Source organism: Panicum hallii, chromosome 6, assembly GCF_002211085.1.
Source record: "Panicum hallii strain FIL2 chromosome 6, PHallii_v3.1, whole genome shotgun sequence".
NCBI classification, from domain to species: domain Eukaryota; kingdom Viridiplantae; phylum Streptophyta; class Magnoliopsida; order Poales; family Poaceae; genus Panicum; species Panicum hallii.
In genome coordinates, this window is record NC_038047.1 from 6,293,910 (window position 1) to 6,351,522 (window position 57,613).

A 57,613-nucleotide genomic window follows, 5' to 3' on the forward strand; every position below is an offset into this window, starting at 1 on the left:
TGAGTTAAAATCAATAGGAATAGGAACTGTGAAATTGAGTAACCAGGTAACCAATCAGACCACATATAGAAGCATTGTCCAGCAAAACACAACAGACCACGGGTGAAAGACAAGAGAACACAACAGAAAAGCATCCATCATCATAGCATTATGCCATCAGCCCTCAATTTACAGTGAGGATTCAATCAACAGATAAGTAAGCACAAGAGTAGAGCATGCCTTTACATAGTAGGGCAACAAAAATAGCAAACTCATCATCATAGCAGATGCCATCAGCCTCAGTTGAGAGTGAGGATCCAGCAACCTCACATGACAAAGAATGAATCAATTAGCAGGTGACAGATAGGAAAATAGAAGAAAAGAAGTATGAAGTACATCATAGAACATCATTGGCAATAGCTATACACCTCAGAATGTGTAGCATCAACAAAATAATAACATCATTGGCAATAGATAGATGCTCAGTTTAGGTATAGTTCAATACAATAGCATAACTCGAATAACAATACATCATTGGCAATAGATATATGCTCAGATTAGAGTCCAACATCAAAGTGGTTGATCCAATACATTCACTACATCATAGTAAGAGGATAGAGACTTGTTACTATATATATGAGTCTCTATCTAGTTATAGCAGGATCACATCAACCACATAGAAGAAATGGAAAGATGTGACCAGCTGCACAAAAGAATGCAGGGTCAGTACCTCTGCACAAAATAGGTTAGCAAAAGGAGGTCCTACTGGACAAAGGATCAACCAGCAATAAGAAAACTATCAGATACTAGTTGTTGTTGTTGTAGTAGTGCTTAGCTAAGAAGGTCCTCAGCCACAGCACACGATGAGCATCAGACATTAGCAGGTATGCAGCCCCAAGAGCATTGTTGTCTGCCAGATGGGAGTAGGCCACAATCAGAGCTTCATCAGTGAAGCCAGGGACAAACATCACAGTAGAGTAGAGGTCAGCAGGGACAACTTCAGTCTTTGTTTCTCTGATAGCATCAGCCACATTGTTCACAGCAGTTGTCATCCCAGACAGGACAGTGATATCCTCATCAGAGAGCATTGCCCTCTTCCTCTTGCTGCCCACTCCACTGCCATTAGGCTCTTGCTGCTTGCTACTAGCCTCCTGGTGCTTGCTGCTACTGCCCTCAGCATCCTGCTTAGCTACCTCCTCAAACTCTTTGGCAGGCTCATCAATTTTTTGAGAACTCTCAGCCCAGTCAGATGGAGAACCCAAAGGCTGGCTAGAACCCATGGCAAACTTGCCTGTGGCACAGCCATTGTCAAATATGATCTCCATTTGCTGGTAGTTCTCTATTGGCTTGTTCAGAAGGTCAGCATCTTCAGGGTGAGCCTAAAATGCAATGCAATTTTAGAAATTAGCTAATATTTAAGAGAAGAAGGTGAAAATGATATGCACTATGGCTAACACCTTTACATGACCATTATAGTGCTCATCCTCCAAGGAAATCATGAGGGTCTCCTCATCCCATAAAGCTCCACTAAGCTCTCTCAGCTTGGTCACTCTCATCCATTTTTTTCCTCCATGTGCGCAAGTGGTTATACACTTGAGTAGAGGTTACATTGTTCCCTGTGAACTCCTGAAGGTCCCTAGCAACTTTGTTCAAGTGAACCTCCTTGAACCCCTTATCTGTTCTAACCCCAGTGGAAATGAGTTCACAGAACCGGCGCAAGATAAAGGAGGATGTGACACTAGTTCCACCTCATAGAATTCCTTTGCTGCCTGGCTCGAGGGGCAGCACGAGGAGAGGGGCAACAGCAGCAACAGCAGGGCAACAACAGCAGGAGGAGGGGCAGGACCACCAGAAGGATTAGGAGCAGAATTAGCAACAACTAGGGCATTGGAATAGCTACCATACAGCTCCATAAACTCTCTTTCCTCTTGAACATCCATGCCCCTAGTACCAATATTTGACAACAGTATATAAGACAAACATCATAGCATATATCTATTGCCTCAGTTTTATAAACAAAACAACATCATAGCATATATCTATTGCCTCAGTTATTAAAACAAAACAACATCATAGCATATATCTATTGCCTCAGTTATTATAAACAAAACAACATCATAGCATATATATATTGCCTCAGTTATTGTAAAAACAAACATCATAACAGTGTGCATGTGGCTCAGATCATATACAAAATCATGTATAAACATACAGCAGTGTCCCTGTGGCTAGAATCATGTAAAAAAACCAGCATCATAGTAGTCTGCATGTGGCTTAGAAGATGTACAGAAAAAAGACATCACAACAGTCTGCCAATTACCTCAGAACAAGTAAAAAGAAACAACATCATAGCAGTGTGCTAATTGCCTCAGAACAAGTAAAAAAGAAACATCATAGCAGTGTGCCATTGCCTCAAAACAAGTAAAAATGAAACATCATGGCAGTGTGCCATTGCCTCAGAACAAAGTACAAACAACATATAGCAATGTGCCATTGCCTCAGAAAAGATACAAATAATAAACACCATAGCAGTGTTATTTACAGTACACATACAACACAAATCCATGTCTTCATATATGACAGTTGCCCCCTGTTAGCCCACATGAGATTAGCTATTTCATCCCTAATAGATGCCCAGTCACTATTATCTTCTACTTGAACACCACCAACATTGGAACCAATGCTATTAGGAGCCCAAGCCTCCTCAAGGGGAACCACTTCATCTACACCATAGTTCAGGATCCAATTATGTAAAATGCAGCATGCTAGCACCAATTTCACTTGTGTCTTGAAGGGGTGAAAGGGGTTTGTTGTCCAGGATCCTAAACCTATTTTTTATTGCCCCCAAAAGCCCTCTCAACTGTGACTCTTAAGCTTGAATGCCTAAGGTTGAACAATTCCCTTGCATTGGTTGGATAGTTTCTACCACCATATTCATTGAGATGGTACCTAGTGCCTCTGAAGGGAGGAAGGAATCCAGGGCGGCATGCATAACCAGCATCAACTAGATAGAATTTACCTAAAATAATATAAGTATTAGTACTATTGTATTAGTTGTGTCATTTTAATTAATATGACTTCATATTATACTTGTGGGACAACTAACCCATCCTGCCTCTCTAGAGCATCAGCAAGGATGGTGGCATCATGTGCAGACCCCTCCCAGCCAGCTAGGACATAGGTGAACTTTAAATCGAAATCAACTGCAGCAAGTACATTTTGAGTTGTTTGATGTTTTTCTTCCCCTAAATGCAGCTTGAATTCTTTGTGGCACCTTAGCCAGGATATGGGTGCCATCTATTGCCCCAATACAGTCCTACAAACTCAGTTGTTGTTTGGATTAGTTGAGATAACAACCATTGATTTGTTATATGTAAATAAATATGTTATATACCTTAAAATATGGATACCCACTATGGCTATTCCTGATCTTAAGTGGAGTAGCATTGGTGGGAGGCTTAATCATCTCTTCTCTTAGTTCCCCCAATTGCATACAAAACCTCTTTAAAATATCTGCTAACAGTCTCTACAGACCTTCTCCAATTTTGGTGGATGACTCTAAATCGCTGGTTATGTCCCACAACATGGAGAAACATTGCAACTTGTTCTTCTACACAACTATGTAGGCTATCCCTAAGTAGGTGTCTCTCTCTAAGCAGGTTACAAAGCTGAAAAAAGGGTGCTCTTCTCATGCGAAGCATGTTTACACACTCCACATCATTGCAGTTATAAATCAAGTTCAAGTTCCTCCTCCTCTCCTCGTCCATGGCACTAAGAGGTGCATAACTAATACTAGGGCGAGACTGTTGGCCACACAAGAACCGACTAAAACATGAATGCATGAATGGCAGCTACTAAAGCAGCAGCCTGAATGATAAGCTTGCGCCTCATTTCTCCATTATCCAGCTATAAGCAAATAACATGTAACAACACTTAGCACAGTATAGTAACTCTACATCATAGACAACAGCACACTGCTCAGCTAAAGCACTCATCATCATAGGCATCATAGGCAAGGGCACACGGCTCAGTTTATGCACTAAACATCACAGACACATAGCACATAGCTCAGTTAAATAGGACTGTAAATAATCAAACCCAAAGTCATCATAGGCAAGACTCAAAAGGGAATAGAGCTCAGATAAGTAACAGTAAACAAGATAGCCACAACAGATAACTCAGTTAAGTAGTAGCAAAGAAGCATATACCTCTAAACATCACAGCCATAGGGACATAGCTCAGATAAGAAGCAATAGGAAACAAGCATATAGCATTAAACATCACATCCACAAGCACATAACTCAGATATGTAGCAAAAGTAAACAAGCATATAGAACTAAAACATCACGGCCACATGCACATAGCTCAGATAAGTAGCTAGCACAAAGAATCACAGTTGCAGAGGAAGGGGTACCAGACACCTTGCAGCAACCAGGCAGAGAGCACACACACAGATCGAAAGGGGGAAGACAGGGAGCACAGATCTGCGATGCTGCAACCAAAACAGGGATTAGCTTACACAAATCGAAGGAAGGAGAGGGGAAGATAGATACAGAGGGGGGGGGGGACAGATCGAAGAGGGAACGCCACATCTCGGCGATTGAGGGGGGAATACTTGCCTCGACGAACAGAGATTCGCCCAGCAATCGCAGCTACAGAGAGGATAGGGAGGAAACAAGTCAGATCTCGGCAACCATAGGGAGAGAAGAGGATGAGAGCAGAGAGATTCACCTGGAGCTCAAGCGGCGGAAATGGCAGCGCGCGGGGGGCGGCGTCGGGGGTGTCTTATAGCGGAGGCGAACGGCGCGCAAACCCTAGCCCTTGCCGCACGCGCGAACGCGCGAGGATGGAAATGGCGCGAGGATGGAAATGGCGCGAAAGGGGGGGAGCGGTAACCCTAGCCCATGGCGGGAGCGCGCCGCCTGGACACCCGCGACCACCGCCGCCTGCCTCGGCCCGCCCGCCCTCGCATCGCCGCCACCAGGTTCGGGGAAAACGGGTTTCATTTCTGCATCGCGGGGACCTGGGTGGGAGGGGAGGTATGCATCGCGCGAGCCTGGTTCGGAGGCCCAACCAGGTAACCAATCGTCGGGAGCCCGCATCGCGCGAACCTGGTTGGGCTATAACCAGGTAATAAATAGTTGCGTCCGTCAGATGAAACTTTTGATAAGTATCTGCAGGGCCTACGTGTCAGAGGGCCAATTAGCAGTATTCACTGCCGTTGTTGTGGCCGGGCACGGCGATGGCTTTGATGCAAAAACCTCATGTCAGATGGATCCCTCGTGTTAGTGATACAGGCTGGTGCTTTCACGGTGGCGTGTCATCAGCTGTTTAAGGTGAGAAACGGTGAATACCCGAGCCCGCGCACAGTTAGAAATGGAAAAAACACGGCCGAAATCTTGCTGGTCATGAGATTCCAAAACCGGACGGCCCTCGAAACTCCCCGCGCTGCTCCCCGTCTTCTTCAGCACAGGATGAATCCCAATCGCCGGGCCCCAGTCCAACGCCGGCGCCCGTCTCCCCCGCCGCCACCGCCGGCCGCGCGCGCGGCCCTCTCCTCTACCGCGTCGCCAACTCCAACACTAACTGCCGCGCGCGAACCGTTTCCAGCCAGCTTTCAGCAGCGCACGACAAAAAAGGCAGGAGCGTGCGGTGCGTGTGCGTGATAGGCGGGCAGCGCGTGGAGCGTCCATCATTACCTGGCCTTTAGACTGTCTTCGCCCAGCCGCAAACCCGCAATTCCCCACTTGCACGGCACCCCCTTCTTCGTCAAGAGCTCAGCTCGCCGGTGACTGCGAGACCAGCCGGCGCTCGACCGCAAGAGATGGGGTTCACAGGCAGCCTGAAGCGAGCCCGGGAGGAGGAGAAGGGCGCGCCCATGGTGTCCCGCGTCCGTGATCCGTAAGTAGCTTCTTTCGCCCACCTCTTTCTCTCCCCCCTCTCTCAGTTTTCCCCATGGCTTCCTTCGTTCCCATCTATCCTATCTCCGGCCAGCACGATTTGGGGATCTAGTATCTTTGATTCCAGGAAAGCTTATCCTTTCCTGCGATTTCCTCTTCTTGGCTTTGTTATGATCTAATGGATTACAAACCCGATCTACTTGTTTTTGCCCGTTGCCACCAGCCCACCACCTCCTGATATGAGAGAGAGGCCGCTTCGCTTCTTGGCGACCATGCAGCGCGAGCTCGCCAACGAGACGCACAAGTACAACGAGTTCATCGACGTCATGGGCCAGTTCAAGAATGGGAGGTCAGTAACCTGAACCATCCTTGCAGATTGGTAGATATTATTGCATCAGCCACATGAGAAATTAGTGGTTTATTTCCATCTGCTGCTTGTAGTATTGGGGCGTTGTTCAGAGTCCTCAACTAGCTGTTTCATGATAATCGTATGGATCTCCAGATGCATTCTTGTTGGTGACTTGGTGTTGCTGTTTGTGGATTGCAGAATGGATGCAGCCAGCTTGGTTGAGTATGTCACGGTCCTGCTCGCCGGGCACCCAGATCTCCTCCGCGGCTTCGACGAATTCGTGCCTATGGATTACAAAATATCTGGACAAGCAGGGGCGAAGTGATGGCATCTGATATCGTTGGTAGTACTTGGGCTGGCCTTTGGTTAGATTGATCGAATGGAGGTTTTATTCGCTCTCAGCTGTGCTATGTATGGCTAAACATTGCTAGCCCTTGCTTTCTTTCGTATGGATCAATTTGTACATCAGTGCCCGATTCTACAGAACCCGGCACTGCTTGTTTGGATTGTGGAGTATCCAATAATAATTCTGGGTTTGTGTTTGACACTCCAGTGGCGTATCTGAAGTTTGTTATGTGTCTATATTCCATCTAGGCATTGCAGGATGCGCGGGAAATAGTTAGTTGTTTGAAATCATTGCAAGATTGCACAACACTTAGGATATGAATAGTCATTGGGGCATGATTGCTTGCCCATGCATGCCTTTTTCTACACTTGCTACAGATACCCCATCAGCCATTACTGTTATATATAGTTATTAGGGCACTTGATTTGTTTGGAGGGCACAATATATGAACACCGGGGAGTTTACAATGCATGCATCATAGAGTTCCCTGTTTTTGCAAGGAAGTATATATATATAGTATATCAGTTTATTTAGATTCTGATTTCAGGGTGTGCGAAAGGAACAAGATTATAGCAGTGTTCTTTTTCTTCTCCTTTGTTGAGCAAGGAAAAAAACTAGAATGGATGGGATGAACAGGCTGGCGCGGTGCGCTGGTAGTAACAGAAACTAAGAAAAGGAATGGAATGCACTTGCCATCAACACCTTTTGAAATCCGGTCTTCCATTATATGTTTGGGTATTAATCCAAGGTGATCCATTTTTTTATGAAACAGGTGATGACCCATGCATTTTATCTTCGTTATTCCAGTCTCCATGCTCAGTTAACCAGACGTCACAAAGTCCTGGACCTTTTAATTTCTCCTGTAACTGCATGATGCCATTGTTGCATGAGTTCGTGACTCCGTGAGCTCACACCAAGTCTTTGATTCGGGACGACTCAGCTAGTTTAAACCCTTGGCTGCGACTAAGCGTCGCAATGTGCGTCTCGCCGATAGCCGTTCCCAGGCTTGCCATCGCCTATGCCCGCCACTTCGCACAATTTCCCGTATGGCGTCAATCCTCCCATAGTTACATCCATGCGGGAGCCAAAAAACAACAAAATAAGCATAGTTTGGGACCGACATTAATAATTTTGTAGGGATCACTAAATGAGTGATGGAATAATGACGGTTCAGACATGGACAGAACTCAATACTCAGTATCTTAATATATACTATGCTTTCTCAAAGGAAACTGTATCCTGTGGCTATGCTATTTATCAACACTATATGCAATTGTAGCAGGATGGGGATTATGCCCATGACCTTTGACTTGAGAAATTATTTTTATTAAATTCCTTTTTGGCATTTTACTTGTGATCATATGTTTGCTCTATTTTTTATTCCCGCAACCGAATATGCTCGAGTGATGCGGTGGACAAAGAGTCTGCAGCTGACCTCCTGCTTGAGACTATATTGGTCGGGATGTATGCTGAAGCGCTGTGGATACTGCTACAATGGTGTTTGATGAAATGCCAGTGGTGCTTATTAGCGATAATACACAAGTAGGTATGACAACCAAGGTGAGACCAGTTTGTTGGCTCTGCTTTATTTGAACCACAGTGATGCTGCAATTTTGGTTTGTATAGTGATTCATCATCAATATGGAAGGTCAGTATGAAAAATGCGGTCTTCCTCAAATTAATATTATTGTGCACATTATTATATATCATTATGTGGAAATCATGGATATATATGACCTGTAAATTGGAGCTTGCTATATCTAAACTACACTCTTTTAGGTAATTAGAGGAATTATTATACTAAGTGCTGGTTAGAACATGTATTCTTAGTGCAAAAATTTAAACTGTCCTCTTATCATTTAACCATGTGTACAAAGGCTCCACTGCAGGTCTATACTCCATACTTGCAGCCAATAATACCTCCACATTATTTGATTGTTAGGGAGTATAAGGCTGCAGAGTTCAAGGGGCCCGGTAAGAGCTTTTGGATGTTTGGATCAGCTATGGATTATAAAAACCATCTAAATGAATCTAGATCGCATCCTTACAACCCAGATTCTTATGCAGATTATAGAATCCAACTACCAAGATTTTTATAATGGCACTATCTTGCTCTACTCGGTTGTTTTTAGATTATAGAAACAACTAGTTCTCCATGCACCTTATAATCAATTGATTCAAACAACCTAGCTATTTATAATCTATAATGTAGATTTGTTATAATCCATAGCTAATATCCAGAATCTAATAATCTATATCCCATCCAAACAGGGCCTTAGGAATTTGGATATGAAAAAAATTCGTTGACTGTTAGAAGATCAGTATCTTTTTGCCATATATACTATACCTTTACGTGTTTTCCTAAAGTACTTGTATAATGCCCATGTTAATGCTACAGTGATACTTTGTAATGCAAATCAAACAACCAAAGTTTTAGAACAAGATAATGCAACACCAGTACAAATTAATCATCAGAACTTTGAACTTGAGACACAAGGATATATACTATATTTGGTTATAAACTGATCTTGGATACTGGATTATTCCAGTCTCCCTCTTCCTTAGCAACACTTAGATATATACAACTCTACCATTATATACACTCCTTACTTTGAAGGCAACCTAAAGGGTCAATAAATTCAGAGATTGGTGACGTCCTCAAAATTTTAGAATTTAACAGTACAAATAAAAGAAAAGAAAATGCATAGTTCTAACTTTTCATGACGAGGACTCAGGATATATATAGGCAAACTACAATCAAAATTACAACCTAACAATATGTAGCCACTTTTCGAAACATAGATTATTGTAGTTCTTAAAACTTAGTTCTTGCTCATGCAAAGTACATTCTTAAATGCTTCGGAGTACACTAAATATATCTTTAAGAATATATATATCCGAATCATCATATCATTCAAGCGAGAGGTTCCTGAATACAATGTTGTTGTCATTGCATATTCATATGACTGTCAATCTTCAGTGAGGATATTTTCTTATCAGCAACAACTAAGGTGCCTGCATCCAATTTGCCTTTTATTTGCTGCTAGTGAATAGACAGACAGTTCCATAACTTGAAAGGCAAATGATTTATTAATTGTTTTTCAGGCACCTCTACTGTTCTTATTTTCCAGCTGTGTGTCCTGCAAATAAAATGGAAAACAGATTTGGATCTGTTAATCCTAAACATAAGTTATGCATGATGAAGGATTCACTTGTCGTAAGTTAATCCTAAAAGAAAAACTTAGGGAAACAAGGTTGCAGTTGCACCGTATTTCCAAATATCTACATGAAAATGTTTTGAATTGCAGATGATCGACATGTTCATGAAATATTGAAGGATTGGAATAGCGACTAGAGGGGGTGAATAGGAGCCTAAAAATTATAGCCTAAATCCTAAAAATCAACCCTAAATATCCTCTCCTCTAGCATGATCAAGAATACGTATCTATTGGAGAGCTACTAGACTTGGAATCAAGCTAGGAAGCAATCTTAAGAATATCGGAAGCGAACACCAAAATGTTCACGAGAGAATACCGAAGAATCAAAGAAATCCTGGCTCAGCCGGACCAATATCAGCTCAGCTAGTATGTGAACATAAGGTCAATCCTGACTCAGCCGGACTTATACCAGCTCAGCCGGTATGCGAACAGAAGGACAATCCCGGCTCAGCCGGACCTATACCAGCTCAGCCGATATGTGAATATAAGGTCAATTCCGGCTCAGCCGGACCTATACCAGCTCAGCCGGTATACCCAAAAAAACAATTCGTGAAGCAAGATCCAATCTCTAAAAGTGGGTCAAATGAGCTCTAAATCTCACAAAATTTTAACCGTAGATTCACAGCAACTTGGTGAATCTTTGCCCAAAAGATCTCTTCCAAAAGATCAAGAGTTCACTTTGGATTTCACGAGTTTTTGGAAAGGGGCAAGAAAAAGGATGAAGAACTCAAGAACAACCTCAAAGCCCAAAACGTGAAATCCAACCAAACTTGATCCAAATCCAAAGATTTTTGAGCTGTAGCTTCTCTACCATATGGTGAATCCTTTCCCCAAAGATCTCTACGAAAAGATCAAGTTAACATCTTCAATCTCATGGACTTGGTCAAGAACATAAGAAAAGGGGGTTTTGGAGAATCCTCAAAATCCGAGGTGCTCGTGAATGGATTTGGTAGGGGTTCACCCTAGATAGATATTCTTGCACATGTCCTAACACCAATTTGCCCCAAGAAAAACTCCCCAAATCGCTGCCAATCGCGAGATCGGAAAATCACCCAAAAATAGCTCCGAAAATAGGGAAAATAATAAATTTGAGATCTAGAGGTAGGAGAACAATCTTGCGCCAATTTGATATTTGGATTGCCTCAAGATGTCCGGTTACAAGCCACTTCTAAGCACAATCCAAGCTATAATTGCAAAAAGCTCAAATCAAAGAGCCCCTCCTCTCTCCCTCTCTCTACCCTAACCAAATCTCTCTCACAAACAAATGAGAGGACCTTCACTAAAAGAGATAGCTGCCCAACAGCCCATCCACATATATATAGGCGCTTGGCAAATGTCCGAAACACCCTTACATGAAGCACGCAACCCAAATACCCCTCGGGGGTAAAACCGTCCAAGTTTTTCTCAAAGCACCGGACAGACAAGCCGCCTTCACAACTTCACTTTGCCTCGACGCAGGATTTCTGATGATGCCACATGCCCTCCATCACCGCCATCCGGCCGCACCGGATGCACCCCAGGTTTTAAGGCCCAAACCGGGAAACCTGCCTGCACAATGGTTTTGAGGACCAAACCACCAAACCGTTCATCCTCCACTTGGCTGCCACGCGACCCCGATATCGATGTGTGTCTGGCCTCCGCCAAGTGCCATGACGCCTTTAAGTCTTTCGCACTCCCGCCACACGGGCAGCCTACTCGAACTTGCTATCGCCTTCGTCCTTGACTTGACCGACACTGTCTTTATCATGTCCATATAATCTTGCTCTTCCGCGCACCACGTGGACCGTCCATGACTCCGCTCGGACTCCTCAGGTCCCTCAGTCCAAGCCTACTCACGTTCATCCTTCACCACCCTTGGTCCATCGGCATGAACCTTTCGCTTGACCTTCACTGCATGCCGTCAACCGTCACGTCGCATCCTGCACCTACACATCACGAGCCAAGAGATACCACCACATAAGATATGTTTTACACACACATCACAACTCAACGCACACAACACAACACTTCCGGTTAGCCATTAGCACAATCAAGCATGTATCAAATATTGACTCAACTGGTAAAGCTCCAAATCATCTAGTCAATCACTCATTACATATTAGACCAAGGCACATCTCGACTTGGTTTCTCAAATATGGAGTATCTACATTCAATCTCATGCTCATGCTATTTATCTTCCATTTGTTTATCTCTTATGTGCAATCTTACCTTCATCATACAATAGGTCTATTTACTTATATAAAAAACATTACTCTGTTAACTATTGATCCAGGGAATCCATAAACCTTGGGAGCATACTCCTAGAAAAAAGCTAGGATAGCACCATACACTTCCTACCACTAAAAATCGTGTGCATATATATGAGGCATGAACACAGGCGCTCGAATGCTTGCCGCGCCTTCCACTCTCACGAGTCCCCTAGTGCAAAAGGACAAAATGACTTGCCATGGCAAGTGTGCTGTTACCTAAGCCGATTTCTGTTGCTTCGTCATATAAAAAGGGAGGCAACTGAACGGAGGGTGCCCTCCATTTATGCTAACGCGAGAGCTCCGCGACCCCGAACCCACCATGATTCTTATCCGCTTGGCGTATCCACCTCCTCCTGCACGCACCAGCACCAGCGTCGATCTTCACCCACTGTGCCGCCTCGAACCGCAAGCCCAGCCAGCACCAGCACCAGCGCCTGCCCACACCCCCGGCTCCGCCGCCCACCTCGCAAGTATCGCCTCTAACGCCAGCGAGGACCAACCTCTCTTTCCCCTCCCGCTCCTGCTTCCCCTTCCCCTTCCATCCAAATCTCCAGCGAGTGCCCCCGCCCCGCCGCCATCCACCGCCTCGACGGCGTCACCTCCGACGCTGGCAAGAACCATCCTCTTCTCCCCCACCCCCACCCCCTCCAACGCCCCTCCCCCATCTGAATGAGCTCCCCACTACCACTAAAATGATTTGTAGGGATACCCTTTTTTTTAGGGGTGGATCAAAAGGTAACCCGCTCTTAGAAATGGAGCGTGGTTACTGTAGCATCTGACCCGCCACTAGAAAAGTATTTTAGAGCGGGTGACGCCATCACCCGCCCTGCAAATGGGCATCATTTTCAGGGACGGGTGGTGGCATCACCCACGCCTCTGAAAATGGCATTTCTAGGCAGTGGCAGGCATAAGCAAGAAAATTAGGGGGGCTTGTCCACATCATCCTTCCTTTTTTTCTTCTTCCTCCTCTCTCTTTTCTTCTTCCTCTCCTTGATTCATATCAAAATTTGGGGGGGGGGGGGGGCTCTTAAGGGGGATCCATGGGCATTAGGCTGGAGGGGGCCTAGAGCCCCTAGCCCCCTTTAGATCCGCCTCTGTTTCTAGAGGCGGGTGACGCCGCTACCCGCTCCTGAAAATGGTGGCATTTCTAGAGGTGGCTGATGGTGTCACCTGCCTCTAAAACAATTTTTAGAGGTTGACGGTGGTATTAACCGCTCCTACAAATGGTCCTACACAAAAATAATCATAACTTTTCATATGATCCTGAATGAAGTCAAACTTTATATCAAAAGTGTAGAGGATGACGGGATGTTGATAACTTTTTCATTTAAGCTCATTTAATGGTCCAAAAAATTATTATAATTTCTCTAATTTTAAGATCTACTCCCTCTGTCCCATAATATAGCTATTTCTAGCCTTTTTCGGACAGATTAAGGATGGAGAGTAAAGTCTGTATTACACTTCTTTAGTTACCATGCACTAATCAAGAGAATAATTATAGCTTTCCTATTTAGCTTGCATGTAGATCTGCATGCCATAATTAATTTGCATGCAAGGAGGGGTATTTTAGACCTCCCATGCAAAAAAACCCACTTGGAAATTTAAAAGTAGCTATATTATGAGACAAAATTTGAGTGCTAGAAATAGCTATATTTTGAGACGGAGGGAGTAGAAGTTTTGATCTTTTCTAACAACCTTGGATATAGAGTAGCTTCATATCAAAGTTGTAGTGGTATGTTCTAAAATTTTATAGTTCATACATTATTCATTTAAGATCTTTTAGAATCACAACATCATTTAATAGTTGTACCTTACATATGGCAATGACTATATAGTATCTCATACAACTCAAGTCATACTTAGAGGTTTCCACAATCTTAACCTTTTTATACACTGAAATATACTTGGAAAATTTTTATCTATAGTTCACAATAACCATAGTGTAGAAGTTTCATATTTTTTAATTTGTTTTGCTATATGTAAAGATTTAAATAAATTTTTTGAATAAAATTGAAAAATAATTTTAGAGGTGAGTAACGCCCTATAAATCAATTTCAGAGTTAATATAAAATAATAGCATACCCCATAGAGTCATAAGTGATTGTGTATTGTGGTGGAGAGGAAGATACGCGCAAGACTTGAGGTATGCGTTTCGAACCCTAGGTGATGCAAGTGTGCATATTTTATCAAAAAATTGTATCTCAATATCACAGGGGCTTCTGGTGGTAGCTGGTTGGCTTGAATATTTTTTATTTTGCTATTTTCAATTTTTTTATTTTATTATTTTCTGAAAATGCATTTGTAGGGCCGGGTCATGCCACGACCCGCCTCTAGAAAATTGATTTCTAGGGGCTGCTCACACCGTGACCCGCTCCTAGAAATAGATTTTCAAAGGCGGGCGCGTTACCCGTCCTTGAAAATAGCTTTTCTAGCTGCGAGAAGTAGGAGCGGGTACCGCACCCGCTCCCTAAAAATACATTTTTACCCGCCCCTAGAAACTTTTTTTAGGAGTGCCCTCCACCTCTAACCCTCCCCAACCGGCCTCCTCCACCACCGCGGCGCGCCACCGCCCGCAGTTCCGCCCACAACCCGCCACCACCGCCAGTCCGGCGGCCTCCCCGACCTTCCCTCTATAGCCGGCAGCCACCAATCCCCTCCCCAACCCGAAACCCTAACCCAAAAGGGCTCACTGGAGAAGAAGCTGGCGCTGTTTCTTCATTTGTTACTTCTCTCTGATTTCTTTTCCGTTTTTAGCTTCCGACATCTCCTTCCCTTTCTCATACACTAAAAACCAGGAGGCCTCTTGAATTAAGATAAATCGAGAGCCCTCTGGATTTAGCTTTAAGGTAAAAAAAATCATGAAAGCATAGATTTCCATGTCTCGTTCAATTCCCTATTTCCGCATCATGCATCAATAGGCAGGCTGGTGGTGCTAGAGCCTTTGGGGAAGCTCCAGTCAAGGGGATGGATTTCTTGGGCAACTTCTTGAAGCACGCGTTAGAGGAGGATTATTTTTTTTAGGAGAGTGAAAGAAGGAACATCCATTTATATACTCTATAAATATAAGGAGACATGGTTATAAGTGAATTATTCCACCACTCTAGCCACTACCTCCGCTCGGATCTACTGGGAAACATTAGCCAAACGCATAGTGTCAGCATACCGGCGTACGATGTTCCATCCCAAAACATGTGTATCCTATGGAGGCACTGTTATTTTTGTTATGATGACAGTTCTGAGAAGGCCGACTATTTTTTCTACGCCGACGCACATCTAAATTATGTTAGGTTGCGTCTAATAGGAAATTTAAAAATTCAACTCAGTGTCTAATAGAAAATTTAGATTTCAGTGTGTCAAATAGGGAAGCATAATCTTTACCAGTGTCAAATAGAAAATTTTCTTATTCTTTTAACATATGCGTAATAATTTTTTTGTTGTTAAAGTGATCTGAACTGAATATATCGACGTGATCAAATTGCTAACAGATTTGGCTGATATAGTGTTTTCAAATTTTTTGCGTGGGGTCACGCTTCAGTGTCCTGCTTGAGCTTTGTGAACAACATCGTCGTGGTCGTCCCGGTGTCACGACGATGGGCCTGCAGACGCTAAATTGATGGACACAAAATAACAAGTGTTAGGCTCAGCCAAAACCACCGAAAGGCTTCTCACGTACGCGTACCTAACTCTGTTTCCTTCGTGTTAATTTCGTGCCTGCCTATAGCTCGCTAGATTACCCCGTGAGTTGTAACAGATCGCGAGATACCCGCGCGCGGCAACAATGGCGTCCAGTCTCCCGCGGCCGGCGACGAGGACGGCGTCGAGGTGCACCCCGCGGACGGCGCGGGGAACCCACGCGTTCGAGATCGCCGGCTACAGCCTCCACCGCGGCCTCGGCGTCGGCAACTTCATCCGGTCCGCCGCCTTCGACGTCGGCGGGTACAGCTGGTGCATCCGCTTCTACCCCGACGGGTACGCCGACGGCGAGGAGGATTCCAGGGACGACGACGACGACAACGTCGCGGCCTTCCTGGAGCTCCTGACCGAGGACGCCGAGGTGAGGGCGCACTACGACTTCAGGCTCCTCGACCGCTCCACGGGCACCTCGTCGTCGGTGTTCAGCACGGCCGCGCCGCAGGTGTTCGACACCCTGGGCGTCAGGGAAGAAAAGTACTTCGCTTGGGGCACAGACGAGCTCATGGAGAGGAGCGAGCTGGAAGAAGCCTCCGCGTACCTTGTAGACGACGGCCTCGTGATCGAGTGTGACGTCACTGTTATCATGGAGCCACAGGTGGAGGAGAACACCATGGCGGCGTCTGATGTCGAGGTGCCTCCGTCGGACCTGTCGAGTAGCTTTGGGAAATTGCTGGAGATGGAGGAGAGGGCCGACGTGATCTTCAAGGTTGAAGATGAGGTTTTCCATGCCCACAAGGTCGTGCTCGCGGTGCGATCCCCAATCTTCGTGGCGGAGCCTGACGAAGGAAAGAAGAAAGAATGCATTGTAATTGAGGACATGCAGCCTGCTGTGTTCAAGGCATTGCTTCACTTCATCTACACCGATACGCTGCCTGCAATGGAAGGCCTCGACGGCGATGAAAAGAAGGAAATAGTTAAGCAGTTGCTTGTCGCTGCGGATAGGTATGCCATGAACAGGCTGAAGCTGATCTGCGAAGGCATCCTTTGCAAGAGTCTTGATGCATGCTGCGACCATGGATGCCATGCTTGCTCTAGCTGACCAGCACGATTGCAGCAACCTCAGAGATACTTGTGGAAATCATATCGCCAATTGTTCGAGTAGAGCGGGTGGCGCCAAGGCAAGACAACAATATCAATGCCTGGAAAGATCATGGGGTAGCATGTTTTCATATTTGTGGGAGAAAGCAACCAAGTTGGGCGTGTTCTTGTTTATCATGAAATATATTATTTGTTGAACGAACTCATGTCTGCTATTTTGTAGAGGTTTTATTTGGAGAACAGTACGTAGGTTTAGCTAAATAACTTGGCTAATGTGCATGCATGCTGTGATGGATTAAACCAGATGTGGAGTCAATGCTAGTTCATTAGCCATCTCTGAGAATTTTTATCTGCATGCCAAGCTATGCATTTTACCCCTTGCAGTTTCTCTTTTATTAATCAGCAGCATAGGGTACAATACAATCCTCATAAGCTAGCTACGAGTAAGTTAGAGTCATCAGATAACCTTTCTAATAAAGCTCATCAGAGAATAAAGATAATAACCTGTCAAGATCGTTTTCCTAAAGAATAACAAATGAAAGGTAATGAGCTGAATGTAACTGATATAACTACGGCATATATATAACGATGGCCATGCACATTATGAATTGGCGATGGAAGGTCAGCATATTGCAACGGCATAGAAAGTTAGCACCATTGCAGATCACCTCGTCGCATGGCACATCCATATCGGCCTAATTAAACATACCTGTACCAAAAGGCCATCACTACCAGCCCAAAGTTTCATATATGTTACATAGCTTATTACTGTGCACATTTCACATTATTCCCCCGACACTACTAAAAAACGATCTTTCGTCATCCTCATTTGTCTCAGCCAGCTTTGGGCCCGGAAGTAATTAAGGCTTTAGTCTTGGATCCGACGGCTAGGGGACGGCGGGGAGATTTAGTCCCGGTTGGAGCCACCAACCGGAACTAAAAGTCACCCTCCTTTTAGTTCCGGTTGGTGGCTCCAACCAAGACAAACATTTAGTCCTAGGTGGTAATAGCAATCGGACTAAATGATGACCCTTTAGTTCCGGTTGGTGGCTCCAACCTGTACTAAAAGGGTCTTTAGTCCCGGTTGGTAGCACCACCCGGAACTAAAAGGTCCTTCACGAGTTAGTTTAAAAGGAAGATATCCTATTCAAAGTCACATGTGTTGTGTAGGTGGAGTAGTAAAAAAGCTGTGCGCGAAACAAGGGTTTTGAGTTCGAATCCTATGGACTGTAGGGTTGATTGTGCTTGTGCTAATTAGTTTTTTGGGCTGGCAGACCTTTTAGTCCCAGTTGTTGGACCCGGGACTAAAGGTCCCGTTAAAGATCCAGGACATTTAGTCCCAATTTGTAGTCCCGGTTGAGAAACCGGAGCTAAGAAGTTTTAAGAACCGGTACTATTAAGCACTTCTCTACTAGTATGACGAGAACTTTCACTGCAAACTTTGGAGTAGTATACAATTAATGAACACTATGGTTTCACTAAATTCTAAACTGGTTGATCAGGGTGCATATAACAGCCTGCTAAATCGACAGAATTCAGATATGGCCGGGCTAATTACATGTTGGCAATGTTGCTACACACAATAGAAACAGAAACAGAAAAGTAAAAGAGAACAATAGATGTATTCCTTGGTCAGCAGTAAAAGAAAAATCTTTCACTGGTGCACCAGCATTGATCAATATGTTGTGAGCTACAACTGATTAATTAAAAAAAAACTCCTACAGCTACTAGGGAGCCGTACGTCACAATCTCAGCAGAAATCAATTTTGCAAAAAAAAACTTTCCTTCTCCAACGCCAGAAAATGTCAACAAACAAAAGGACGTGACCCAAGCTAATCTCATGTACCTGCTGTGCATGAACTTTACCTACTATTTGAATCTAAACAAGGACCGCATTTTCTCCCACAAAACTACCCATATTGAAGGTTTTGCTCTTGTGATTCTTCGGTAAGCTTGTTGGCCTGCCACCGCATGATCACCCTTTCGACTCGAGGAATCGATATGTTTTATGCAAATGTCTCTGAATTCGCCGCAGTCATACTGGTCAGCAATTGCAAGAGCTAGCGCTGAATCCACGGTGGCGTCGTCAATGCTCCTGCAGAGAATCCCCGTGCAGACCACCTTCAACCTCTCCATGGCGTACTTGTCCGCAGCCAGAAACAAGTTCCTAGCCATGTTGTGAATCTCGTTCACACCGAGGTCGTCCATGGCGGGCAGCGAGTTCGTGTAGATGAAACGAAGCAACGCCTTGAAGATGGAGGGCTGCATGCCCGCAACTGCTGTGCACCCTCTATCGTCGTTCCGCAGAGCTCCGCGCAGAAAACCGGCGAGCGCGCTCCGAGCACGACCCTGTGGGCGAAGAAGTACTCATCCTCAACCTTGAAAATCATATCCGCCCCCTCGCCTGTCTTCAGCAATTTCTCGAAATCACCGGTCAGGTCCGACGGAGGCATCCGGACCTCGACGGGCTTGGCGGCCTCGGTGACGAGCGGCTCCCCGATGACGGTGACGTCGCACTCGATCACGAGGCGATCGCCGCGCAGGAACTCCGCCGACGCCTCCAGCTCGCTCGCCTTGATGAAGAGAATTCTGCCCCAGACGGCCTCGCCGGAGTTTGTGGTGTCAAACAGCCTGCTCCCTGACGTGCGGGGCGCCGGCGCCGGAGACGACCCCGTTGTCCGCCCGACCAGCCTGATATCGTACAGGGCTCTAGCCTTGGCGTTCCTGGTCACGAGCCTTAGGAAAACCGAGACGTGGCCTCTGGAATCCTTGCTGGCTCCGTCGGGGTAGCAGCGGAGGCACCAGGAGTAGCCGCCGACGGTGAAGGCGGCGGACTGGACGAACTTGCCCGTGCCGCCGAAGCCCCGGTGCAGGCTATAACCGTCGATCTGGAAGACGTGCCGACCGGGCGCAGTCTTCGGGGTGCACGTCGATGTGGTCGTCGCCGGCGGCCGAGGCTGGGATGCCATCTCCGTAACTGCCGACGACGACACCCGACCTGTTAGAATTAATTAACCTTCAATCAGACTCCGCCGTAGATGCTAGAGTAGTAATTATAGTACCAATCTAAGAACTAGGTTAACGGACGATCGATTAGATCGAATTTGAACAAGCTGCGTCACGTACGTTTCCAGGACTTCCTATATATCGATCATGCTCGTTATTAGAACGTAATAGGCATGTGTTCCACACGGACTCATTTGTCTAATTTGGATCAAATCTTTGAAATGCCTGAACTGCATAATGTTGGAGTAGGGTTTCGGCGTCGGCCCTGGTGCAAGCTATGCCCATCGATCTGACGCCCAAAGCCAATAGCGTACTATTGTGGAGGGAACTTTTCTGCGCATTTTATTGCAATAGGCATATGCCATGAATCGCGACCGGAGTACTGATGCTCCAAATTCCATGACGGATGTTGTGGTGGGAATTTTATGTGTATTTTTGTTGCGATAGTATAATATTGCAGCACGAGTTTCACTGATTATAGTTGTTGCAATAGTTGTTTCAAGAAATTACAATGGGTCAGATAAGTGATGTTGCCATGGTTATTTTTTGAGATATTCAATATATGAGGTCATGCTGTGTAGGATGTCGCAAACATTTATTTAAGATGTTTCAATAGTTGATTTCCTATGTTGCACCTTTTTAGTCTAACTAGCGGATTGCCCATGCGTTGCTACGGGTAATATAAATTATACCCAGACCTATATCAGACTACCAACTTTTTGCTCTTTCACTACGTGTACGAGCCGTGCGGCTGTGCGACCATATCCTAACCGCCTGAGGTATTAATTGTGCGGGTTCCGATTGGGATTCAAATTGATTTATCTGGGTTCCGATTCCGATTCCGATTATGACTCCGATTGACGGACCAAGAAACCATTGCCTGCTTTATAAATAGTAGAGATAGAGATAAAGATAGAGATTATCTAATTTTATTTGTTTCACTAGTATTTTTTAAAAATTTATTGTTTTAGAATGTTGCAAATATAGTTTCAAATGTTACGATTATAAATTTTGCATGTTGCGAAAGGTAAGTGTTGTTGTTGTAAAATTTGTTTCTACAAGTCATTGCTGTTTCATTTGGTGGTGGGAATTTTTCTATTCTCGAATCAGATGACATAGTCTTTTTTACATGAATTTTAATGTTGGAAGTGGTGATTTCTAATGTTATAGAAGCAATTTTCAATGTTGCGACGGAGCGAGCGTTAGTAGCTCTGGCAAATAAATTAGCCATAAGGAATACCTGACCAATATTTCTCAACCAAATAATCCATGGACTAATTACATTAAAAAATTCTTGTTACCTGTGAAAATACTGAAAGAAACCTGTGAAAATACTGAAAGAACAACAGTCGTCTGCAATTTAAAGAAACACTGTAAAATTTTTCTGGTGTAATATTTTTCGAAGCTAGGCACCCTAGCTAGCACAATGCCATAAGAATACACATATACACTTTTGCCAGTGCAACATGTGTACCAAAATGATAAATTCACCGCAGAGAATTATACCAGTAAAATGAATACTTTCTTTTAAGTTTAGCAATAACAGCTGTGGGACATCTACTCGTTCTGACTAGTTCGCATATACATACAAAAAACCAAATTAAACCAATAATTTTGTTGTTGGGAACAAATTATAATAAAACTATTTGAAATTAAACAAGGCTAGGCTAACCGAGCTGCTTTCTCCCATATATCTATGAAGATAGCAGGGCATGCTGTCTTAAGGTGTTGGTACTCTGGGCTTGCTGCAACATCAGCAATCCTATCTGAAGAAATTATATATTCGATGCAAGCTTCTGGTGCAATTTTTTTCAAACCTATGCATCTTGGCACAATAGTCATCGGACTGCACATGCATATACGCTTAACGCAACGTCAATTAGTGACGAGGTCGACGTGTGTACCAAAATGATTGATTTGCTGCAGAGAATTAAAAAAAGAAACTAAAGAAAAGAAAACTATACCAGTAAATGAATATTTTCTTTAAGTTTAGCAATGACAAACTACTCATTATGACTAGTTCGCGTATGCATAAAAAAAATTAAAGCAACTATTTTGTTATTGGGGAAAAAACTATAATAACTATTAGAAATTAAACAAGGGTTAGGCTAACCGAGCCGGTTTCTCCCATATATCTACGAAGATAGTAGGGCATACTGTCTTAAGATGTTGTTGGTACCAAGGTTTTAAATAGCCGGCGATTTAAAATATGGTTGGTACTCTGGGCTTGCCGCAACATCAGCAACCCTATCTGAGGAAATTAAATATTCGATGCAAGCTTCTCTAAGCTCGCTGCAATTGTGCAGGTCAGCTAGAGCTAGGGTGGGTGCCACGGTCTTCTCATCAAGGCTTTTGCAAAGAATGCTCGCGCAGAGCAGCTTCAACCTCTCCATGGCTTACTTGTCCGCAGCCGCAAGTAAATGCTTCACGGTATCTTCATCCTAATGAATCTCATCCAAGTCGATATCTCCAATATCGGGAAACGAGTCGGTGTAGATGAAGTGAAGTAGAGCCTTGAAGATACCGGGCTCGACGTCTTCGATGGTTATGAAATTTCTGTTGTTCGCGCCTACCTGCCCGAAGAGCTGCGCTCTGAAGACCGGTGATCGCGCTGCAAGCACATTCCTGTGAGCCGCAAAGGACTCGCCTCTAATTCTGAATGCCACATCTGTTTCCTCCCCTGCCAGCAACAATCTCCCAAAATCATCCGACAAGTCCGATATGATGGAGGCACACGGAGCTCGTCAATGGCGGCCACGGTCTCTGCGATTTGTGATCGTTGGATAACAGTGATGTCGCACTCGATCACGAGGCGGTCGTCGCGTAGGTACCCAGACGCCTCTAGGTCGCTACATTTCATGAACTTAACATGGCCCCAGCCAGCGCATTCGTAGAATCCACTAATGCTCACTATTGTGTCGAACACGACTTGCCCCGGCCCTTGGAGCACGTGACCATCGACGACCCTGTGGTCTGGTCGACCAGCCTGAAATCGTAGGAGGCTCTCACCTTGGCTTTCTGGCTCAGGAGCTTGAGGAAAACCGACACGTAGCCTATGGACTTCTCCCTTTCATCCCCGTCCGGGAAAAAGATGACGCACCACTTGTAGCCGCCGACGACAAAGGCGGCAGACTGGATGAACTTGCCCTTACCGAGGCCCTTATGCAGGCTGTACCTGACGATCTCAAGGGCGTGCGTGCCGCAAGCCGTCTGCGGGGCACACCTCGACTTCGTCCTCGTCGCCGGCCTCATCAGATTCTGCTCTGGGATGACGACGACGATGCAATAGCTACAAGCTGACGAGCACGTGCAGCAGAACACGATCGAATAGAAAAACTGAAACTTCGTAGGAATAGTAGGACTCTTCTGAATTTAAACAGAGTAAAAACCGGCCAACAGCTTTGCGATTCCGTCACCTGGTTCTATTATTCTAATCCGAGTCCAATGTTTCGTTGATTCTTCCGAGTCCATGGTCTCATTGCATTGCACACGAGTGACGCGTGGCGTCCAGCAATTTGGAAAGAGGCCGTTTTGTGTAGTACGTAGACCGCAACGTGCCGGGCCACCGGAGAATCCAAGCCAGTATGAAAACTGCCACGGTCGGAGGGAACAGGGACGGGACGGGAAGACTGCCATAGGGATTCTACAAGCTCACCATTACCCACTGGCCACGTGGCCACACTCGCTGCTCCCAGTTAATTATGGGTCGTTTTAGTTGCAGGAGCGGGTCCGTAGGAATGATCTTGCGCCAATAAATTTGTAACTTCTCATATGATCTCGGATGAAGGTAAATTTTATATAATTTGGGAAGATCTAAAACTTTGTAGCTTACAATTTTTCATCTGAAATTGTTTAGTGGCATAGTCAAAAAATTCATTATAACTTCTCATATTTTTATTTCATTTTTTCGTATTTTTTAGATGAACTCGGATGAAGCCACAACGTATACCAAAATTGTGGCGAGATCTAAACCTTTTAGTTAATAGTTTTTCAATTGAGATCATTTACAGCCCTAAATATTTAATAATATAAGCTTAAAAAAGTTAATATAAAAAATAATATACCTTAGGTAGTCATAATTGACTACCAGGTGTGGTGGACCTGATCTCTCAAGTGAGGTTTAGTTTTGCGGTTCGAATTCTCGAGAGTGCATGAGCTTCAAATCAACTTCTAACTTGTGATTTGTGAAGAGCGACTGTGAGGAATCTAGTTGGGTGCAAAGAAATATGTTTTTTCTATTTTTGCAGGCTATTGTAATTGCTTTTTGATTTGTAGAATCGATTTTTAGGGGTGCTTCATGGCATTGTCTGCCCTACGAGAAGAGCGCAGTCCTTGCATCCGCCCCTACAGCAATACAAGTTTAGAAGATAGTCATGTATTTTTACTAAAAAAATCAAGAACAAATTTTGGCAATCTTATTAGCATTTCACAAGAACATTAAATGGTTTATTATACTTTCAAGGATTAGAAGCACACTAGACGTTTCTGAGAGGGGTTATGGAGTCATTAGTCTCCATCGTCGCATAATATTTTTGCAAGAATACATAGGGGATTTTAAGCGCAAAATACACGCGTGTTGAATTTCCTAGGATTTGAAACCAGGACTTGTAGGTCCACTGCAGACAAGTTTAAAAGGTGCTCATGTATTTTTCTAAAACATCTATAAATATTGGAAATCTTATTAATTAGCATATTAGAAGCACATTATTGAACGCTTTATTACTCTCAACGATCACAAGCTTTGTGAGAGGGGTGATGGAGCCATGGAGCTACCAAAGTCGTCGTACACATTCTTCATGGATCATCATTGCACGACCGTTACTTCACGTCAATTGGCTGCTCGTCCAAACTAACGTGCATGTCCTTGTATTGTCCTAAAGAAATAGTTGACAGCATGTAGACCTTCAACTTGCTGCAAGTACGTCCTAGCTTGGTTGAAACGCTGTAGACTTGTAGATGACGTGCTCCTTGCTTGTCCTTTCCTCAGCAGAGCTTGACTATGCAGACTAGTATGTGGACTTCGTGAAGCGTGGAATTTAGACATTTCCAGAGTCAGGCCTGCTAGATATATGCAGGTATGTGTGTTTACATTTTAGGCCTCACAGAAAAAACAAAATTTAGGCTAAATGAGATGAACCAAGGACCACAAGAATACATACAATTTCCCTGTGTGCTAGGAAAGTTTTTGATGGTATCACGAAGGCTCACAGGGAATCGCTGTGCAACGGCCCACCGGCCAGGTCCTCGCTGCAATGGGTCGGCTCGTTGGCCTGAGCTGCCCGCCGAGCGCACCAGTGAGCTGGAGGGCACGAGGGGTCCGCGGCGCTCACCAGTGAGCTTCCGGATGGAGCGAGTTCCTATGCTGGAGCTCACTTGTGAAGAAAGCTTCATCTTGTAATCAGTTCATTTTTTTTTTTGAAAATGGTTCTTGGCCAACAAACTATATATCAGTAACTTCGGTTCCTTGTACTAGGTACTATTTGACCATTAGATCTAGACCCGTGAACTCCTCTTCAAATTCCCAATAGCACGATAAAATTTCTTTAATGGAATGTGTGGTTTGTTTTAAGAAATAAACAAAAAATGGTAATTCAGGAAAGAATTTTGCCAGCATTCGTGATGGATGTAAAATATAATAAAAACAATAAAGCTAAACCCTTGGTAACCGCACAAATTGGTAAGGCTTGAATTCATACATCAAAAGGTAAATTTGTGTTCACCCTGGATTTAAAATAACCTGGATTATATTTCGGTGCTTCCACGTTCATGTTTGGCTCTTGTTGATGAAGAACAAATAATAGGTCAATTAAATGGAGAGCCATAGTAACCTCTGCGGCCATCATAGCCTATAGAAATTATTCAACCAACATTGAGTCCATCATGCTAGGCCCATCTGAAACCATGTTACTTGGAATGCTAGCGTAGCTCCATCTATAAATAAACACCCCCTCCCCCCCTAACTATTCAAACCGCCATTAGGTAGGAAGGAAAGGGATATCCGAAGATCCTAGCTAGTCATGGCTTCATATTATGCAATAGCTTTGCTTTCCATGCTAGCCTTTTCCATCTGTGCCGGACATGCACTCGATTGCGAAAAGTTGCAAACCACCTTATACATACAACAAAGATATTCCCAAGACCAAAGAGCTGTAGGAACTGATACCGTGGCCATTAATTGGCTTGTAAAGGATGGACCAGATGCTGCCGCGAATACCACCGGACATGCGGAGGGCTTGACGATCCACGCAAATCTAGCCAAGAATACCTGGGTAACCATAATGGATATGGTGTTCGAGAGTGGAAGGTAAGAATCTTGTGCAAGCACAATCACTTATGCTGCAACCTTTACATATGTGTAGGTTAATCATACTATCTGATTGTCTTCCAAAAGATGTTTTGGGGTTTATAACATAGCTTTGACCACTATTTTCTAATAAAATATGTATATAAAATTGAAAGTACATGATACTGCTAATGTAATTTTTAATTCGAGTCTAAAAGGATGTATATATCACCTCCAAAGTTTTAAAACTCTTATTGGAACCTTGTGCTAATTGTTGTTTGGGACTAGAACTTAGTTATTATGTAACTGTTAAAAGCTACATTGCTACTGCTGACCTTTGAAGCTATGCATGCATATTATGATTCTATCAACAAAATAGCCTCAATGGATCAACACTTCAAGTCATGGGGCTTCATGGGGCGATGAATGGCGGACCAGGACAGTGGAGTGTTATGGGGGGCACAGGAGAACTTACAATGGCACGAGGTATTATAAATTACAGAATAATCCAAGAAGACAGTGCCAGCAGGATCTTTGAAACAAACATGTATGTGTTCTATACTCGAAAGGAAACTATCGTGGTAAGCACTAGATGCTTTTTTATCTCTCGGTGTTATTGAAATTTGCTTTTTGAAATTTTCTCTCGTCATATTCTTAAAGAAAATCCACTAGCAAGATTTGGATGTGTTCACATACATTTCAAAACCTGCTTCCTTGGACAAAATGAAGTCGGATGACTGCACAGTAGCATTTATATCTTACCACTGCAATGCAAGTAGGATTAGTTTTAGTGAAGAGATAGACGAAACTCCATGAACGTTATGTTACTTTTTTGACGAATGGTTAATGACCACACTTAATTTTTTCCGCAGGGTTCGGGTGCCACTGAGAATGGCCTTAAGCCTTGATAACAATGAGCTTCGGACAAACATTTAGACCATTCTTTGTGTCTGTTGGGGTGTGTGTGTGTGTGTGTCGAGGCAAAACGATGACTGGATTTACCACCTATTATTCTTGTTCCCAAATAAATGATTACTGCCCTATGTTAAGGATTACAAACCACACATTTGTATTCCAGAGAACGTTCCTTGCAATTTGTTCTATCATTTTGTCTCGTGTTCTTCTTGTCTCTACAGATCTTATCATCATCAATGAAGTGTACCACTTTTTGTGAAAAGATGTTCTAGGAATATGTTTTCTTGCGTTGCCTTCGTGGTCTAATTAAGCATGTTGTCGTGACTCTAACGTCCGCCATTGTACCATAGCTTTCTTGGTGATAGCCCCCTGCCATCACTGCCGCCTTCCCACATCCGATTTTGAATCTGGCAGTGAAGGCCACCTTGGAACCGGCAGTACAGTTAGGTCTGTAGTAGGCGAACACTACTTGAGAAGTGGACTTCAGTCCAAGTTCGTAACTTCCCTTCACAGCCAAAGTCTGAACTTGCGTTGTGCATGCAGGAGTGACACACATGGGTATCACACCCGGTTCTGAAAACTAGTAGTGGAATAGTAGTCTTTCTCAATGATTCATAAAGGCAGTACTCTTGCAAGAGTGAAAACGTAAGGGCTAACCCAGCTACTGAATATATACCGAACACTAATTAAAAAGGGAAGCTCGAATCCATTCATGCACTGTCATACATGCCCCCAAATTCAAGGATAATAGGATAAGTTCACTAACGATATCGGTAATTTTATATAAAAAGACTATTGTTAAAGAGATCTCATAGTTTAATTAGATAACATATCCAATTGCTTCCGCGGCTAGAAAAATGCATATCCTGTTGTTCGGCTTATGATGTTAGAATTAGTTATAAATCAATGTACAAAGCGCACGGGTAATAACATTATTGTATAATTTTTCTAGGTGTATTTTAGGGTATCATATTTATTTCCTCTTGGAAGCAATACTATTTAGCATCATGGATTTAACAACAATAGCCGTCGTCCTGTCCGATTGCAGCCTTCACCCTCTGGCTCAAGCAGCAGTGGCATGCTGGGTTTTTTATTTTCCTTTTTTTGTCCTTCTTAATATGTAATTTCTAATCCTTTGCGTGGATTATTACCATGGGGTCTACATTGTAGTTATTAGATTATGTATGAAAAAGAAAGCCCGTTGGTAGAGTGACAAGCGAGATCAAGATGTGCCCTCTCGAAAAGTCATAAGATGAAATCGGAAGAACCACCCCCTGTTCCCTCCCCCTTAGGGTATCCCGGCGCAATGGCGGGAGCCCCCTGGCGAAATGTCCTGAGCTAGAAAAGCTTCGGACAAGGCTATGGACCGAATTAAGCCAAAATGGACCAAATTATGTCCTGAGCTAGAAATGTCCTGGCGAAATATGCTGAGCCAAAATGCCGGTAGTCCGATCGGGAACTATGGACCGAATTAAGACCAGAAACCATTTCAGTTCTGTTTAAATTTTAATCAAGACTTGAGCCTTTTGGCTTGCTTGTTCTGTTCCAGAGATTCAATATGTGAACCTGCGATTGTTCTTGCTCTAATCCTCGTGGTTGTTCTATCAGAGTGGGTTATTAACATGTTTAATTTTCTGGTTCTACGTGTTGCACCGTTACACAGTTGAATTTTCGACGTCAAAATGATCTCTAGGGTTGCATTGGCCCAGTTTGTGGAAATCAGGCAATTTCACGGCCGGTCTGGCAACCGCCTGGCGCTAAAAGGGGATTTATAGAGAAATTGATTTTTAGCAGAGGTTGTCGACAGTGGCTGAAAATGAATTTTCACATTTTAACTCTTTGGCATGAAATAAAACCAAAAAATATTTTCACAGTACAGCCGGTCTTGCTGAAAAATGTTTTGTATTTTTAGGTGGCATCTGCACGCGTCCACACGTCTCAACCCACACCATAGAGAATTTTTAGCGCGAAACACACATGTATGAATTTCCTACGATTTGAACCGAGGACTTGTCGCTCCATGGTAGACAAGTTTAAAAGGTGCTCGATCATGTATTTTTCTAAAAAATATTTAACAAATGTTGGAAACCTTGTTAGCATATTAGAAGCACACAAAACTTTATATTACTCTCCACGGTTTAGAAGCTTCCTGAGAGGGGTTTGCATGGGGCTATGTCGTCGCGTATTAATTTTCACGCGAGTACCTGCTGCTAGCTGGTCATGGTGCACACGCAAGTGTATTTTCCATCGAAGTAACGTGCCTTTGTGGACTTTACGTTCGAGGTCGTACACATGCCTGATGGAACGCCATTGCCTACCTGCAAGTTAGTTACTTCTGTACGTACGTCAATTGGCTGCTGGTCCAAAGTAACGTGCATGTCCAAGTATTGTGCTAATTAATAGTTGACACGGAGACCTTCAACTTGCAGCAAGTACGTCCTAGGTTGAAACGCTCTAGACTTGTAGATTACATGGTCATTGTCCTTTCCTCAGCAGAGCCGCATGTACATATGTGTGATTAGTGTGTCCATTAACGTGATGTTAATGTACATCAAATTACGTTTTAAGCCTCGCACAAAAAAAACAGCATTTTAATTTAGGCTAAATGAGATGGAACAAAAGACCATAAGAATATGGTTAAACAGCAATATATTTGTGTCTGCATTAATGGTTTCATAATGCGTGCAGTGGTTTTGCTATAGTTTACTAATAACATGTTAGCAGATAAGGTTTGTCACTTCGCTGGCTTCTACTCGACGATGACGGAGACCCTTGTCCCCCAGCATAGGAGCTCACTTCACTCTGACAGCTCACTAGCAGTGAGCGCCGCTGAACCTCCAGATCGTCGTCCCCGCCCAAGGCGCCGAGGCCCAGGCTCAGACTTAGAGCCTCTCACAGAGAGAACCAGGCCGGCGCAGGCCGTTGCGCAGCGAGGCTCTGGGCCTCAAGTCTTTGTTGCCTGGCGCCGGGTGGCTGAGGATCGGTGGCACTGGCGGGGTGTACTTCCGTATGGAGATTGACGACTTGTCTACGATTACGAAACTTCCCTCATTTATAATTGAACACCCTTTTTCAGGAGCAAGGGTTCAGCATATTTAGGTGGGGAGGAAACACCGGTTCTCTCAATTAGCACCGTGCACACCGCCGGCTCCCCGCGGAGGAGGTGCCATCAGTGGTTAGAAATAGTACCCTTTAGGGACCAATTGGTTATTACTTCACCATTTTTAATTTTGTGAAGAAAACTTTGCTCTTGTAATCAGTTCAATTTGGAAGCAAAAGTAGAGCATTTAATTTGAAGAAAATTAATTCATATTTCATAGTAAAGTTAGGCCACTCGCGAAACAACTCGATCTGCTTGCTTGGCGTTGCATAGTGCTTGTTTCTCGGTTGGCTTGCTTGACTGATGCCAGTGTAGTACCTAAATCTTTTCTTTCACTTGAGATTCTCGGCATCTTTATTTGCTTCATTATACCAACCAAACACATGTAACATGTGGCATTGTTATTTGTCGATGAGATTATCTTGCACAATGCTTTTGAAATTCTGCTTGCATAGTTACATGGTTATCCCTGTGGATGCTGTGTGAAAATAGAAAATATAAATGAGAAAGGAAAGGAATTTACATTTCTAAGACGTTCACATGAATGTTTGGTTGTCTCTGAGTAATTTCATCTACCTTGCACATGTAATTTTTTTCCGCTTGCAGTAGTGTCAAGTGTGACACTGCACGCACCACCTGTAGCAGCCAACGTTGAAGGCGGCTGAGGGTGTCAGACCTGGGGCTACCAGACTGTACACATCGTATAAACTTTCTAGGATACGGGATGGGACATGCCCCACACCCTACATCAATTATAACAACTCGTACAGGAGTAGGACTAGTCGGAACAGAAGAAAACTACCCGAGTATTACTCGGGTAGGACTCCTAAGCTACTATCGGGTTAGGACTTCCATGTAACCCTGTCCCCTCAGACTATATAAGGGTGGGCAGGGACCTCTTCAAACATCACACCATCTAAAGCAATACAAACCACCACACAGGATGTAGGGTATTACGCATACTGCGGTCCAAACCTGTCTAAAGTTTCGTGTTCCTTGCACATACGAGTTCCTGATCTCAGCGACACCCCACCTACAATCTACCACCTCGGGGGTATCCCTCGGTGGGCTTGGAGGTTAAACACCAACAGCTGGCGCGCCAGATAGGGGTGTTCACACCGGTGAACTTGATAGCATCTTTCAACTTCCAACGCCGTGCTCGACGAGGGCACAACTTTCGTCTTCGACTCATGGGTCTGCGTCGCTGACGGTGCGGGCGGCTTTCGTCGGCACCTCGTTGATGACATGAGGCATCTGTAGCAGCTGAATGCAGTGATTTCAATGAGTTCATCAACAACCTCGATGAGATGCTGCTCCCTGAGCTAGCCAGGGAGATCGAGGAGGAGTCCACAGTCGCCGCGACTGCGACTTCGACTCGTGCTGTACCAGGACTTCTCAGGTCGGGTTCAATACGATATGAGGAAGAGCGTACCCAACTCCTATTCGGTCTATGCAATGCGGCTTCTGTCTACCGGGCAGAGTTCCTCTCCACATTGGAAGAGGACCTGGATAACCTACTCAAGATCGGAGGCGAGGGAGCCACCGCCTATCGGGAGGCCCTCGTTTTCGATAAGTACTCGGACTCAGATGATGACTCCGAAACCTCTTCGGGTTGTTATATGGGCCTGACCATAACCTCAACGCCACAGGACCGGTTCGTGTACTGGAAGGGCATGGAGCCCTCCGAGCTACTCGACTTCGACTCCCGCCTTGTGCCCTTCACACAGGAACTATCTTTTCAGGAAGGCAAGCCCCTCTCTCCCATCATCGATGAGGAAGGGGGCAGGATAGTATTCATCAACTACAGCTCTAGCGGAGAGTTGTCCCCACAACGTCACATCTACTTGGCCTCTCTCCATGAGCGTGACGATGACGGCGAACCAGAAAGAGAGTACGAAGACGAACTACTCGCGGATATCTCCACCGATGAACGCACGGCGGACGCTCTTCAAGATGAAGATGAGAGGCACAGAAGGATCTGGAGGATCAAGAACGCCAAACATGCCAAGCGCAGGCAGAACGCAGAAGCCTGCGCACAGAACCCACCTCACCGTAGAAACCTCGGCGGTGCCTTTGCTGCGGCCGATGATTGCTAGTACAACATGCCAATCGGGAATATCGCTGCAACAGCTTTGTTAATTCAGCGGTTACCCCAAAACCCGGAGACCGAGAGGCTGCTACAACTAACGCAACGCGCCATCGTTCAACTGGACCAGCGGGACCCTATGCCCGCGTTGCAGCGCACCCGTTCAAGATCGGAGCATCACGAGAGCTCCATCCCCCAGGTTAGTCGGTTAGTCGTATCCCAGGAGGAGGACCCAACCCTCGAGGGAACGACAACTGCCTCCAGAACCAAAACAATCGGAGTGGCCACAGACACCAGCACACCCAGCAATCTGTACGCGGCAGCCTCCGCCATAGTCGGGCAACCATCAAGTCGCAAGGCCTCAAGCTGGCAGTCACCCTGCGGGAGGCCTCGACTACCATGGAAACCTCCGCGACTTGCCTACAGTTGACCTAAGGTAGAAGATCAACGAAGGTCGTGACGCTCGAGATATCATCGACTCGAGGCGCCGCGAGCGTGGCGGTGACCCACGCGACGTCGATGACTGTGATCGCTTCCCAGCCTTCACTCGCAACATCACCTCCCGCAACTGCCCAAGGGAGTTCAAGCCAGTCGGCATCAGCAAATTCGATGGCAAACAAGATCCACGTCAGTGGATTTGCTGCTACTCCACCGCCATTGAAGTGTCGGGTTGCTCCAACATGACCAAAGTTATCTACTTCTCGATGGCGCTGGAATCCCCACCGCACACCTGGCCCGAAAGCCTCAAGCCAGACTCCATCGACTCTGTCGGTGTTTAACCGGCTGCCCACCGAGGGGTATACCCAAGGTGGTAAGTTTTGGGTGAGGAAACGCCGAGATCAGGAACTCGAAGGTACAAGGAACACAAGACTTTTAGACAGGTTCGGGCCGCACGGAGCGTAACACCCTACGTCCTGTATGGTGGTTTGTATTCCCTTTGGTGTAGAATGACCTAATGATCTTCTGTTTTGAGGGGGGTCCCTGACCTCCCTTATATATCCGAGAGGTCAGAGTTACAAAGATGCTAACCAACCCCCTCCGAGGGATCACACCAGAACTGATCTCGAGTAGATCCTCTCCGTGTTGGTTAGCTCTATCTCCTATTTAAACGGGATAAACAAGAGATAAATAAAATGAATAAGAGATAAGGCGGGCTTAATCTCTTAAACTTCGTAACATGCCCAGCCCGGTGGCCCCGGGTCTGACAAGCCCCCGAGCTCTTCGTAGCTGAGTACTGCAGGCTTATCGAGTACTTTCGAAGCAGTCTTCGACTTCCTTCGATGATTCGTCTTGAAGCCCTTCTTCGAGTACTCCTTTGGCTGCATCGAAGCTATGAGGTGCTCATGCCCCGAATTTTATTCCTGCTATGGTGTGCGATTGCAAAATCGCACTCCATATGGAGTAGCCCCCGAGCCTTAGGTTGAATCGAAGAATCAGGTTGAGGGTCCCATTAATCTGTAATCCTCCTTATCCTTCAAAGAAATTCGAAAAATAAGTAGTCGATGCCACGTACCCCGCAGCCCCCGAGCCTTGAATCCAAATCCCACAAAATTGGAGATAAGGGTCCAAAAATCGTGGCATACAGGCTAAACAATGACACGTTAAGGGGAGACCAAAGCGATGGTACAAATGATGTAATTAGACCAAAGATTCGAAACACCCCTTTTTTCGGGCTAATTAGCCCTGAAAAAATGATTAATCAAATATTTAATCCAATTAGATCACCAAATGACCATTCACCTTCGGAATATTCCACAAAACGACTCTTGAACTTCAGAACAGTAACTGTTCCCCATCCCGCTGGTTACTTAACCCCGCGGCAATAGGAGGGAAAATTGTGCTTTCAATCCGCAGTCCGCCAAAAACCACCAAAACCCCAATCTGAACCAAAACGCCGCCGCCATCCCCTCAAGGAGATCCTCCTGCTCCAACCTCCCCACCCCTCTCCCCGCAGCCCCCCGAGCATCTCGTGGCTTAGCGCATCGGAGATGGCGTCCAAGAAGTCGGAGATCGAGGGAATGAAGAAGGATGCGGAGCCATTGACGACGGGGTGGACACACAGTAAGTGCTCCCTCAACAATCTGAAAAAATTGGTTTCCGAGGGGTTGCTGCAAGAGAAAAACCTTGTCAACTGGCGCCCCTCTTTCCGTGAACCTTTCCCCATGGAGAATGTCGACGAAATCATCACATTCTACCATTTTGCCGAACGGGGATTGGCCCTCCCCACTTGTTCTTTCTTTCGCGGCCTTCTTTACTACTACGGGCTTGAGCTCCATCACCTCAATCCGAATTCCATTTGCCATATTTCCATTTTCATCCACTTCTGTGAAGCATTTCTCAGAATCGAACCCCACTGGGATCTGTTCCGTTTCCTCTTCCGCGTCAAACCCCAACCAACCACGAAAAAACTTGCTGTAGTGGGGGGCGCCGGCATCCAACTGCGACAGCAGGCCGGCGAAAAATACCTTTCATATAAATTCCCCTCCAACCTTCCTGGATGGAAAAACCTATGGTTTTACATCGAAAACCATGCTCCCCCCTGCCGACGAAGTCGAGCAGACCGCCAGTGGTGAGGGGGGAATGGAACCTTGAACCCTCCGGCATGGAGATGATACAGGTCAAAGAGCTGCTGGAGGCCATCGAAGCGCTGAAGAAGGAGGGAGTGACCGGCGCCTCCGTCATGTTCTCATTTTACAAGCGCCGTGTCCAACCGATCCAACAGCGATGTTGCCTGGGCTTCGAGTACACCGGCCCTGCTGACCCTTCTCGCATGTGCACAGAGGAGGTGCCAAACGAAGTCGCGCTCCAGCGGGTTCAGCGGGTGCTGCTAGACGTAAACACCGTGCCGTACCTGCCCACCTTGTACTCCGCGCGAAATCCGCCCCCGCCTGTAAGTATTCGACTTCCTTCACTGAAGAAATCGGCTACTTGCGCCGATACTGAACTGAAGAAATTCCTGCAGGGACACTCGGAGCTGTACTGCAGCTACCCGCCGCGGCCTGACCTCCCCCGAGCATATCATCTCCTCCCTTCTGTTGCCCAGGAAGCTCGCCTTGCTGCAGCTCAAGGCAGTAGCGAGTGCGTCGAGCGCGTGGACTCGCAGGCGGGAGGAGAAGCCGAAGGAGAACCGTGCCCTGCTGCAGCCACGGCGACCAAGAAGGCTCGCCTTGCCGCAGCCCAAGGCAGCAGCGAGTCCGCCGAATGCGTGGACTCGCATGCGGAAGGGGGAGCCGAAGGCGAACCGCACCGGGACAACTCCTCCGACCAGAGTGTGGAGTTGGCCGGCGCTCTACCTCCGGTGCCAAAGGGCCAGCGGCAAGTGCGCAAACGCAAGGCCCAAGAAGTCGAGTCCTCCAGGTACTGAGTTGTTGTTTTGGCTAGTTGCCAAGTATCAATGATGCTGAGTACTGATAGCGTCCCCTTGCAGTCTCCCTGCTCTGCCACCCGGGACTGAACCCGAAGTGGTGGAGGCAGGCCCCTCTGCCGCCGCGGCGGTGACAATCGCCGTGGCAGGGACCCCTCCGTCGGCCGACCAGGCCTCGCCATCAGCAACGGGCGTTCCCCGACGGGCCTGGTGGGTGAAGAAGGCTGCCAAGAAGAAGTCTACACTGTAAGTTTTCTTTCGATTGCTTGAAGATCCTGCTCGTGCCCACTTGGGTAACGATGTTGTCGATGTCACCAGGGCTGCGAGCGCCGTGCAACTCCAGCTGGAACCAGGCACAGCTGCGGCGCCTGCCTCGGCTGCTGCAGCCCCCGAGCCCCCAGCGCCTGAGGGGCCGGTACCCGCAGAGGTGGCCCCTGAAGCGGATGCGGCGCTACCCGACTTGCCGCCTCCCGAGCCCCGACAAGAGGGAGCTGGACCCAATGGCGGGGAACAAGTCGAGATCCCTGATGCCGCTCCTACTGATGGCATAGGTACGCGCTTACCCGCCCGCGGCTGGTTGCCGAGGTCTGGGCATACTGTGTTGACCACGTTGTGTGCTTGCAGGTGTCCAGCCGCCGCCACCCGGGGATGCCGCCGGGCCCTCGGGGAGTCCCCGTGAGGTGTTGAGGGCCGGGTCAGGGCACCAGAACGTCATCACCACCGACCTGGTGGATGACCTCCTGCTGTCGGCGGAGAACCTGAAGACCTTCAAGAGCACCTTCAAGGAGCTATACGACTTCTCCATGGTAATACTCGGGTAATGTTCCAGATGTGCACGTTAGAGAGTTGTTGAGGACTCATTCTCCCCCGTTTGCGCAGCATGTGATCACCAAATCCTAGAAGAAGTCGGAGAAACTCCGTGCGGTCGTGAGTGACGCGCGAGAGCTAGCTGCCCTGGACAAGCGCATCTCCAAGGAAATCACGAAGAATTGCTATCTGCAGCGAGAGCTTGATATACTGAAGCAAGAAAGGACTCGAGAGACCTGGCTGCTCAAGAATGACCTGAAAAACATGGAGAAGGCCAACTCCGAGCTCCAACAACAGCTCAAGGAGCAACAAGCAGAGTACCAGGAGCAGCTCAAGGCAGAGAAAAAGGCGCACCAAGGTAGGCCCTCGCTCCCTTCGAGTACTTTTCCTTAGTTACTTCCCTTAGATGCTGAAGTACCCTTACCACAGAGCTTAGGAAAATAACGAAACACAAAGAGGAGCTGCTTACTTACGTGAAGAATATGCTGTATCGTCGTACAGATGACGTCGAAAGGCTGCAGAAGGTGATCGGCGACACTGAACGTCAGTTCGTCGACTGCCTTCAGCAAGTCAAGACGCTGGGCGAGAAGGACGAGCAGCAGCGCAAGGAGCTGGAGGACCTCCGGGGGGCCGCCCAGGAGCTGGTGGACATGGTGGATCCGCCAGAAGAAGACGATGCAGGCCCACGGTCCCTGCTGGAGCGACTCCACGAAGCCCCGAAGAAGGTGCTCAAGTTCCTATCCGAGGCTCCGGTCGCGTGCGTGAGCAATGCGCTCGCCTATGTCAAGTCCTTCGTGCCGAACGCGCAGCTGAGCATCTTCGCGCAAGGGATGGCAGCGGACTGCACAGACGAGCGGTTCGAAGAGTACTTACTAGAGGCCCAACCTGTAGCAGAACAAATTGTACACAATGTACTGCAGGATTAGGGTGTATGAAACAAGTAATCATTCTCTTATGTAAATGCTTTACTCGACGTCTCTATTTGTTTGCGTGTCTTAGCTGAATTGGGATCCAGGCTTACAAGACTCAAGTAGTAGACGCCTCCCTGGGTGCAACGACCCGAAGGGCAGCTAGTACTCGTCTAACAGAATAGCCACAACTCGATCGAGCGGGTCTAAACTTGTTAGGAAAGAACGCGAGCATCATCGCGAGTTTGCCGTGCGTAAGGCTTAAAAATAAGACTGTCCCGAGTGCGGCGGCCGGGGTGTAGTCGAAGGTCGCTCCTGCTGTGAGCGTGCTCCGTAAGCTGGAGAAGACCCGGACAGACGGGTCAAGCTTGCAAGGAGCGAGTGCGGGCAGTGCCGCGAGCTTGCCATTCCTTTTGGCAAAAACAAGACTGTTCTGAGTGCAGCCACTCAGGATGTAGTCGATGTGGCTCTTTATGCGAGCCTTTCCAACATACTAGGTGTAAGCCAGTCGAACTGATCGACTGTGTTGGAAAAAGTGCGACTGCTGTCGCATGCGACCATCGAAGGTCGCGGCGGAACTCGATGTGCCGAGGAGTTAGCCGGAGCCGAGGGCTCCGTCGGAAACGAAAGTCGAAGGGGGATGACCGTGGCCGTAGCCCCCGCGTCATGCGCGACAAGAAGTCGATATATATATGTTTGCACGTGACACTGGCCATCGTGGAAGTAAGAAGGCATGTACAACCCGAGTCGTGTGGCTCATGGCCCCCGAAGTGATTCGGGAGAAGGAGATCTTCTGAGCCCCCGGGGAATTAGCGATCACCGGGCCTCGACTTAAGGGTAGAACTTGCGCAGGTTTTGAACGTTCCAGGAGTTCGGGACCTCGCGACCATCGGGGAATTGTAGTCGATAAGACCCTGGCGTTGTGACCTGCTTGACGACGAACGGGCCTTCCCACCTTGAATTGAGCTTGTGTAGGCCAGACTCGTCCTGAATACGACGCAAGACCAAATCGACGACGCTGAATGACCGCTCCTGACGTTGCGATCATGGTATCGCATCCCCTGCAGGTACCGGGCTGACTGAACAAGGGCGGTACAGCGAGCTTCCTCTGCGGAATCGAGCTCTAACTGCCGCGCCTCGTCCGCCTCGCCTTCATTGTACATTTCGACCCTTGGGGGCCTCCACATGATATCGGCTGGTAGGATAGCTTCGGATCCATACACGAGGAAGAAAGGTGTTTGTCCTGTGGCTTTGGACGGCTGAGTCCGAAGCCCCCAGATGACATGTGGCAGCTCATGCACCCATTTTCCTCCCTTCTTGCTGTTCTCATCATAAAGTCTCTTCTTGAGGCCATCGATGATCAAGCCGTTCGCCCGTTCGACTTGTCCGTTAGCCCTGGGGTGTGCAACCGAGACATATTTGACTTCAATGCAGGCATTCTCGCAGAACTCTCAGAACTGGTTCGCCGTGAAGTTTGACCCCAAATCCGTGATGATGGAGTTGGGGAAGCCGAAGCGATGCATAATATCTGAGATGAAGTCGACGACCCGGTCTGGCGTGAGCTTGGCTATCGGCTTGTACTCGATCCACTTAGTGAACTTGTCGATAGCCACCAGAACATGGGTGAAGCCGCCCGGTGCCGTCGTGAAGGGCTCGATCATGTCAAGGCTCCAACAGGCAAAAGGCCAGGATGGCGGTATGATGATGAGGCTATGAGCTGGGACATGCGTCTGTTTGCCGAAGAATTGACAATTTTGGCACCTGCGCACGAGATCCTCCGCGTCGGTGACTGCAGTGGGCCACCAGAAGCCGGCCCTGTATGCTTTCCCAACCAGCGTTCTTGAAGCCGCATGGTTGCCGCAGACGCCTTCGTGGATCTCCCGCATATGTCGTAACCATCTTCCTTCGTGACGCACTTCATGAGAACTCCTGACCGAGCGCCACGCCGGTAGAGCTTGCCGTTGACCAGGGCGAAGCCCTTGCTTCTTCGCAAGACGCGTACCGCTTCTGCACTCGTGGCGTCAATTCCTGCTGGTAGCCATTGGTCTTGAATGAAGTCGATAAAGGCCGCTCACCAGTCCTCCCCCAGCACCATAACCTCTCGATCGGGCTGTTGGGAACCCGAGTCGATGGTTACCTGCGGAGAAGGCTTGATGGATGGCTGATCGAGCTCCTGGACGAAAACCCCCAGCGGGAATTGAGCGCGCGTTGACCCCAACTTGGACAGGATATCTGCACCAACATTGTGCTCCCGTAACACATGGTGGACCTCCAAGCCGGAAAACTTGCTTTCCAGCTTGCGCACTTCCTGTACGTATGCATCCATTGTCTCCTTGTTGCAGTCCCATTCCTTATTGACCTGCTGAACAACAAGAAGAGAATCGCCATATACGAGTAGTCGCTTGATCCCTAGTGATATCGCCAAACGAAGCCCGTGAAGCAAGGCTTCATACTCGGCTTCATTATTGGATACCTTCCATAGGATCTGAAGGACGTACTTCAGTTGTTCGCCACGTGGGGAGATAAGCAAAACACCAGCGCCCCCGCCGTCGAGCTTGAGGGACCCATCAAAATACATGGTCCAGTGCTCTGGCTTGTCCACTGGGGTTGGGACTTGATTCTCCCTCCATTCAGCCATGAAGTCGACTAGAGCCTGTGACTTGATTGCAGTGCGTGGCTTGAAGTCGATTGACAAAGCCCCCAGTTCCACTGCCACTTAGATATGCGTCCCGTGGCATCTTGATTATGGAGAATATCCACTAGCGGGAAATCCGTAATCACAGTGATCTTGTACTCATCGAAGCAATGGCGCAACTTTCTTGATGTAATTAGAATTGCATATAAGAGCTTTTGAACAGCTGGGTACCGTACCTTTGATTCGGAGAGGACCTCGCTGACGAAGTAGACAGGCCTCTGCACTCCAAACGCATGGCCTTCTTCGCCTCGCTCGACTACAATAGCACTGCTGACAACGTGGGTTGTCGCCACGATGTAGAGTAGTAGATCCTCTTCCGGTAGCGGAGCTGTAAGGATCGGAGGCGACTGGAGGTGAATTTTCAAGTCTTGTAGAGCCCGCTCGGCCTCCTCTATCCATTGAAACTTGTCTTGGCGTTTTAGGAGCTTGAAGAAAGGTAGTCCTCTCTCCCCGAGTCGGGAGATGAACCTGTTCAGGGCCGCCATACAACCTGTCAGCTTCTGCACAGCCTTGATTGTGGCCAGAGCCTCCATATCAGTAATGGCAGTGATCTTTACAGGGTTGGCTTCGATGCCCCGGTTGCTGACGATGAACCCGAGCAATTTCCCTGAAGGTACTCCAAAAACGCACTTGGTGGGATTGAGTTTCCACCGATATCTGCGTAGACTGCTAAATGTTTCCTCCAAATCTACGATCAAGTTATCGGAATCCCTGGTCTTGACGACCACGTCATCTACATAGGCCTCAACATTACGGTGCAGCTGATCCGCGAAACACATCTGGATCGCACGCTGATATGTTGCTCCTGCATTCTTCAACCCGAAGGACATTGTTTTGTAGGCGTAAGTCCTGTACGGCGTGATGAATGCAGTCTTTATTTGGTCCTCCTCTTTGAGCGCAATCTGATGATACCCTGAGTAACAATCAAGAAAACAAAGAAGGACACATCTAGCCGTCGAATCGACGACTTGGTCAACGCGCGGCAGCCCAAAATGATCTTTTGGGCAATGCTTGTTGAGATCGGTGTAGTCGACACACATTCTCCATTCATTGTTCTTTTTCTTTACAAGGACAGGATTCTCTACCCACTCTGGATGGATTACTTCTTTAATGAATCCAGCCACGAGAAGTTTAGCGATCTCCCGTTTAATGGCCTCATGCTTGTCGTGGGCAAACCTCCGCAGACGTTGCTTCTTAGGCGTAGCCTTCGGGTGTACATTCAAAGCATGCTCGATCAACTCTCTGGGCACCCCTGGCATATCCGCTGGTTTCCATGCGAATATGTCTCGGTTGGCCCGAAGAAAGCTGACGAGCGCGAGTTCCTATTTGTCACCCAAGCCCGCACCGATGATGGCAGTCTTGGATGAATCTCCCTCCTGGAGCTGGATCGTCTTGAGGGCCACATCATCAGTCGACTGGATGCTCGACTTGTTGGCCTTCTTGGAAGGGATCTCCAGCCCGGTCTGGGAGAGCTGCTACGCGGCCGCGAGTACTTCTCCCGAAGCATCTAGCACGCGAGTAGTCGAAGCGTACTGGATCGCCTCCTGATTGCAGTCATACGACTTCTTCAAGTCGCCGCGGAGGGTGAGCACTCCACCGAGTCCTGGCATCTTAAGAAGCAAGTAGACATAATGCGGCACTGCCATGAACTTGGCAAGCGCCGGACGACCCAGTATTGCATGGTAAGAAGAATCAAAAGTAGCCACTTCGAACTTGATGAATTCAGTACGATAATTCTCCCGCGTGCCGAAGGTGACTGGGAGGACCACCGTACCAAGCGGGTGCGCCGCATTACCTGGGACGATGCCGTAGAAGGGAGACTTGCTGGGGACCAGCATCTCCTTGAAATCCAGGCCCATCTTCTTCAAAGTGTTGACGAAGATGAGATTGAGCCCGCTCCCGCCATCGATCAGGACCTTGGTAAGCTTAACCTCTGCTACCACAGGATCCAGGACCAAGGGAAACTTACCGGGCTCAGAAAAGCTCGTCCACTGGTTATTACGAGAGAACGAGATGGGGACCTCCGACCAACGGAGTGGTCGTGGTACCGCCGGCTCAATGGACAAGATCCCCCGAAGAAGCAGCTTCTGGTCCCGCCTGGAACCGAAATCCTCATCTCCTCCAAAGATAACGTTGATGACCTTCGAAGCATTCTGGAACTTCGGGTTGCGCCCGTGGTCGTCGTGGTCATCATCCTCGGGTTCTTTGTCAGCAGGCTTCTTATTCTTCTTTCCACCACCGGTGTTGCTGAACGTCCTCCGAAGGTGGTAGCAGTCGATGGCAGCGTGGTTGGCTCCCGGATGCCACGGGCACTTCTTCTGCAGGAGCTTCTCGAACTCCTCTTGAGTTGTCGACTTCTTGCCCCGCGAAGGACAATCGATAGCCGCGATGACATCATCTGGCTTTCGTTTCCGAGGAGGCCCGGAAAAGTCCCGCTGGCCTTTGTCGCTGTGGTTGTCGTTTGGGCGCCGCAGATTGCTATCGTGACGCCGCGGGAACCGCTCCCGCCTCTTCTCTTCCTGCTCGGACCAATCGTGCATCATATCACGAAGGCCCGCAACAGTTTTCGGCCTGTTCCGCCCGAAATCTCTGTATATGCTCGGGTCGGTGATGCCGTTGTAGAAACAGTCGATGATGTCCTCCTCCGAGATGTTCGCGATGGTGGTGCGGACATCGAAGAAGCGACACGTGTAGGACCGTAGAAGCTCGTTACGTTCTTGCTTGCACTGGGCAAGATCATGCCGAGTACCTGCACGGGCAATCGCTCCCTGGAAACTGTCGGTGAAGACCTTCTTAAATCGTTCCTAGGAGTCGATGGAGTTGCTGCCGAGGCTCTCCAGCCAAGTGAGCGGCGCAGGATCCAAAGCCATCGGGAAGTAGACGACTTTGGTAACGTTAGAGCCCCCTGCTACCTCGATAGCCGTGGAGTAACAACGGAGCCACTGCTGAGGAGCCTGCTTGCCGTCGTACTTGGTGATGCCAATGGGTTTGAAACCCTCTGGGTACTTGTAGCTGCTGAAACGTGCAGAGAAAGCAGGAAATCGATCACTACAGTCAGTACCTTCATTTTCGACTTCTTCGCGGGTCTTGCGCCTGGAAGAAATCACGGTCCGCGCATCGCGGCCTTCATTGATGTGCTGGCGCAGATCCTCCGGAGGAAGTCGATGATTGGCTTGTCGTGGCTGACCCCCTTGTGGTGGCTGCTGCCTCCCGCCAGGGGTCTGGCCCCCGCGAGCGTTGTCGTTGCTGGGCTGATGTCGAGGACGGCCGCCAGCCGTTCGGCTGTGAGCCTGGCTCCGACTCTCACCCATGCGCTCCTCCCTGATGGTGGGCGCCGGGTTGTGCTGATCCAACTGGATCCAGGCCCTCTGTGCATAAAGGAGCGCTTGACGCACTTCCGGATCATGGCTGCGCTCGAGGATGGCCGTTACCCTGGCGATGTTGGCCACCGGAGTCCGAAAACCCCGCTCGCTTACGGCGGCAAACTCAGGGTCGAGCTCGCGATGCATAGATCTCCTTCGCTCGTTGGCCCTCCTCCGACGGATCGCGCGGGCCCTATTCCTGGCCCTCCGCGCTTCGCGATCAACATCGTTCTCGTCAGCGGCGTCGGCTGTGATCTCATCCTCAGAGATCGCTTCAGAGTTGTCGATGAGGAGGTCCTCATCGCCCTCGCCTTCTTCAGCCATCAGCACCTGGCAGGAGGAGAGCTCATGAGAACTTTCGTCGACTAGTTCAGTCGACCCCTCCGCCACGGTGGCCAAAGGCCTGCCCTCTTGAAAAGGCAAGGGCTCAAGGTGGGCCACGAGTCGACCCTCTGCCTCGAGTAGATTGGGGAGCGGCATGCCCCTCCAGTGCACCACGTGCCCCTCCGACAGAGAGGTGACCACCAAATCACCGGTACCGGAACAACCCGAAGCCCCCCGACACGCGGTGGCTTCAAGCTTTCCGACCTGGAGTAGCGAGTCCAGGTCCTTCTCTAACATGGAGAGGGACCCAGAGGCGTTGGCCTCCTGAAGGTCAGTGGCCGATTCGCACAAGCCGAGCTGAAATCGGTTATGCAAATCCCTAGATTGGAACGAGTCCAAACCAGGGGGAATTGCCGCAACACCAGAAGAAGTCGAGGCTGGAGCGGACTCCATCTCGATCTGTGCTGCGGAAGTGTGGAGCGGCAAGTTGTCGAGCCCGTCGACGAACTTGTCGAGGTCGCTGCGGAGATCCGCAATGGGGGTTTTTGGCTTCATGTCGACGAGGAATCGCCGGAAACTGCCCGCGCCATCTGCGACGCAGACCCATGAACCAAAAACGAATGTCGTGCCCTGAGAGGGAACTGACCTGATGAATTTGAACGATGCCATCGAGCTCGCCGATGGACCTTCGACGCGCTCCCCTACCTGGCGCGCCAGCTGTCGGTGTTTAACCGGCTGCCCACCGATGGGTATACCCAAGGTGGTAAGTTTTGGGTGAGGAGACGCCGAGATCAGGAACTCAAAGGTACAAGGAACACAAGACTTTTAGACAGGTTCGGGCCGCACGGAGCGTAACACCCTACGTCTTGTATGGTGGTTTGTATTCCCTTTAGTGTAGAATGACCTAATGATCTTCTGTTTTGAGGGGGGTCCCTGACCTCCCTTATATATCCGAGAGGTCAGAGTTACAAAGATGCTAACCAACCCCCTCCGAGGGATCACACCAGAACTGATCTCGAGTAGATCCTCTCCGTGTTGGTTAGCTCTATCTCTTATTTAAACGGGATAAACAAGAGATAAATAAAATGAATAAGAGATAAGGCGGGCTTAATCTCTTAAACTTCGTAACATGCCCAGCCCGGTGGCCCCGGGTCTGACAGACTCCTGGGAGGACCTGAAGAAAACTTTCATTGACAACTTTCAGGGTTCCATGCTCCGCGCAGGTACTCGCCGTGATTTGTCACAGGTCAAGCAGGAGGAGAACGAGATCCTCAGGTCCTACACCAGGGGCTTCTTTGAGATGCGCGCCACCATCGCAAACATCACCGACGAGGACGTTATCCACTGCTTCCAAAATAGCCTCAGCTCGAAAAACATCTACCGCAACTTCGGCCGCAACCACCCCAACACTATCATGGAGCTCCGTGACATGATGCGGCGATGGGCCGATCAGAAGGATGAGAAGAACGAGCGCTTCCTCAAGCGCAGCAATGACAAGCGTAACAACGGCAACCGCTCCGACAAAAGCCAGCGGAACTACTCAGAACCCTCCCGAAAGCGTAAGCCAGATCATGAAGTACTCGGGAGCCTGCAGTACTCGACTACGAAGAACTCAGTGACTTGTCAGACCCGGGGCCACCAGACTGTGCACATTGCATAGACTTTCTAGGATACTGGATGGAATATGGCGTACACCCTATATCAATTGTAACTACTCGTATAGGACTAGTCGGAACAGAAGGAAACTACCCGAGTATTACTCGGGTAGGACTCCTAAGCTACTATCGGGTTAGGACTTCCATGTAACCCTGTCCCCTCAGACTATATAAGGGTGGGCAGGGACCTCTTCAAACATCACACCATCTAAAGAAATACAAACCACCACACAGGATGTAGGGTATTACGCATACTGCGGTCCGAACCTGTCTAAAGTTTCGTGTTCCTTGCACCTTCGAGTTTCTAATCTCGGCGACAAACCATCTACAATCTACCACCTCGGAGAATATTTCTCGATGGACTTGAAGGTTAAACACGGACAGAGGGGCGAAGCTGCCGGCACCGAGGCTAAGCAGCAGACTAATTGCTATACCGGGCGACCTCAAAGGCGTGCGTGCCACGCTCCGCCTGTTTGATGCACCTTGACGCCTTCCGCAGAAGAAGCTAATAGCCACGGTCAAACAAATCTTGGAAATAGTTGGTTCCGGAAACTGGAGACGAGTCCATATGCATTGTATAATACTAAAAATATGCCACTCACTTATGTAATAATATTTTACATATTATATTATTGCTAGTGTTTGCATGTTATATAATGCATATGAAAGTAAAGTGTTCATATTATATTTGTGAATTATTCGGTCAAGATATTTAATTGAATATTCCTTTTAGTTGATTTGAAGTTCTCCCAAACTAAATTAAATAAATTTTGGATTAGTTTCAAACTATTTAAATTTGACAGTATTTTGAATCAATTTTAAAAATCTAAATCGCTTGGAATATGTTTAAATTGGCTTGAAGCTTTTGCTAATTTATTTGAAAGTTTATCTCGACTGTATGATGCCAATCTTTATGTAATTTAGATTTGGTGGTCGAAGCTATAAAAATGTTCGACCTGCAACTAACCAGTTCTAGATGTACATTTTTATACGCATTACATTTTTATAGCATACTTTGTGACGTAATTGACCTTCCCACCCTGTGAAGGGCCACAACCTATCAAAATATATTACATTTACTATTCCTTCGTGTCGACATTATATTGATGGAAGGCATTTAGGTGCCATGCCGACCATAGAAGTGCTTGCCCGGGATCTCTCCTGGGAAAGCGTCCATTAATATCGGATCTTCGTCAGAGCCCCAACGAAACAGGAGGTTTTGGCCTTTGCATGTAGGAGATGCAAGGAACTTCTCTGCATGCAGGAGATGCTCAAGTATTTGGCATGACATGTAGTCATGTCAACAATAGTTTTTCACTTTTAACCGCAACTACAAGGATTGCTGCAATATAATGGACTTGGAGGAGTGTCCAGCATGATCTCTCGAGTCTTTCCAGTGGACACCCGTACCAACTCCCTTTTTTCGATGTTAGATGTTGTAAACATGATGGATTTGTCTTTAAGATTTGCTGCTGGCATTCGATTCTATGGCTGAAGGAGCAGGCCGGGTGTCCTCGCCAGCAGTTTGATGCCGCATGCATTATGAGCCATCGTCCTTGTGGGTCCTGGACGGTGCTCTGGGGTCTGAGGATTGAGTGGCCACCATCTTGGTCTCTTGTTTCGTAACACTCGAGATTTCAATCAGCTAATTAGTTTGAATCCGAGAACAGAACTTATTCTTGCGTTCCACTAAACGATTGGTAGTTACTTTAGTTTATGACGAGCTGAAGGCCGTATTGGCACACGGAGTCTATCAGTCTAAAACAAAACCACTATATATATATATATATATATATATATATATATATATATATATATATATATATATATATATATATATATTGAGGGGCCACTTGCTAGCAACTCGATCCAATCTCTAGCCGACGACGTCAATGAAACGTTTGCTGGCCGGCTGCCACTATTTTGTTTTCTTCTGTAGCTATTTTGGTTAGCTAAAACTCTTTCAATATTTTAATTTTCCTGTCATCAAATTTGTGTTCATTTGCAGTAAACAAGTCCAACGATCCGCGTCCTCCTGCACGACCAGATAAGGCTTAAAAATTTATGGATCAATGTAAGACCTAATCAAATTTGTTTGTCTTTCCTCTTTCTTATTCTTTATATTCTACAAAAGTACTTCGATATGTATTCTCTTATCCACGTTTGGTTATAATAGACTGTAGTTACAAATTACCGAACGTGTTTTTCCATCCTTGTTCATAGTTTTTCCACTTTTAACAGCACCTACTACATGGACTGCTGCAAATTAATGGACTCGGAGGAGTGGCGAACCGGCGACTCGCGCACTAACTTGATCTCTCGAGTCTTTCCATTTAGCACCCACACCCACTCTTAATTTTAATTTGACGCTGTGATTGTTTATGACGAAATGACTGGTTAGTTTATGACGAGCTGAAGGTCGTCTTCTCTCGTTTGGAGTCCAAACGAAACCATTATATATATATGTTGTTGGACCACTAGTAGCTAATAACCACTATCAAATCTCTAGCTGACGGCGACAATCAGATGCCGCCTGGCTGGCTGGCTCCCAGTATTTCTTTCTTTCATGCATGCATCCAATTTGACTGAAATAGGCCGAGTTGTTTCAGGAAAAACAATCTGTTTAATACTGCATCCCTCGAACATTCGAGGAATAAACCATCTTAGGGTACACACTTCCCATTTGGTCCCCTAATTTATAACTAGGATGCATGCTTTTTTAGACCAATCATCTCTTCGCATTATTCATGTCCTTGCATTAGCTGGTTGTCCCAATATTTTCATAGCGTCTTGTAGGTGTTTTCTCTCCGAATCCAAGCTCGGCTGGCTGTGCCTGCAGAAAAGAATAGGGCGCAAATCTGAAGGTCTTAGTGAACCCAAAGGTATTGTCCAGCCCGAAACAATGGTTCCCCAACAAGTACTAATTGGACATATTGCCATGAATCAAATTAATAAACTATGTTACCTATGTGAACAAATACGAACAATATTAGTCACCTATGTGATCTCTAATAACAATGTAGATGAACTCTATCGAAGAAAAATAGCCTTGTCATAGATCATTGGGTTTATTACAGGTGTTTAGGTTTCAAATAGCTGAACCATTACTGTTTTGAAACTTACTTTCATAATTGTCATATATATATATATATATATTGGTTTCATAAATCGGATGCAATAAACAATAATAATGGTCATATTTAGGAACTGTTTCTTTGTCCAAATCGCAATGGTTTTCAAATTGAACAAAGTTGTTAGTTTCATATTAACAAAACATTTCATATTTTTAGAATGCAAATGCAGTCAAACTAATTGAACATGCATCATCAAAATAATTTTATGTATCGGAATTCAACATTTGAAAACAGCACCAATAGATTTGTCTCCAAAAATAGTTTGATAATACAATGATTTTGCTATAGTTTACAAACACACTATAAGTGACTTTTGTTACCATTCTAGATGGATCTAAATATTAGTAAATATAGTAAAAATCTGAACTCAGCCCTCTATGGTAAATGGCAAAAATTGGTCATGCTTGGATTCAGACACCAAAGGAGAAATTCCAGCTTATTATCAAGATTTCCGCGCATCAAAGTTCTAGCTTGGCTCATACATGTTGGTGAAGAGCAAACGTGCCAATTGGATGGAGAGCCATCGTAGTTAGCGCCAACATCACGATAGCAGTTATAAATTATTCAGCCTGCATGTAGTGCAGCGTACTAGGGCCATCTGAACCCATGTTACCTGTTATACTAGCTTAGCTCCATCTATAAATACACCCCCGCCCCCTCTGTCACTCATCAAATACAACAAGCAAGGTAGGAGAGGGATATCCTAGGATCCTAATAAGCCATGGCCTCCTACTATTCAATAGCTGTGCTTTCCATGCTAGCTTTTTCCGTCTCTATGGGACATGCACTCGATGAAAAGAAGTTGCAAACCACCCTGTACATAAAACAGAGACCCGCCCAAGACCAAAGGCCTCTAGGAACTGATACCGTCGTCATCAATTGGCTCATACAGGATGGGCCTGGTGCTGCTGCGAATACTATCGGTCATGCAGAGGGCCTGACTGTCCGTGCAAATCCAGCCAAGCGTTTATGGGCTACCATAATGGATTTGGTGTTCGAGGGTGGAAGGTAAGAATCCTGTGCTAACAAAATCACTTGTAATGTTTGCACATGTATAGGTTAATCATACTATCTGATTGTCTTCAAAGAGAAGATGTTCTGAGGTTTATAACATAGCTTTGACCACTAGTTTCTAATATTTTATATATGTATATACAAAAAAGAAAATATATGGTACTACTAATGTAATGTTTAAGTCGAGTCTAAAAAGAAAATATTTGATACTTATCGTTGTTTTGCAAAATGCAACTGTTAAGCTCTAAATTGCTGCAGCTGACCTTTGAAGTTATGCATGCATATTATGATTCTGTCAAAAAAATAGCCTCGCTGGATCAACACTGAAAGTCATGGGGCTTCTTGGGGGGGTGAATGACGCACCTACTGGCCAGTGGAGTGTTATGGGGGGCACAGGAGAACTTACAATAGCACGAGGGATTATAAATTACAGAATAATCCAAGAAGACGGTGCGAGCAGGACCTTTGAAATATGCATATATGTGTACTACACTCCAAAGGAAACCATTCCGGTACGTGCCTGATGCATTTTACGTCCTGCAATTCTCCTAATTCGCCCTTGCAAAATTTCTCCTGTCTTTCTGAAAGAAAATGTAACATCCACTACCAGGATCTGGATGTGGTCACACGTTTCAAAACTTGTTTCCTTTGGTAAAAAGAAATAATAGGATGGCTCTCCTCACTCTTACACCAATTCACAACTAGCATTTATCTCTTACACTGCAATGTATGCAGGAGTAGTTTCAGCGAATAGATAAACGAAGCTCCACCAATGTTTACACATTCATTTCTCAAAAGTGGTGAATTAATGATCGCATCTATAACTTTATGCAGGCTTTGGGTTGTATTGCCTCAAGCCTTGAGCTTCCGACAAACAAGTAGATCATTCTTGTTATGTGTGCCGAGGCGAGAAGACGACTGGATTTACAATCTATTTATAGTTTGATCCTAAATAAATGCTCGCCTTGTATTATGAATTACAAACTACACCGTACCTTTGTATTCCAGGGAAGGTTCCTGCTCTATCCATCTCGTGCTCTTATATATTGTCTCAACAGATCTTACCGTCAATAAAATGTGTCATTTTTGTGAAAAGCATGTCCTATGAATATGTTTTCCTTGCATTGTCTTCATGCTTTAATCATTTTGTTGTTACTCAATCATCCGGCAACCGAACCATATTGCTATCTTGGTGAAGGAACAGTACTAGAGAAGTGCCCTGCAGTCACAGTTTGTAGCTCCCCTTCACAACCGAAATCTGAACGGGGATTAGGCATAAGGTTGTTATCAGACACAGTTGTTAAAAAACGGCGAGAGAAAGTAGCCTTCATAGGTGCTTCATGATTGGCAATACTGTTACAACAGTGAAGACTTAAGGGCTAGCCCCAGCTACCGACTACAGGTAACAACAGTCTCTGGCAATTGCAATCTAAACTTGCCAACTGTGCCTCGGGCCTCACCTATAAGACTCCGTACGTCCCAATCTTTACAGTATAGGATCACAAAGACACAACTAGCTGTAGAACAGCCAAGATAATTTAATACAAAAATAGAAATAATTAGTGCAACCTGACAAATTAAAACTCAAAGCCAAGCACCATTTTTTACCGAAATCTGAATCGAAAATTCACGCACTGAAACACACAAAGAACCAACCAACCAATCATACCTGGAACAATCGGACCTTGAGCACCACACTACTACAAAAATAATTTGTAGCAACGCCTAGTTTCTTTTCCAAGGACGGGTCAAAATGTAACGCGCTCCTAAACCCTACAAATGGAGCGAGCTTACTGTAACATCCGACCTGCCTCTGAAAATGTATTTTTAGGGCCGGGTGATGGCATCACCCGCCTCTAGAAATGACCACCATTTTCAGAGACGGGTGACGGCATCACCCGTTCCTAAAAAGCATTTCTAGGAGCGGGTGACGGAGTCACCCGTCCCTGGAGATGACCACCAAATATTCCCACCGGCCCGCGTTCAGAAAATAAATGATGTTCATCTTCCCGTCTCTCTCTCTCTCTCTTCGAACCTTATCTTCTCTTCCTCACCCCACGCACCGCAGACCGCACCCTTATCCTTCTCTCTCTCTCTCCCTCATATCGCGATGGCGATGCACTCGCTTAAGCACGCCTCCCACCTCGCCGCTCCAGATCCCATCTCGCACTCGCCCTCCCCACTGGGGCCCATGGCCGCCACTGCCACCGCCTCGCACTTGGCCTCCATCTCCACTTCCGGCCGTGACGCAGAGCTACTCGGACTCCAGTCCCCTCCCCTCCACCGAGCACGCCGGCCAAAATCCAGAGAAACCACTGACAACGGGGTGCGTTGGGTGGTGGAAAGCGAGCATATGGAGGAGGTGGCCGCAGATCAAGACAGCGGGATCCGCCGCTCGGCAAAGGTGGACCGGCACCATAGCCGCATCGGAGGTAGAGCGTCACACACCAGGGGTTCGTGAAGCCGGCAACCGCCCCACTGCCGTCAGTGTGAGCTTCCATGCTCTGTCATCCCGATTGATGCTCTTTTTTTCTCCAAACCACACATGCTTTCAACTCGATCTACTCTGATTTGCCCGCCTGGCTGTAGAGGGCTTGGGAGGCTGGCAAGCCGCTGGAGCTTTGGGCCCACCTCCATAAGGCCATCAGCGCGATCTCCCTGGCACTAGAGGCGGCCATCGCCATTGAACTTTGCTTGTTCCGGCTGAACTTGGTCTCCGTGGGTGCGCTCGGCTGTGAGATCTCGCGCGACGGCCTCCAACGAGGGGCCTGGAGCAGCGGGCGCGCTAGTTCACAGCGGCCTCCAGCAAGATCTAGCATGGCGGCCTTCAACAAGGGGGCTGGAGCAGCGGGTGCACTCGGCCACGGTGGCCTCCGGCGAGATCTGGCCCCGGCAGCTCCGACCAGCGAGGGGTGCGGCGGCTTCAACGGCCCTTGGCGAGGAGAGGTCCGGCTCCGGCAGCCCTTGGCGAGGAGGGGGCGGCGGCGTCCCTAGGCGGCGGCTGGAGGGCTCAGTGCAGCGAGGATGACGTGGGTGGCAGGCGTCGCGTCACCGGCAGGCTGATTTTTTTTATTCGATTTGTGGGGTGGGTTGTCCCTTCGCCCGCACCTGGAAATCTATTTTTAAGACGGGCACGTTACCCGCCCCTGCAAATAGCATTTGTAGCTGCGAGAAGCAGGGGTAGGTACCTGAGTTTCCGACGATAATCTTGTGAAAGATCTCCTTGAGATGCCACTCCTTTCGATTCTCACGGTCTATCCAGCTTGCGGTAGTGGTCACAAAAATACAATTACTCCTTATTGAGAGATCCAAACAATGAGATGTTTGTTCGGTTTCTAAGAAGACTTGATAAGATTTCCCATTTGTATCACACATCCCTAAACGTTGCATATTGGTAAAAACATGGATGAGAAGTTGATGCACTTGCTGCGTAACCCGGCATGTGGTTCCGGTAACCCATCTCTGTGTGAGTAGCAACCTTCTTTGCCTTCGTGTAATTCATCCCTACCTTAACACGCTGTCTCCTTCAAAGCCGCATGGATCCCTCCCGAGGGACTAGTCCGCATACACGTAACAATTTGCTTACACTTTCATATTCTCGCTTTATGTAAAGGAATTAAACCAAAGGTACTATGGTTGGAGGATAAAGACTTGTCAGTTGGCTCCACTCTTACTCAAGTGGTACTAAACATCTGCACACAATACTCATGGGTCACTACTGGGCCACCTCCAAAAATGCACCGTTGTGACATACACTCCCCCCTCACCCTTAAAGGACTCGACATCCTTATCGGTCCAACTCACCCACACTTGGTAAATATCTAGGAACGACCCGTCTTATCGCATGATCGTACATCTAGTGCCTGCGCCATATATCATGCCGTATGTCCCATCCAGGTCCACATGCATCATGCACGACATGCCATCACACTAACCCATACGCGCAACCATATATATGCCAAGATCAAGTTACACGCGTATACAATGATAAATAGCGAATAAGAAATAGTACCACAAATAGTGCCGAATCTAATTATCATAGAGTGGCACCAGTCTTAATGAAAGAATAAATAAAGCATTTAAATATCAGAATTATTCTAACAGTGGAATGGCCAAACTTGGCATCCAAATTGAAATATATGCCCAAGAAACTCCTCAAATACATCTTGTGTTGAGCAGTGTTGATATAAGTAAAGGTAAATACTCTTATAGTTTGTACTCCGCAAGAGTATAAGTAAAAAATGGCATAAAAAGTTATGAATGGATAATGATCCAGGTTGGCTGAATGACTCTAGTAAGCATTTTTAGTATAGGGTTTAGCGTTTAGAATTATATTATTAGCAACTGGTTTAATGTTTACTATGATATAAGTTTTTTCATCCCCAAATATGATAAGAGAGATTAACAACAATAATTAAAAGTTGGAACAGATAAATAACTGAAATTCTTATCGAAACATCGAGAAATTGTGCATATAGAAAACTCTAAAGAAAGAAAAAAAAGGAGACCCTTGTCTATATTCTAGATATATAGAATAGAAGAATCTCGATCACTCATATCGATAAAATAGTTTGAACTATTTACTAGAAGGGCCCAGCCCTTTTTCCAATGCCGAATCGATGACCTATGTATAAAAAAAGAGAAATTTTTTGGATTTGAAGAAAAAATAAAAGGAATTGTATCAATTTCTATTCCACTTCTAGATAGAGAAACGAACTGAAGGAGAATCAGCTCGAATTACTTCGGATCTTTCTAGAGGCATTTGGCTTTTTAAAAAAGGGTTAAAATCTCTGGTTATTTTCTTTCTGGTTCTTTTCTTTATGGTTCAACGAAAAAAATTCTCAAAAGCAAGGAAAAGTATTTTGTTTCGGTTCGACGGCTTTCCACAGAATTCTATAGGGATCTATGAGATTGAGTATGGAATTCTTATGATTTTCCTGAGTCCTTGCTGGAAAAAATGGTCTATGGTGAGGCACATTTACGGAAATTCAAAGTAAGAATGCATGGCACTCTATAGTTCTATACTCCTAGCTTGGGTTTTGGTGCCAGATAATTTAAATAGAAGAGCTCTCTCACTTTCCTAGAAGTGTAAAACGAGAGAATGGGGCTTGGTTTGCAAAACGCACTCATGCACGCATATATTCGCGTTTGTTTTCATGTAACCAACCATGTCACTTGTGATTTACTTCATCTTTGCGTAGCTCTTATCGAGATGATCTATATAGATCGTCCAATTCGGACTCCATCTAAGGAAGTTAAGGTCATTTTAGTTTTAGGAAAAGCCTATCTGGTTTAAGATTTTTGATGTACCTAATTTTTAACTGAAAAGTCAGATTTGAGTCGGTTTTAATCGTATATTTTGTGTGTAATTTGGACTCTTCACGGTGCTTGACGATGATGTGGGGTGTGAGGATTGAGCGGCCACCATCCTGATCTTTTGATTCGTAATCGTAACACTGCGATTGTAATCAACTAATTAGATTGAATCAACTAATTAGTTTGAATCCGAACTGTACTTATTCTTGCGTTCCACCAAGTGACTGGTTATTTTAATTTAATTAAGACGAGCTGAAGGCCGTATTGGTGCATGGAGTCTAAAACGAAACGACTATATATATTGATGGACCACTTGCTAGCAACTCGATCTAATCTCTAGCCGACATCAATGAGCTGCCACTATTTTGTTTTGTTTCTATTTTGTTTAGCTAGAACTCTTTCAATATTGTAATTTTTCCTTGAAGAGTGGTTTAGGTTCCTGTCATCAAATTTGTGTTCATTTGCAACAAATAAGTCAATTAATCCGTCTTCCTGCACGACCAGATAGGGCTTAAAAATTTATGGATCAATTTAAGACCTGTAGCTAATCATATTCTATAATAGTACTTGTCTCTCGAGTGTTTCCACACCAACTCCTATGTTGCAACGTTGTGATTGTAATAAGCTGATTAGTTATGACTCCGAGCTGCACTTGCGTGGCACCAAACGGCTGGTTATAGTTTATGACGAGCTGAAGGTCGTCTTCACGTTTGGATCGGAGTCCAAATGAAACAACTATATATGTTTTTGGACCATTCAACCTCTAGCTGACGACAATGCGATGCCGCCTGGCTGGTTCCCAATATAATTTCTTTCTTTTATGCAAGCATCCAACTTGACTGAACCAAACCACGGGACCAAGATAGAGCGTGATAAAGGCCGAGTTGTTTCGGAAAAAACAATCTGTACCCAGCCGACCCATGTGTAGCTGCTGTGGAGCTGACGTTTTTTGTGCCAGGCCTGCAGTAGTTTTCAGGTGTCAAATAATTTTACATAATAGTTTACCAAGGTTAAGGGTTACAAGAAATGAGAAATCAATCTTCAACCTATCTTTATCAGTTACAGTGCCTCCTTATTTACATGCATGAGGCGAACCTACTCTTCTTACAATTACCTATCGGTACGCTAGAGATTTAATATTAAAACCCTCGAATATTCGAGGATGAAACCATCTTACTCTGATCATAGGGGTACACACATCTTTTCATGACTTCCCATTTTGTACACTACTTCAGCACTGGGTTGCATGCTTCTTTAATTTACACCAATTATCTCTTCGCATTCTTTATATCCTTGCATTAGCTGGTTCTCCCAATGTCTTCATAGCGTCCTGTAGGTGTTCTCTTCGAATTCGAGCTCGCCCATAGACACGTTTAGGTGCCTTCATAAAGAACAAGGCGCAAATCTGGATGTATTACTGAATCCAAACATTTAGATGGTTTCAGTGTATTGAATTTTAGTTTGTAATTTTGTATTCTGAAATGAATTATTTTGACACTCGTCATTTGTATATGTAATTATTCGATAGTTAATAATTAATTGTGCACACGCATGCACAAACACATATACACACTCACACTCACTCACACTAAAATGCGCGCGCGCACACTCACACACATACAGTCACGCACATATGCTCACTGTCACAAACACACATACACTCACACTCACACTCACACACACATACACCCACACACACACAACAAACAAACTTGGTCATTTCATGTGTTATGCTATTACACTAAGCATTGCTAATTTGTTTATCTATGATGTCTTAGGGTTTCAGTTAAGATGGACGGTGCTGGCGATGGTCAAGATGCTGAACAGTTCCTTATGGATGCAATCAACCATGATAGTATGGCCGTCTATGAACAATATGGTGAAGAAGGGGCTCAGGCTGCTGATTCTTTCCTAAATATGTCCGAAGATGGCATTAGAGAAGAAGACGATGATGACTTTGTGCCGAGCCATGAGCAGCCCGTTCAAAGCGAGAATCCTGCCGGGTACATATCTTATGCATATATACTTATGGAAATTTGATTTACATTTTGTATTAGCATTAGTTTTGTTATTAATATATCTTTTTTATCCTCCTCTGGATCGAAGAACAGCACATCCAAAGGGAAAAGACGACAAACCAAGAAGATGGAGGGAAGATAGGTTGTCACTCAAGTGAACGCAGACGGCTGCCCATGTGCTCCTGAGGAGGCTAGTGGAAAATTACAACCCAATGTGTGGTTGTTATTCGGGCATATGTATCGATCACCACAAGACTCTGGAAAGCGAAGAATCCAGATGAACAGCACAACACTGTGCCTCGAAACCAAAAAGAGATGTTATGGAGAGAACTCAAGGATATGTTCACACTTCCTGAAAGAGTAGATGAAGAACTTGTTAAGAAATGTGCCCTGAAAAAGATGGCCCTTGCATTTTCAACATTTAAGAAGAAATTATTTGGAAATTGCGTCAAGCAGGACAAGGAACCAGACTGGGACAGTTCCCCAGGTCAAACCTTACTAGGAGGAGTTCAAGGAATACAAGTTATCTGAGGAATCTCAGGAGTTATCTGAAAAGAACAAGATCTATGAGGCCACTAAGAAATACAACCACCGCCTTGGGACGGGTGGATATAAGAAGGCTATTCGAAAATGGTAGAAGATGGAGCAGGACCTCATGGATAGAGGTATCCAGTCGGTGACTTGGGACTAGCCGGAAAGATCGAAGCAGTGGTTGTTTGCTATTGGTGTCACACTTAACGAAGAGGATGGTACCCTGGTCATGCCGAACAAGTGGCTCGAAATGTGGTCACAGCAATAGAAGAGGCCAAAGCAGGAACATTCCAGCCTCATAGGGAGAACGATGAGCTAACCAG

The 57,613-nt window shown here is 46.3% G+C and overlaps 3 protein-coding genes and 2 pseudogenes across 3 annotated transcripts; 3 read left to right on the top strand and 2 right to left on the bottom strand.

The window, feature by feature from the left end:
* Positions 1-785: 785 nt before the first annotated feature.
* LOC112898085 lies at positions 786-1,919 on the bottom strand (annotated as a pseudogene).
* Positions 1,920-15,819: 13,900 nt separating this feature from the next.
* On the top strand, positions 15,820-18,954 carry LOC112898086 (annotated as a pseudogene).
* A 7-nt stretch (positions 18,955-18,961) lies between these two features.
* LOC112898087 (BTB/POZ and MATH domain-containing protein 1-like) lies at positions 18,962-19,741 on the bottom strand. Its single transcript, XM_025966485.1, has one exon. It carries the CDS (start codon positions 19,739-19,741, stop codon positions 18,962-18,964), a length of 780 nt encoding a protein of 259 aa, XP_025822270.1.
* A 6,020-nt stretch (positions 19,742-25,761) lies between these two features.
* LOC112898434 (dirigent protein 1-like) lies at positions 25,762-27,215 on the top strand. The gene is made up of 3 exons (XM_025966754.1): positions 25,762-26,082; positions 26,441-26,642; positions 26,934-27,215. The coding sequence occupies exons 1-3, from the start codon at positions 25,796-25,798 to the stop codon at positions 26,967-26,969; spliced, it is 525 nt and encodes a 174-aa protein (XP_025822539.1). The 5' UTR covers positions 25,762-25,795; the 3' UTR covers positions 26,970-27,215.
* A 21,883-nt stretch (positions 27,216-49,098) lies between these two features.
* Positions 49,099-50,499, top strand: LOC112898425. Its single transcript, XM_025966747.1, has 3 exons — positions 49,099-49,419; positions 49,733-49,937; positions 50,260-50,499. Exons 1-3 carry the CDS (start codon positions 49,133-49,135, stop codon positions 50,305-50,307), a joined length of 540 nt encoding a protein of 179 aa, XP_025822532.1. The 5' UTR covers positions 49,099-49,132; the 3' UTR covers positions 50,308-50,499.
* The last annotated feature ends 7,114 nt before the right edge of the window (positions 50,500-57,613 follow it).

What these genes read in the sequence shown, in the direction of transcription:
- LOC112898087 (XM_025966485.1), bottom strand. Translation starts at nt 19,741, where the DNA reads ATGGCATCCCAGCCTCGGCCGCCGGCGACGACCACATCGACGTGCACC.
- LOC112898434 (XM_025966754.1), top strand. Translation starts at nt 25,796, where the DNA reads ATGGCTTCATATTATGCAATAGCTTTGCTTTCCATGCTAGCCTTTTCC. An exon ending in ATGGTGTTCGAGAGTGGAAG is followed by an intron (nt 26,083 to 26,440) that starts GTAAGAATCTTG and finishes TCAACAAAATAG; the next exon opens with CCTCAATGGATCAACACTTC. An exon ending in CTCGAAAGGAAACTATCGTG is followed by an intron (nt 26,643 to 26,933) that starts GTAAGCACTAGA and finishes TTTTTTCCGCAG; the next exon opens with GGTTCGGGTGCCACTGAGAA.
- LOC112898425 (XM_025966747.1), top strand. Translation starts at nt 49,133, where the DNA reads ATGGCCTCCTACTATTCAATAGCTGTGCTTTCCATGCTAGCTTTTTCC. An exon ending in TTGGTGTTCGAGGGTGGAAG is followed by an intron (nt 49,420 to 49,732) that starts GTAAGAATCCTG and finishes TCAAAAAAATAG; the next exon opens with CCTCGCTGGATCAACACTGA. An exon ending in CTCCAAAGGAAACCATTCCG is followed by an intron (nt 49,938 to 50,259) that starts GTACGTGCCTGA and finishes AACTTTATGCAG; the next exon opens with GCTTTGGGTTGTATTGCCTC.